Here is a 60,948-nt window from a genome sequence, read left to right as displayed (position 1 = left end):
GTGGAATGATTTAATTGGATTCAAATTTAAAAGAAGGGAATCAACAAGGCACCAATTAAATCAAAGAAAATAATTCATCCTCCTAATTAAAATAGGGGATTTTCGAAACTCACAAGATTAGGCTAGGATTCGAATTTCATGCAGCACAAATTAGGGATAATTCGATTTGGATTTAATTTGGATAAATATTCCAAAACAATCAATTAAATCCAAGAAGAAAATATTTCCAATAATTGAAGGGGCCGAAAATTCCCAATGAATTTGGCTAGAACAAAATGCATGATCTCATTTAATTAATTCCCCACATTGTAAAATATAATGTATATAACATTTCATTCCACATCGCTCATGACAATTATTTCACATAATCAACTCAATCACATAGGAACGAATAATTTCATAAAAGAAAATTTTCCACTCGACATCCATATTAAAACAAAAGTCGCAAAAATTTTTGGGATGTTACATCCTTCCTCTCTTAACAGAAATTTCGTCCCGAAATTTGATCGTCTCTCATAAACAACTAGGGGTACTTTTCTTTCATTCTATCCTCTAATTCCCACGTGGCTTCCTCGGAGCCATGGTGTTTCCACAGCACCTTCACGGATGCTATCGACTTGTTTCGCAACTCTTGCACCTCCGATCTAGGATTGCCTCGGGCCTCTCCTCGTAGCTCATGTCGGGGGTCAGGGTCACTTCTTCTTGATGAATCACATGCTTGGGGTAGAACATGTACTTGCGCAACTGCGACACATGGAACACGTTGTGCACATTCCCAAAACTGGGAGGTAACGCCAAACGATACGCTACAGGACCTACTTCATCAATGATCTCGTACGGCCCTACAAAACGCGGTTTCAGCTTGCCCTTCACTCCAAACCTCACAATTCCTTTAGTCGGGGATACTTTCAAGAATACTTTGTCACCAACATCGAATTTGATCTCTGTTCGGCGCACGTCATCATACGACTTCTGCCTATCTTGAGCTTCCTTGATCCTTGCAAGGATTTGATGCACAATTTCGGTCATTTCCTTTATGGCGTCGAGTCCTAACATCTTCTTCTCACCAACTTCATCTCAATAGAGCGGGGATTGACACTTCCTGCCATACAAGATATTCCTGGACCAGGGGGTTAATAACATCGATAGCATGCAAATTTTCTACATCAAGAGGTTTTTTCATTGCTTCATCGATGCTAAAGGTATATTTTCCCCATTGTAGTCGAGGCATATAGTTCCATCAAAAACATCAATTATGGTCTTGGCTGTATGGAGAAATGGCCTCCCTAGAAGTACACCACTAGACTCAACAGACTCATTGTCACTCATCTTTATCACATGAAAATCAGCTGGGTACAAGAAATCTTGCACTCTAACTATCACATTCTGAAGCACTCCTTCAGGGCAAGTACACGACTTATCCGCTAGCTGGATTACCACTTTCGTATCTACCATACTTACTCCTACCAGTTTCTTGTAAATGGAAAGCGGTAACACATTTATTAATGCCCATAAATCACACATTGCATGCTCAATTTGTACATCACCAATGGAAATGGGTAAGGTGAACATACCTGGGTCAGTACATTTTGAAGGCATCCTTCGTTTTTGAATCACTGCGGATACGTTCTCGCTTATCAGGATCTTACCACTGGGTCTTATCTTGCCAGCTATAAATTCCTTAATGAACTTGCTAAATACTGGTAACTTCAAGGCTTGTAAGAACGGCAAATTAATCTCCAGCTTCCCAAAGATGTCCATGAAGTCTACCGGTTCTTCCTTCTTTTTCCTAGCTTCCCCTGTTAGGGTTTTGTATACTAGAAATCACCTTTCGAGTGATTGGATACTGTAAAACTCTAATGGTTATTTTCCAATAAATGCAACAGATTATTTTTGTCATAATGTTGTTATGTCTTACATTTAATGGTTGTTTATTGCATATTTAAATGTATGAGCAAATGTAACAAAGTCTAAGTCTTTGTTTTAGTAGACCGGTTGTGGGCGTCGTCCAATTTAAGGTAACACGGTCAGTTCTAAACAAAGAAAAATAAGAATTTCACAACCTAGATAGGCCTAGACTACCTATCGCGAAAGGTTGCAATGTCAGTCCGATTATTTCTAAACCTTATTGAAATAAGATGACGTTGGTGTGGTATAGCACTGAATAGATCTAACAGCAAGACGAGTCTTTATGCTATCTACTGAAAGACGAGGTCTTGATAATTAATTTCTTAATCAATGTACGTTAGCATTGAGCATACGATATTGAGTATCCACTACTTTGACTTACCAAATGTGCGGGTTTTTCGTAACCCAACGATCCAGGTATATTGGGTTGTGGTGATCATTATCTAGAGGTGCTAGGATTGCTATTATGTTGAAACGTGCGCGAGGAGAGTCTCGTTTGATAACATCCACAAGAAGAGCTCGAAACGAGGTTTTATTATTCGGAATCTAGCTAGTTGGAGTTTGATTAGTCTATGAATAATAAATAAGAGTTTCTTGCTAAGTCCACTCTTGGAATTCGAAATATGTTAATTAATTAAGTCTATAGTAGACATTAATTAATTAATGGATGTTTCTATCTTAAGCGCGGGAAATAAATCAAATGCAATTAAAGGAAACCCGGAATACTTGTAATTTCGGATTTGGAAGGCAGTGCAATATTACTTCTATAGTGGCTGCTCGTAATATTCCAATATAAGCTTATATTAAATTGTGGGTTGAATTTAATTAGTAAAAAGCTAATTGGGTGAGGCCTGTTCCAAATTCTTCCTTAGATCCCTGACTGGGCCCAATATGTGACTTATATAAATAGGAGAATAAAGGAGACAGAAAACACAACAATTATTGGTCAAAAATTTTCGTCCCCCCCTCTAAAGAGAGATTTCGAAAATTGTGCTCCCTCCGTGAGCAGTTTCTGTCTTCCATTATTCGAGTCCTAGTACGTTGGTAAGATTTGCCCACACAAATATCAGCGTATAGTCCGGGACACCAGTCAGAAGATCCGAGGTCTTGTATTGAAGATCTTCACGTGGAGACGGAGCAAGCCATCAACGATTCTTGATTGAATCAACGAGGTAAATTGGCTAATTCCGCAGTAAGCATGTTTTAGGGATTTTATGTGCTAAAGCATGTTTTAATTCAAGTTGTGAGCATGATACATGTGATAATTACGCGAATAGATTTTGTCTAAATAATCTGCTAAATAGATCAAATTCATGTGATCCGTTATGAACGCACGCTTCCGCTGCCAGCCCCTTCATCCCCTCGATGTGGGAACGGTTTCATTTGTTTCTATGCACCCGTAGAACCTCTAGCTGAAAACTCATCCGTTCCTTTTCTCGCCACCTCATTCTCTACTTCCGGCTCTGGGTCTAGGAAAAATGGCTCAGCCATACTTGGTAAAGGTTTCTCCAAATCACCTTTCTGAAGGTCATCTATTTTCCTAGAACCCCCTGCTTCCAAATTCTCGGACTCAGGAGCTAGATCCTTCCTTACATTGTCCTTCACGGAAGACGTTTCTTCCTCCTTCCTCATTGCTGGACCTTCATATCTTGCCCAGATCGTAAAGTGATATGACTGATGTTAGCTCTGTCTGGCAGCCTTACTGAGGCAGGGATCTTCCCTTTATTTCCTCGCATCTCACTCAAGGATGTAGCGATCTGGGACATTTGTTTTGCCAACATATCCATTGCTGCCTTCTGTTCTAATTGAGCATCCTGGAGCTTATGCACCACGTCATTGTTGGACTTCAAGTTGTTCTGCATATGCTATTGAGAATTGACTAAATCATGTACCATATCATCTAGATTCCTTGGTGGTTTATGATTAGATTGTCCTGCACTTGGTCCTGGACCCAGATGTGGACCACTTCCTTGATTCTGGCGGAAGTTTCCTTGACCTCCTGAATTGTTGTTATACTGATTTCCCGGCCCTTGATTCCCCTGGTAGGTAGGTTGGGGATTTTGATAATTCCCGGTGTAATTCCTTTGATGTGGCGGTACATAAGAGTTCCCCTGATTCTGATTCATGTTCCCCCAATTAGAGTGATCTCCCTGGTTCCGGTTGTTCCAGCCGTTTTGCCCCTCCTGATTTCTCCCAGACCAATTAGTTTGTCTTTCTGGTTGATGCGTCAACTGAGTGTTCTGTTGTGGAGGTGGCTGGTTCGGATCGTTGTCAGACCATCTAAAATTAGGATGGTTTCTCCACGGTGCATCCCTCTGTCTTCCGGGGTTCCAACTCCCATCTGGGTTCCAACTTCCCATCGCATTAGCCTGCGCCTGGTAATCTCCTCCGTGAGGATCATAATACTGCTGTGTTGGAATTTCTCCTGGACCTGGAGATTTATCCTTCACTTGTGCAGCTGGCGGAGTGGTTTTCTCTATTGCATTCAACAATGCTTTCTCGAGCCTATCTATTCTTGCCTCGACTCTCTCGTCATCCTGCCCCCTCAGGGCATTTGCTGATCCTCTCCTCATAACATTTCTCGGGCTGTCGTATGCCTTTTTAGCCTCTATCAACTTTCCCAGAATCTCTCTTGCCTCGCTACCCCTCTTCTTCGTAAAATTTCCCCCGCTCGAGGAGTTCATCAAATCCTTCGACTCGGGGTTTGCTCCTTCATAGAACAAATAATAAATCTCTGCCTCGATCATTCTGTGATTCGGGCAGGCGTCCAGCAAACCCTTGAATCGCAACCAATATTGGCTCAACGACTCGTCGTAATCCTGCTTGCACTCCACTATCTCCTTCTTCAGAGCATTTGTCTTGTTGGAGGGGAAGAAATAATCTAGGAACTCCAATTTAAAGTCCCTCCATGTGCGAACAGAATCTGGGGGTAACCTCAATAACCACGTGTTGGCTTCCCCCTTCAAGGAAAAAGGAACCGCGCGCAGGTGATAGTCCTCCTCCGTTGCATCATTTGGGCTCTTCTGAATGCTACACAATTTGCTGAATTCATTTAAGAACTCGTACGGGCACTCATTCCTACGCCCAGAGAATGTTGGCAGAATGCCGAGCACATTCGTCTTGATCTCAATGGCCCTCTGGCGCGGATTCATCACTATAGCTTGGGCTGGCTCACCATCGAGATGGGCCGTGAACGAACCAATCTCCGGATCTGGATCGACCACGTGTGCCATGTCTCCTATTTCTGCCTCTTCTGTATCTGTCTCTGAAGATGATTTGGGATCCTCCCTTCCTGACGAACTCCAACTCTCGTCGCTTTCTGAACCAAACGGAAATGGATCTCCCGTTGATAAACCCGATCTGGTGGTGACCATAGATGCTGTGTTCTTGACTTGCCAAATAAACTGCCCGTTCCTCCACTCAGATGAGTCACCACAGTGTCCAAACTGCGAGTCTTTGCTCATAAACTGAAAATAAAGGAAAAGAAAGAAAAATTAAGAACTATGTACACCAAAATTCTCTAAACACAATCACAAATTACGCCTTCCATCCCCGGTAACGGCGCCATTTGAAACACGCTTGTCGTTAGTGTGAGTGTGTGTATAATAAACTTCTAGATCGAGCTGCTAAGTCCAATGAATCCACTAAACACTAGGTCTAGGAACTCAAGGCGACGCGGAAGACTCTGTCGATGGACACACGAACTCTGCATTCAAAGATCCCTCAACCCGTTATACTATAGACTAGTATAGAGAAGCAAGGGGTCGATCCCACGAAGATGGACACGTATGAAAGCATCTAGAGATTTTTGGTTAGAAAACGACTGCTGCCACGCAAACTTGGGTTGAGATATAACTACTTCTAGACCTAAGCACGAAATTAAACACTAGACCTAGTAAACTGTAAACAGCATGCAGACATCGAAGTTCCTTAGATCTACGTAATTTTAAACTTACTTCCTAGACCAAGCAAACAATTACCAACTATAGCTAAACAGAACGCAAATAGAAGTGGGGACCAACTTCCAGAATTATAAAGTACGGAAGAAAAGCTGCAACTAACAAACTAAGAACCTAACTAACATTGACATGCTTAACTTCAACTGAATCAAACACGAAGATGAAGACAACAGAGCACATACTGGGATTCAAACAAAATGTAAAAATTCAGACGTCGGAAACTTGCAAACAACCGGAAATAAAACAGATCTACGTATACTAGGCGAAATGTAATGAAAACACGAAAGCTAGGCATAAATCTCAATTACTCTTCAGATCCAACGTCGGAAACTCAATCCACTCCGGATCCAAGCAAACCGAACCCAACAGCAACCAAAATCAACTCCATAGTTCCCGATTCACCCAGATCTACTTCGATCAACACCAGATTCCAACGATTCCACCCAAACTCAACAACCAACACGAAACTCAAACATCCAACTCAGTAATCACAACAAACTCAAAATAATGAACATCCATAACCAAAACTCAACAGCAGCTCAAATACGGAAAATAGAAATTGCATAAACTACGGAAATTTAACCGAAAACAGAGTCGAGCTTCGAACGGCGAAGCTCGGTGAAATCCACACCAGTCACTAAAATAAAAACGGGAAATTGTTTCTTCGCCCTCTGCAAGGACGGTATTACACCACAAATGTCGAGAATTAGAAATTAATAGTGACGGCAAACGTAACCCCCTTCGAAACTTCGAAAATCCCCTAAGTATGCAGAAGTGTGTGAGCTAAGAACCAGAGGCCTAAATGTCAAAAGTCCCCGAGCATTGCATGCTCTCTTCCTTATATAGATGCGGTAGGATCTTCTAGAAACCTTAGCAGAAATCTCCATTCTGCCCTTCAGTTTCACGATTCCTCCGTCTAGTCATTTTCCTCCGAATTTGCTCACTTATTCGCCGTATTTGCATGATCCTTGTAATTCATCTTCTTTGTTCCTCGACCTGGCGAATTCTTCTGCACACCTGGCTTAAAACATGTGTTAGACCGTATAATTGTATTAATTCAACCCCTAGACCTATGCATGAAATTAGCCTTATCAAATAGCTACCCCTAGATGAGTCAGACACATATTTTAAAGTTAATACTCAATCAATTTATTCTACTAATTTTCTATTAAAACTGATGTCATCTGCTATCACTATTATTATTCATTCAAGGATAGTGTATAAGAGCATCCATCTTCTCCAAGAACAGATGTGGGTCCGGATCCACTTTTATTCATTTTTAATTCTTAGCTCTTCTGTAAGAGCACAACACTACATTTGTGCTCTTCCGCAAGGTATGCTCTTACACTATTCAATGTATTCATGAGTCTCACTATTTTATTATTCAATTTAAATACTTTAATTACTAAAAACATTTTCATAATATTAAAATGTGTTAATAAAACTTGAAATATTGTTATAAATTCTTAAAAATAAAAAAATAAACAATCAAAATTCTAAAAATTAAAAATTAAATTCGTGGAAATTTATATTGCGTAATTTAAGTACAAAAAATTAAAAAGTACACATTTTGGTTTGGTGTAATTTTTTGGGTGAAATAAGAGTATTTATAGATTAAAAAGAAAAAAATGGTGGGAAAAAACGGATATGTTTTATTGGGAGTAGGATTTTTTTAATTTAAATTTGATTTTTTTGATTTTTTGAATTTAGGAAAAAAGGGAAATTACAACTGCTAGCGTCACCACCAACCAGAAGCAGCCACGTGTCCGTCCGCCGCCATAGACGGAGCTCTTGGCGACGAGCTCGTCCGTGTTGATGGCACGAGGCAGCGGCAAGCCAACGGCACGGACCCGTCTTTAGCAAGAGCTCCAGCTGCGGATGCTCTAAGTATTAGTTTAAATACCTATGATATAATTATTTTATTTATGTGACTTTTATTTTATGGAGTGATCTTACAAATTAACAAGAACAAACAACAATATTTCTTACCAAATATAAAACAATATTTTATGTGGCCACATTATGGCTGGCCATAATAGGATATTTTGGTCAATATACATACCAAATAATTAATAAATTAATAAAATCATAAAGATATTCATATATTCTGATTTAGAAGTAGTTATAGATATTAAACAATTAAATTATAAAATATAAAACAATAAATTAAAGTTTAAAAAAACCGAGTGGATATCTAACATAAGAAACGCAAATGAGCTACATATTCAAAGTTCTAAGATGATTTGACGACTTAGTCTTTTATGTGTATTATTTCGGGACAAATGATAAATTAGTCTTAGATAATTGTTACTTTTAAGATGAACTAAATCCAAATAAATAAGCATTAAATGTAACAATATTTTATTTTTATGGCCAGCCACATTATGGCCATTTAGCACTACTCATTTCTTAAATCTGCCAACAAAAATCCGGTCTAGCAATAAAAGGGAAACGATGTAAATTTAAAATTTGCCCCAATACAAACACAGTACGTATAAAAGTATACAACAGAATTCCCCCAAATCAGAAGGTAGCCCTAATTGTCTCTACCTCCGCAAACCCTAACAATGGTGTGCATCAGGAAAGCCACAGTCGACGATCTTCTGGCTATGCAGGCGTGCAATCTATTCTGCCTGCCCGAGAATTACCAGATGAAGTACTACTTCTACCACATCCTTTCCTGGCCGCAGCTCCTCTACGTCGCCGAGGATTACAACGGCAAAATTGTCGGCTATGTTCTCGCCAAGATGGAGGAGGAGACCACCGAGTGCCACGGCCACATCACCTCCCTCGCCGTCCTCAGAACTCACCGCAAACTTGGCCTTGCCACCAAACTCATGACTGCCGCTCAGAACGCCATGGAGCAGGTCACCTTCTTCATTTTAATTACTCCTATGGAATAATTATTACATTTCTCAATGTTAATTTACCGTTATTTTGCCTCGAAATATGTAATCCAATCTGTGGAGTTCCTATGCATTCAACAATCTCGCAAACTACCAGATCTGGATTTCGCTTGTTTGATTATTGGTAGTAAGGAGGGAAGTTATTTTTCTTAGTTGAATAGCTTTATTAGTTTTTCATAGGCTTTCTCGTGGACCGCCTTCGGACACTTCCTTGCGTGGTTTGGTTTTTCCATATCCATCCTAATTTTGCAAAAGCTTTTCAAATGTACAATTTGTTTTGGTGTGGAGATGCTTCACTACTAACTTGGCCTTTTGTTTTATATGTTAAAACAATATGTACTCGTCTCCTAAGTAAAAACCATCAAACATTCAATTTAACAGTGTTCCAAATTTGGATGTCTCACGTGACATCATAGGGAGATGAAGCTACAATTTGTTGCTCAATCAGCAGGCTAAGCTTTGTTATTTTTCCCCCTTATTTCAGTGTTAATTTGCATTATATTCCTGACATTAGGACTCACTTCTGCGACAGGTATGAGTTTTAGGTTTTACAAATTTTGTTGTTGATTGATTACTATTTATTTTTTCTGTTTTTGTCAAAACTAAATTGGTATTCCATTTGAATGGATGAGTTGTGTTTTATTTTGCACAATCCAACATCCTTATTGATTAACAGTTTGTGTTGAATCGTGCGTGTGTTTCTCACCTCTATCTGCTTCACCTGACCTGCATATCTTCCACTTGAACAAATATGCAAAATAGTGCTGCTATATTATACCCAACTGCTGTTAAAATTATATTTTGAGACATTACAAAGGCAGCCATATGTGTAGGTGCTGTAAATCCTATTACTAAGGAAATAAATGCATAAAAAGGTAAAACTAATCTAGAAGGAAAATAAAGACAAAGATCTATTCTGACTAGGAAAGAAATTAAACCTAAATAACTAAAGAATAGAGATCATCTTTAGCCCATGCCAACTCTCGGCCATACTATCTGTCCAAGTCAATCTTAGATTCTTATCTTCAAGTTGTTCAACACATACATACTCATGTTGCAAAATTGCATTCAATGCTGACTTTCGGGTCATAACTGAAAGCGGAGATTCTGAAATCAGGTGTATTGCCAGCACCGTATCTTGGACCTGCTTCTTTTTGCCATGCTTCTGGTGGATTCTTCTTTAGGTGTGTTATCTGAGCGTCTGTTCCAGAATGAACGGATTGGAGCCTCTGAACTTAGGTGCAAAGGTTTCATCAGAAGCGATGCTAGTGTTCAGCTTTGAAGTTGTTTTCAAGTGCAGAACTTGCTGAGATTCTGAGAATGTTGAAGAAATGTCCTGGACTTGAATTAATGTTGATCCTAGGATCATATCTTTCCACCCTTGAAAAGGATTTTTCCTAAATCCTCGATGTCTTCATATTCCTTGTCCCGTGTTTCCTCACAAGCCTCCATAACTTGAGTATGGTGTCAAACTCTTGACCTCTCTACGCGACTCATGCATATGCTGCTGTTTCCCTTGAATTGAACGCTGCAACGATTCCTTATCATCCTCTTGTTTCGGCTCACTCTTTTTCCTCTACCCGCTTTCCTTCAGCAACCACATTCATCCTTACCCTAGATAAAATGAATGATCATTTTGTATTTTTGTTACAACCCAGATTGTAGTACGTTAGATACCAATCACTTGACCACCTGTCTCTCGTTGCTATGATATTATTACCTGTCTGTTTCAGTAGCAGATTTATCAAATTTCTTTTGTGAATGAACAGGTGTATGGGGCAGAGTATGTTTCACTGCATGTTAGGAAAAGCAACAGGGCTGCTTTCAATTTGTACACGGAAACATTGGGTTACAAGATCCATGATGTGGAGGCCAAATATTATGCTGATGGAGAAGATGCTTATGATATGAGAAAAGAATTGAAGGGTAGAAAGCACAACCATCAGCACCACCACCACCACCATCACCACCATGGCGGAGGATGTTGTTCTGCAGATGCTAAGCCAGATGAGAAGCCCGGATCAGCAGAAGTCAAAACCGCATGACTGGAATTAATTCCAGCTATCTGAAATTTTATTATATTGCTTATGCTTATTCAGTTGGTGCAGAATTATGATGCTTGTGTGCTTAATCTGTTTTGGTAGCTTGGATTTTTGAAAAATGTAGTCAAGGCAAATGACGCGCGGGTAATGGAATATTGAATAACAATGCTGGACATATGTTTATCTGTTTGCAGTCTAACTCCTTATTTGGCAAGACTTAGGACTTAGAGTATTAACTTGTTTTGTAGTGACATGGAGTCTAGTACTCTTCCGCTTTTGGTTTTATATATTTGTATAATCTCGATTTTTCATCATAGAGTATAGATTATTATGTGAATTGCTTGATTCAATTCTAACATATTATGCTTAATCTCCAATCATCATTATTTTTCAAATAATCATGAAAAGAAAACAGTTACGTAAATTAAAATGCAAACAATTATAAAAAGTTAATAATGAGAAGATGAAAATAGAGTTAAGTTTGTAGAAGTAGGGAGGTGTTTCCCATGAAGAAAATGCTTGATAAGAAAAAGGGCTCGAGAAGGTTGATAACTAGGCACTTCATGTCCTGCTCCTCGCACGGTTGTAAATGTTAAATTTCCTTCATATATTTGTGTATAACCACCAACCTGCACTCAATTATTTGCATATTTTATTATTTCAACCATTATCTATTTATATATTGTATTAAAAATATTATTGCTTATAGTAATAAAAGAAAGTTGTATGTGGCGGGTGAATTAATTACCTGGCCATCTAGGTACCAAGGGAGCCATGGGGTTGTTTGATTGAGTTTCAAGAGATTAATTGAAAGTTTTGTCGAAGTAACTGGAACTCTTCCATCCAAATCCCCACTGTTACACACCTCTAAATTAATTTACCCTATAAATAGTATCTCAATATACATAGACCACAAATTTAGCTCTTAAAGCGGATGAGATGAAATCTCCCAACATTGGTATCTTATTGCAAATGAAACAAAAATAACTATAATAACATATCATGTAGGTGTAAAAAGGGATCTGGAATTATTGCTACTAAGTCTAATGAGTCATTTCTTTCCCTACAAATTGATTTTAGGATGTAATTCTATAGATTTCTATCATAGTATCATAGCGGTCGCCAACAAAATTTAACTGACCTACTGGTATATCCTGAAACTAGAAAAATGTCCGACACAGTAATGTCTTCGCTTTAAATTCCAGTTCAATAAAGGATTGGTCTAATCCGATCAGAGAAAAATCCCAATCCCTCTAAGGTTTACCTTGAAGGGCTTGAGGGAGGTGTTGCCAATAAAATAAAAATAACTATAGTAATATCCTACATCAGTGTAAAGAAAGATATAAAACTATATAAGTCTAGTGGACCTGTACTCTTTCTATCACCAATTAATTTTAGACTAAAGTCCATTTTTGGTCCCTTATATTTACCCTAAAAAGCTTTTTGATCCTCTACATTAAGTTTGTGACATTTTGGTCCCATACAATATGTTTTGGTTTAAACTTAACCCTTTTCCGTTAAAACTAACGGTCAAACATGTTTGACCAAATTAATGACTTAATTATAATCTAATCAACCTAATTAATTTAATACTGAAATTTATAAAATATTTTTACTTAAAAAATTAAAATGAATTGAAATTAAAAAATTATTTAAAATAAAAATTGACTTATTTATTTCTAAGTAACCAAATTAACTTAATTAATTATTATTCTATATTAAATATAAAAACTATCTCTTATTTTATGAAAATACTAACATTTACGGGACCATACTTCTTTTCGACTCATCCTCAAAAAGTAAACAATATTTTATGACATTTTCGGTATAAAATTAACATTTACGCGACCATACTTTTTTTCGATCCATCCCCAAATATCAATCAATATTCCCTGTTATTTTTGGGTGAAGCCCCGTAAATGGTTTTTTCATTAAGTAAGAGGTAGTTTTTATATTTTAATTTAGGATAATAATTGATTAAGTTAATTAGATTATAATAAGTCAATTTTTTATTTAAGTAAATTTTCGTTTAATAATAATCAATTATTATTTTAAGTAAAAAATATTTTATAAATTTTAATATTAAATTAAATAAGTTAGTTAAGTTAATTATATTATAATTAAGTCATTAATTTGGTTAAATACATTTGACCGTTAATTTTAACGGAAAAAGTTAAGTTTAGACTAAAACATATTGTTTGAGACCAAAAGGTCACAGACTTAATGTAAAGGACCAAAAAGTTTTTTAGACTAAATGTAGAGGACCAAAAATAGAATTTAGTCTTAATTTTAAGATAGAATCATTATGAATTTTTTTTCCATCTTACTAATAAAAAATGAGTAATTATGCATGGAACTCAATAATTAGATCTCCTAGAAATGTGTAATTATGCATAGAACTCATTAATTAGATCTCCTCAGGTAACAAAATGAGTATGATACGAATTACTTCATTAGGCTTCTATTAGAAATTGGAGAAATCAATTTCACATGATTTTTTTAATTATGCATATGAAAGTGTTTCTCTAAATATAAGTCATATTACAGTGTAAAAATAAAGAGATTAAAACGCTAAAAATACCTATAAATCCAAACTCGAAGACCAGCGGCGATCAAGTCTTTGAGAAGAGGTATGACAGTCGCGGGGCTGTCTTGCCATTCTCCAATCACTTTGCTGCAATTTATAAGAGACAATGCATAAGTACTATGCAAAACCAATTATACCATAAATTATAAGCTTATATAATCAAGGCGCATTTTCCCATACTTGTATTTATTTATTTTGGATTCATAAAAAATTAAATAATGATGAATAGTAATTGTAAGTTGTAACCTGCATGCTTGCCAATCATATGGAATTTTGGTGATATTAGCATGAAGGGCCTGTTGAACCTCAGGCCTGTTGAGGTATGCATGCACATATTGGTCAGTGCAAGGATCAAAATTCATTGCCTGCACTCAAATTAATTAAGTAAAATAAAATATATCGAATAGCTAGGATTTATGCTGCAGGATTTTGTCTTTAGTAATACTAGTAATACTACCTAATTTGAGATTTTTCAGTACAGAACTTCCTAAAATGTAGCCCACGATATCGATAATAGACGAATATGGACTTGAGCCCAAATTAAATAGGTTTGAATCCCTTATATTGCTTACGAATTTTTTTTTAACTATTTTGTTAAGACTAATATCCAATATTTTTAATTCCATTCTAGTTGTTATTTTCATATTTTCCTTTCCATGGACTAGTATGAAATAAATTAAGAGGGAAAAAATCTATAAAATTTGGTTAAATTTTGATTAGGTAGGCAATTTTGGAAAATAGTCAATTAATTATATTCCCTCCGTTCATAAAAAATAGTCTTATTTGTGGGCGACATGAGTTTAATGAGAAATTGGTAAAGTAAGAGAGAGCAGGAAAAATAGTGGGTAAAGTAAGAGAGATATGGAACAAAAAGTACGTAAAGTATTAGAGACGGGAGAAAAAGTGGGAAAAGTATGAGAGATAAACTTTCGACTTTTAGAAATGACACTATTTTTTGTGGACATACTAAAATAAATGAAACTATTTTTCGTGGACGGATGGAGTATTATTAGTTTGACATTTTTCTCAATTGTCCCATTTATTTGTAATTTGAGTAAATTGTGTATGACATGGAAGACGAAATTAATAATATTTTTTTTGCAAATTTGTATATTAGTCACAAAAGTAATTGGTATTAAAAATATACACCCTCCGTCCCAAGGAAGATGACCCCTTCCTTGGGTGGCACGGAATTTTATGCAACTTTATTTTATGTGTTAAATGGACAGAGTAAAAAGTAATAGAGAGGGAATATAGTAGAAATAAAGATATTTCCATTTTTAGTAATGAATCATCTTGATTGAGACAAACTAAAAAAGAAGAGTGGGTCATCTTCAATGAGACGGAGGGAGTACTATACTAGAATGTAAGATTAGGCTAAAGTACATTGTCTTCCTGTTCATACATAATTTTCCCTTAAAGCTAAACCAATAGGATAATTTTAGAAAAATATCAAAATTGTGAGATACTTTGTTTCTTAAAAATAGGAACGTTAGAAACAACACATATTTTAATGCAAATTTGATAATATAAGAGAAAGGAGGAGAAAATATGAGTAAAGAAGAGACTGGAAGAGAAAAAGTAGTAGAATTAGTGTTAGTAGATTATGGGATCCATTTCTAAAATAGAGAGTTTATATTTTCAGGAAACTAACTAAAAATGAAAGAATTTCTATTTTTAAAAAACGGAGGGAGTAAGTATTTTTAAAGTTGCAAGAGAACTTTGGCCAAAATTTGTACTCCCTCGTTCCACTAAAGATGGCTCATTTTCCTTTTTGGTTTGTCTTATCCAAGATGATACATAACTAAAAATAGAAATACATTTTCTTTCTACTTTATTCCTTATCACTTACTTTACTCTCTCCACTTCATACACAAAAGAAAATTGCATAAATTCTCGTGTCTACCAAGAAATGAGTCATCTTCCTTGGGAGGGAGGACATTTTTTTTGCAAGTTGACTTTAAATTAATTGACACGTGTGATAAATTACACATTATCTTCCTAACCAAGTGTGAAAAAAAATTGAAGTATACCTGATTAGTTGGCGAAGTGTTGCAAGTTGGAGCGTAAATATTATAGACGTCGAGAGCAGCAGTGTTTCTTTCGGATTCAAGAATTCCAATGAGGCATTGCGTTGATAAGCCATTACCGCTGTCAGTAAAATCACAGTATCTCAAGATGCGATCCAATGTCTGTCTGGAAATGAGGGCATGACTTTCATAATATTCATACATCCCTTTTAAATCTGTCTCATCGTTAATCGTGGGATTCCCAAACTGCACATAGTTGAACATAATTAATTAGATAAGCAATAATATATATGGATGGGATTAGTTGCTAACTATTTGCTAATTGCTAACTATGTCAACACGAAAGTAGTTTTTGTATGTCAACTAAATTTTGTTGACATACAAATATCTTCATGTTGATATATGTTTTATATGTCAACACAAAGACATTTGTTTTGTCTACAAAATTAAATTGACATACAAATGTCTTCATATTAATATTTATAACATAGACGGTTGAGATAGTTAGCAGTTAGCAATATAAGATAGTTAGCAACCTAACATACCCATAATCTATATGTGTATTTTATGGATGGAACTTACAATAATCCCTTTGAGATTGATGATGGTGTTGTTAATATGGTTAGGATTCTGGTTGTGGTAGAGAATGGTTTGTGCCAATTGAGGTATATAATGGCCACCATAACTCTCTCCTGCAATATAGAAATCCCTATCTTTGTATTCAGGAAATCTCTCCAACCAATTCACCAAGAAATTGTAGTTGTCGACGGCGCTTCTTCTGTCTCCGGTGCTCTTCAAATCCGCTGATCTATTCGAATACGAGAACCCGACTCCTGCCGGCGACTCCAAAAATAGCACATTTGCAGCTGAAACACAACAATATCAATTTGTATTAAATCCACTTGACCCAACACTAACACCCTAGCTAGACTACTAAAGAAAGAGAAAGATAGACCATGGTTCCATGAGAAATTATTTAGGTAGAGTGTCCGGGCATCGCTGTGAACCCGAAAAGGCCCGACTTCCTCCATTGCTCCAAAACCAAGAGAAGAACACCCTGGTCCTATTCAAACATCTCTTCATTTCATTATCAAATTAACAATTTATAATGAACACTAGAAATATTGTCTTTGTTTTGAACGCGGTTTTTATTAATAAGATTATTTATGTATATGAGTAACTAGAGTTTTTCTTATTACCCACCAATTTAATAATTATCCATACATTTCTTTATCACGTAACCTAGCCTTGAGTATTGTTTGCGATAGACAAATTCAATTAAATTAGTACCTCCATTGAGCCAGAGAAGAAGAGGCGATGATCGGGGAGAGTGGTGGGCTTCTACAAAGTAGTAATAGTAAGCTCTCCCCGCCGACCGATCAACGGTCACATATCCACCGTATTGCTTGAACTCAACCTTTGGTTGTCCAGGCAATCTCTTTATTCTCTCATTCTCTTTCTTCCCTTTGTCCGCTGTAATTTCTATTTCGCTAAAATCGATGCTTGCTGGATTGAAATCACTCGTGTCAATCTTACTATTCTCCCTAACCTTACTCGTGTAAAAATTGTGCAACGTTTCAGTTTGTTTCTTTCCATTCTTCTCCGCTATTGTAAGAAATGATGTAGGCACCAAAGTGAAAATAAGAATCATTGCTATTTTCTGTCTCATTGTGTTTAAAAATTGGATTTAACATTAGTAAATGGTGTTTCCATTTATTTATATATTGTCAATGGTTTTGAGCTCTTTAATTAGCTCTATTAGTAGCTCGACTATAGCCTCTACGACGTATGCTACGTACCATGCTATTACTAGTCCTGATAGGATCGTCCCTACATTTAAAGATAAACAATATTATTGAAGATTTAAGTATATAAAAAACATGATCTATTTAGGGTCATCGAAGTTCAGACTGCATTAAACGATTTTATAAGGCGATCAATATTTTATGGTGCCATTCGGTTGTGACACATTATAATATGATTAATTATCAAAGTTTAGTTGTGGAATTATTTTAATTAAAATGAATAATTATGACTAATTATCATAAGATTATTCAATCTCATGAACCAAATATATTTCATATTTAATCATGAGATCATCTTGCAAACCGAACGGACTCATAGTCCGTTTAGTCTAAACCCTAAACTCATAGCCTGAAAATTGTAAATTACAGTTTAGTCCATGAGCTTATCGAAAAGAAAAAGAAGGCAAATTATATGCATTATTTGAATGTCAATCTAATTCGAACATGAAAACATATAGTTAATGCTTAATGAATATTTCTATTCCAATCACAATATTTACAAGGTGGTTAATTCTAAACATATTTTAGGGGCACATATAACAAACATTTGAACTTCTATCTAATATTTTATCTATCCTAAGGTGGTGCTACAATTTTTCTATTTTTTCTGTTAAATATTCACATGCAGACTCAGTAACTATTTGCAGCGCTAATTTGTAGGCACCTTAATGGGTGGACAGCTAACCCAAGAATTTAAAGCTACTCCATAACGAAAGGAGAGATCAATCCCCTTACCATTTGACAGTCTGAGGATAGATGTCACATTTTTTTTTAGAAAAATTAAACAATCATTTCTCTTTTTTCCATATTACTTTAATTAATTTTTTTTTCTTTCCATATTACTTTAAATATCTTTTTTTCTCTCCATAAATATATTCAACTATTTTCTTTCCTCCCTTTGAACATGTTAAACAACGTCTCCTAAAATTTAGTGTCATCACCCAAATGCGATATCAATCTCAAAATGAAGAGAGTATAATGAAGATTGTTTTAACAACTGGTATCAACTTTTATTTCCACTCTTTATGGTTTTTTAATGAGTATAAATACTTTTGAGTTCTAGATTACAGGCGTTCCGTAAAAATATTCGATTTCTATCAAATTTTCATTTTTAAGTATGAGAGCACAAAACTACATTATTTCTATTTCATATTATTAAATAATAATAAAAATATTAATCATATAAAGGCATCCCACTAAGTACATCTAGATGTTGAGATCCAAGAAAAGACTCTATATTTTAAATGCAAAATTAATTATTTGAGTTTTAATTTATTTTTTATAACTCAGAACATTTGAATAAAATGGGAATAATTTTGGATTTAAAATTGTCTTTAACTCATTCAATGTATGTCACGTAGATGCAAGACTGTAATTAAATTTTTGCACTAGACTTATAGTCAAATCTATATTTTGAAAGTATTATTATGGAGTACCTACCTAATGGCTCTAAGCCGCTTGTTATAGAATCGTTGCATTAAATCGCCGGCCTTTTGTACCTTATATAATTCCATTTATTGATAGGAAATTAATCGGTTGTTACGTTACGTAATCCCTCCATTTTAGAGCATTTACAGTAGGATAGTAATTGCTACGAGTAGGAGCCGCCGCAAAAAATTTGCCCTACTGCATCCCAAAAAAAATGCAAAAAAAATAAAATGCCGACTGCTGGAAAAACAGCTGCGAACACGGAGATTGCCCGTTTTCAAGACTGTTTTTTCGGCCTTAATGAATGTCAATTTTCTATGGCGATTCCTAGCGATTTCCGATATGTCATATTCTCATTTCATTAGTGTTGGTCCATTTCTTTTTTACATTCGATTTAAATTATACTCTTTCCGTCACGGAAAACGTATAAACTAGCCGTCCTTAAAAAGTACTCCCTATATCCCAATAAGTTGAATCAAAACTTTTAGACATAGAGATTAAAAAATTGTGTTGCAAAGTAGCATAGAAGAATAAAATAGGAAAAATAAAGAGTGAGTAAAATAGGTGATGGAATAAAGTAATAGTAATTGTATATTTGTTTTTTGTCAAAAAAGGATATAACTCAACTTAGTTGGGACATCCAAAAATGAATACGACTCAACTTAATTGGGACGGAGAAAGTATGAAAATTTGAATTTTGGAATAATTAAATAACGCATTACCTTTACACATCATTTTATTTACAACTTATATCATTACACTACATTACTAATTATGTAGAACCTACTTTCCACCAACATTACTTACACTACCATTCATCTCTCATTCTTACTTTACCAATTATACACTACAACCAGCGGTAAACCAAATGTTCATACTTTTCAAAGACAGAGGGAGTAATACTCCCACCGTTTCTTAAAAATAGAAATATTTTCTTTTTTAGTTTATTTCCTAAAATTAAAGAGAGAATAATGTAGAGAAGAACATTCACTGTATTAGTTTCTCTCTTACTTTATTTATCATCATTTTTTTCCAAAACGAGTGCGAAGATAAATTGTGTCAACACTAATGGAATAAAGAAAGTATATTTTTCCTCTATAAATACCCCCTCTTAACACGTCATTTCATGATCCATTCTTTCTACTCTTTTTATTCTACGTTCTCTCTCTACACCCCACAAAAATGAATTTCGATGGTTCTCCAATGAATCCTGATGGTACTCTAATATATCCCGTGGTCAACCAATGTGTCCGGGTGGTCCCCCATTGTATCTCGGCGGCCACCCAATGTTTCCTAGTGATCGCCCAATGTATCCTGACTGCTAATGCACAATTTATTAGCACCACAACTATTTGCAAGTGAACAAGTCAGATATAGTATAGCTAAAGGTTATCACAAGGTATCGAACACGAGGAATAAATTCATAGGTTGTCTATCAAATACTCAGCTTCATATACTATTTCGCAATACGAGGTTTGGTTGGTTTTAAACTAATTAAAAAAATTAAACAAGTAAATAAAACAATTAAACCAGGACAATAGTTAGATTGATTAAGAAGGAGATAAATGAATTCCAGGGATAAAATTTCACTACTTAAGATCATTTAAAACACAATGACTTCAAAGTTACTAAGGCGAGTCACCTAATTACTATTGTTGACCGGACAACGATAATTACTAGCATTAAGGTTGCCAATCTTATATAGTAACTCACAAGAGATTAATTAGAAACTTAAAAAGCTCTCACTCTTAAATTGACCTTTTTTAGTGTCATTAATCATAATCTAACATATGGATCCTCTCGATTCTCCCACATGCCATTAACTCACACTCCCTCCGTCCCTCACTAAGTGAGACATCTTTTCGGCTTGATATTTAAGAAAAAAGAGGTTTTGTTAGTTAAGTGGAAAAAATAAAATAAGAGATAAAAAGTAGAGAGGAAAAAGTAAGAGAGAGAATGTCAAAAAATGAAATGACTCACTTAGCTTGTGATGTCCCAAAAGGAATATGAATCACCTAACAAGGAGTATAGGGAGTACATAGTTTGTGTAGGAATTAAACAATCATAAAAATTTATTCTTAAATCCCTACAATTAAACAAATTAAAATCATAAACGAGATAACAAATCCATAATAAAGTATCGAAACACTAAAAACATAAAAAATGATCTTATAATTTCATAGCAATATGGCTCCCATTAAGGTGGATCGCTATATTACTAGGAAACTAACTTTACATGTCTTGATAACCTATATTCAAAGATACGTAATCATATGAACTCGTAACATTGCTTCCACTAGGGTGAGTCGCAACATTACTTATACTTAAATAGATCAATTTATCATATACTACTAAAAAGTCAATTATCGCTTTGTCATTTTTGAACTATAGTTTTTTTAATTAATTATCATATTTATGCATATATGAGCATACATCCACCAACTACGATTAAAATTAAACATTTAACAATTCAATCGATAAACAGAACAAATAGCAATTAAGCTATACATTTCGTTTACAATTTAATCCAAATCCATTAAAATTAATGAATCTTGATTATTTTTATGTTTTATTTAAATCTCTTAATAGATAAAAAATAATCTATCTTATACTTAAGATCGACAGATTTTAATTTAATAAAATTAAATACTTAGGATTTATCTAGATTAAAATTTAATCCAAATCCACTAAATTCAATAATGAGTCTTGATTATTTTTATGTGATTAATTTAAATAAGTTAGGCGCTTGAGACGATAGTGCGTGTCCATGAGGCCATCCACAATAGGAATAGCCCAGCCATAGCCTAGCCACAAACTCCTCCTGCCACATCATCAACACTAAAAATCCTCCTGCCACATCATCAAAACAACCAAATAGCCCAGCCATAGCCTAGCCACATCACTCAAAATTATATAAAACAAATAATTAACAATCACACAAAATACGGAATTAAATTTACGACACATATACGAGAAAATTCAATAATATTATTACAAATTTAAAAAGTACATTAATTAAAAAAATTACAAAATAAAAAAAATTACATAATTAAAAAAAAACTAACGCCGTGCAGTTCTCTGCGCCCATAACTCTTCAATTAAATCCTTTTGGAGTCGAATTTGAGCCTCCGTTTGGCGCATGTCGGCATGTGCTTGGAGGCGGCCGACTTCATTGTGAGGTACCCCACTCCGTACGTTGGGGGCGGCCACGTCGTGGCTTGGACCGGCTTCATTATCGTCGTTGGTCCAACTAGTCAGTTGTACACCTTCATTTTCGACAATCATGTTGTGCATGATAATACAGACGTACATTATATCATCAATGCAGTCGACATGCCACAAACGCGTTGGACCCCTAACTGCCGCCCATCGAGACTGGAGCACACCAAATGAGTGATCCACGTCCTTGCGCGCCGACTCCTGCCGTGCCGCAAAGTAGGCCTTCCTCTCATCTGATGCGCATCGGATCATCTTCACAAAGACGGGCCACCTAGGGTATATCCCATCCGCCAAGTAGTAGCCCATATCATGCCGGTTGCCGTTGGCGACAAAACTAATGGTCGGACCGACACCCTGGCACTGCTCGTTGAAAAGTGGCGACGAGTTGAGGACGTTGAGGTCGTTGTTCGAACCGGCTATCCCAAAATACGCATGTCAAATCCGCAGCCGGTAATCAGCTACGGCCTCGAGGATCATCGTGGGATTCTTTCTCTTGTAGCCGGTCGTGTAGAACCCCTTCCAGGAAGCAGGACAGTTCTTCCACTCCCCATGCATACAATCATGCTGCCTAACATCCCCGGGAACCATGCTGTTCCCCGGGCATCCGCAAAGATCCTGGCAGTCTTCGGGGCTAGGGCTTCGAAGGTACTGATCACTGAATATTTCAGTCACGCACAGACAAAAATACTTCATACATTCAAGGGCAGTCGACTCACTGATGTGGAGGTACTCGTCCCACATGTCTGCCGCGCTGCCGTAGGCCAACTGCCGGATTGTCGCAGTGCACTTTTGAATAGGTGTGTGGCCGGGTCTGCCAGCCGCATCGTGCCTGAAGCGGAAATACAGATATCGATGCTCCAAAGCGTTAACAATACGCATAAACAGGGCCCTGCTCATCCTAAAACGGCGCCTGAAATGGTTGGCGTTGAACCGCGGCTCCTGTGCAAAGTAGTCTTCGTATAGGCGCTGATGTGCAGCTACGTGATCACGATCAATCACTTCTCGACGGTGGGCCACTAGGCGAGGTCGAGGTGCCACCGGCTGCAAGGCCCTCTGCATCCATCGATCAATCTCACGGTTCGTATAGGCCTCTAGCGCTTCGTTCATTATACGATCGTACTCCTCAGCATCCCCACCACTACCACCACTACTACCACCGGCGTTACTCATTTCTCGGTGTTGATCTTGTACAGAAATTAAGATAGAGAGAGTACTCGTTAAAACAAGTGGTGCGAATGAAAATGACGTGCAAACCGCGTATATATAGTGTTTCGAAAATTAAAAAAAAAAAAAATCCGCTCGGCGGTGCGCTAGGCGATCCGGGCGTTGCAATAGCGCCGAGCGGATCGCCCAGCGCACCGCCTAGCGCCACGAAACCGCCGAGCGCTCGGCGGTTTTTAATTCCAAAATCCGCTGGGCGGTTGCAATGGACCGCCTAGCGCCGGCGCTCGGCTAGGCGGTGCGCTAGGTGCCATTACGGATGGCCTGAGAAATATGTGAACTGATCAAACAGATTTACTAAACTAGTCACGTGTCATTGAACACTCAATCCAAGCGTTCAGAACTCAAAATCTTAACCCACAAGCTATTAATTCGCATATGGAACTAAGGACCGAATCCAAGAGATGGATGAAGTGCACATACGTGTGGAAGGACGTGTCATTGAACACTCAATCCAAGCGTTCAGAACTCAAAATCTTAACCCACAAGCTATTAATTCGCATATGGAACTAAAGACCGAATCCAAGAGATGGATGAAGTGCACATACGTGTGGAAGGACGTGTCATTGAACACTCAATCCAAGCGTTCAGAACTCAAAATCTTAACCCACAAGCTATTAATTCGCATATGGAAGTAAGGACCGAATCCAAGAGATGGATGAAGTGCACATACGTGTGGAAGGACATTTTATTAATGATAATGAGTTGAAAAATGATACAGAGTTATATTTTTGAAGAATTAGGGAGATCTGTCCCATCAAGAAAATGCATAATTAGAGAAAGCGCTCGAGCCGGTTGGAAACTTGGCACTTGATGTCCTGCCGCTCTAACTGTAGCAAATGTTAGATTCCCTTTATACACTTGTGTATACCCACCAACCTGCATTATTTATTAAACATACAATTTATTTATTCCCATATAGCAAAAAGAAATTAAAATGATTCTAAGATATGCAAGTACCTCTCTACCAAGGAACCAAGGGTGCCATAGAGTTTTAATTGGAAGTTTCAATTTGTTGATGGAATTCTTTGTTGAAGTAACTGGTACCCTTGCATCCATATCTCCACTACAAAATTGAGTATATCAAAGCTTATTTCAATTACGAAAAATGATAGAAATCGACATATTTTCTATGAACGTTAAAGTTCAAGTTCAAAATCAAAAGACTATTAAGTGGAGAGAGAATAAAGACTTGAATAGTGAGAGGGAAAGGTTGTTACCTGAATACCCAAACTCGAAGTCCATTAGCCATAAACTCTTGCAGAAGTGGGAGAACGGTCGATGCACTATCGGTCCATTTTTTGATAACATCGCTACATTTTTCAAACAAAACTAGTCTCAATATGAATCTAACTATAAGGAACAACATATGATTATGAATTTTGTTTTTTTGGGTCAAATTTGTAGTTTTACGGAAATTAAGTTGTTACTACTAGGGATATAATTAAATGCAAACTCTATATATTGTACAAACTCCAAACTATGATCAGGACCATTAGATTCTAAGATTTGATGTCAAACAAATAACGTCAACACAACGTCAACCGCTTGACGTTGTGTTTGACATTTTTTGTTGACGTTATTTGTCCTCTGTTGAGATCAAATCTTGAAATCTAACGGTTCAAATCATAGTTTGGAGTTTGTAGAGAAGATGCAGTTTGCATTTTATCACTACCCGTTACTATTATATATAAGTACTCAATCTCATATATTATGAAGAAAAATGAATTAATTACCTGCATGGTTCCCAATCATAAGACATTTTGGTAACATTAGCATGTAGTGCCTTCTGAACATCAGGCCTATTCAAATATGCATACACATAATAATCACTGCAAGGATCCATATGTGACACCTGCATTATATTAACACAACAAATTAAATAAAAATATTATAAAATTGAGCAAGTATATATAGTATTACTATTAGTGGTTTATTATTACCGAAGCTCTCCTGGGTGTTTGTGTGAGGTTAGGGTTCCAACAGAAGGGAGCATAAATGTTGTAGATATCAATAACATTAATGTTTTTATCAGCTTCTTCCGCAGCTTCGTTGCATTTGTCCGGTTGAGTCGTCACATTAGGGGAGAAATCGCAGTATGTCATTATCTGTTTTGTGGTTTCATCTGATACTAGAGCATGGCTTCCGAAATACTCGTACATTCCTATCGTGTCTGTCTCGTCGTTTATCACCGCATTTCCAATCTGCATTCAATATTTCAGTCTCATCGGAAAGCCATCATAAAAGTAGAGGATATCATGAGTCGGTGTATGTTACTAACAAAAGTGTTGAACATTTCTTATAAAATTAATTGGAACTATGTTTGCTAGAATTGTATGATACACATGACTAAATTAAAATACTAATCCGAAATTCATGGGAGAATATAAATCATGTGAGGTTAATTTTAAAACAAAAAAAAACATGATTCTTTCACATGACCAAACTTGAAGCAAGGGACCATTAGAATTATTGTTATATGGCCCCAAACATTGTGGAAATGCTCATGAAATGGATAATACTATAATGATGCCATCATCCTCCCAATCCAAATCAAATAATTCCTCCATGTTCATCTAAAAGTAAGAAACTACTCAATAGAAAAAAAAATTTAAAAAGTAAAATAAAACGGCTTACAATAATTCCTTTGAGATTGATAATAGTCTTGCCAGCTTTCTTGTTGTGATAGAGAATTGTGTGTGCCAATTGAGGCACATAATGGCCTGCATAACTCTCTCCAGAAATGTAAAAATCTCTGCCTTTGTGCTCAGGAAATCTCTCCAACCAGTTCACCAAGAAAGCATAGTTGTCGATGGCCGTCTTAGCGTCGCCGCCACTCCTAAAATCTGCGGTCGTGTTCGAGTACGAGAATCCGACGCCGGCCGGGGACTCCAGAAACAACAAATTTGCAGCTTCACAAAAATTACCATTAGTAAAAAAATTTTACCAAATGTGTGGTTAAAAAATTATGGGTAGAGTAAAATAAGATACCATGATTCCATGAGAATGGATTTTTGTAGAGAGTTTTGCCATCACTGTGGACACGGAATGGCCCAAGTTCTTGCATTGCTCCGTAGGCAAGAGATGAGCAGCCAGGACCTGTTCAAAATTCGAAAATATCTAAATTGACTGAAATTTGCCAAATAAATACTTCCTCAATCCAATAATAATAGTGAATTCGGAAATGACATAAATTTTAATGTGAATTGATAAAGTAAAAGAGATAAAAAAAAATAAAGGAGATTAAAGTATTGTTAATGTAGATCGATGTCCACCTTAATACAAAAAATAATTTACTAAAAAAGAAGCTAATTAATTTTGGGGAATGATCCAAAAAGGCAAAAGTGGTCTGCTTTTGGAGACAGAATAATTAGCTAGTTAGTCACAAATTTGATCAAGTACTTATTTTACCAAATATAAGAAAATTGTAGTAGTATGAGTTTAGTCCAAACATGTATTTTGAATGGGACTCAAACATATTACTTATTTGATGAATTATCGTAAATCTTCTTAATTCTATGCTAAAAATTTTTATTGCGCAGCAGCTATAAGTTTAGGTGGCTTGTCTATGTCAGCTCATATGAAACCCAATATAACAATGACAACTAAACTAGTAAGATAAATTAACTTTGTAGTGGAGTAGTACTTATTTGATCAGTTTCGAAAGAAGGGAATGTACTTATACTAACATATTGCTCTTTTTCTAGAAGGAAATGTGCCATTAGGTAAAAATTACTTCCCCACCTCTCAAAATTTGTCACCTATTTCTATTTTCGTTCGTCCCTAAAAATTTATCACTTTTCAATTTTATTATTTTTGATAGTGGACCCTACATTCTACTAACTCATTCACACTCACATTTTATCATAAAATTAATATATAAAAGTAGGACCCACATTCCACTAACTTTTTAACTCACTTTCTATTACATTTCTTAAAACCCGTGCCGGGTCAAATGGTGACGAATTTTGGGGGACAGAAGGAGTAAAAAATTAGGCCATGGTTTGGAATAAGGGTCAACGGATGGGGTTTCCAATGAAATAAAATAGCCCATAAATAATTAAAAACAAAAATTAGCAACAAAATTCAAAATAAAAAATCTTGAAAAAATAAAATAGTAAGTGAAGAAAGTGACCTCCATTGAGCCATAGAAGAAGAGGCATTTTCTTGTGATGAGCACGTTGAGCCTCAGCAAAATAGTAGTAGAATGCTCGACCGGCGGTCTGGTTCACGGTCACATAGCCACCGTACTGCTTGAACCGGACCGGCGGCTGGCCGGGCAGCATCTCTATCCGGTCGCTCTCTCTCATCCCTTTCTGAGAGAGAATTCTCACGTTGTGTGAGTGATGGCTCGCATTAAAATGCCTTCTATCAATGCTGTTTCTATGCAACTTCTCTTTGTAAATTCGTGAGAGGGTTTCTATTTGCTTTGTTGCTTCGATTTGTGACCATTGAAGTGATGCAATGGCGACAAGAAGCAAAAAGGCTCTAGGAAAAAACATGTCTCTTTTTGGTGAGGAAATTTCGAAATGGAGAGATGGGGTTTGGTTTTAAGTAGATTCAAACAAGAGGTGGGAATAAAATACTTTTGGATACATGTGATCAAAGTCTAAACAAACATGGAAAATTGTTGGGATTGGATGATTGCACCTCCCAACTTGACGCTATTATACAATAATAATGTATGTATATTGGTACGTATCTGTCGACAGATCAGGGGGCAAATTGGTCATTCTTATTTTTGGATGGGTATCATTGTATATATTTATATTTTGAGATAATAATAATAATAGTAATGATGGCGATGATGATTATGAGCATATTTGCACAAGATTTATTTTTATTTGTTTGTGAGGAACATGGTATAACATGAGTTATAGGTGAAATTTTATGTTTTGGAGTGATTGGACATGCACTCACATGTCACATTATAGCTTGCCATGTTACTTTGGAAATGAAATAAAGATAATGGCTTATTAATTGTTTAATATTTGCCCTATTTAGTCTGAATATCGTATTTATACTAGAGATACCAAAGGTTTACGGTTCTGGCAGTTAACTACGAAACTGTAATCGTTAGCTACGATTCCGAACTGGAATAGTGTGATTTAAATAAAATCAAAATCGCCACTTTTGAAACCGTAGGCCGGTTCAGTTCCAAAATTCGAGAACCGCTAAAAACTACTGAAAACCCGTGAAACCGAATCGGAACTGTAAAAAACTGCCGAAAATTGGCGGTTCGAAACTGAACAGAACTACCGAAAAACCTCCGGTTCGGAACCGAAACCGTAACCGCGAAATCCACTCAAGGCAGGTTCGAGATCTTCTGAAACCGGCGGTTCCAAAATCTTGAGCATGTCTAATGTATAGTACGTGAATTGCATTGACATTTTTATATCCTTAATTTATTTTGATATTCATAGTGATTCAAAATTGATTTGGTGAATGTCACTCGATAATATTTTATCTGTCTCAAAAAAAATACTCATGAGCTCTTGTCAGTTTGGACTGTCCTCTAAAATGAATCTTCTTCCATTTTGAATAAGTTTTCTCTACTAGCAATACTTCAATCATTTTTTTCTATATCTCTCCTACTTGACTGATTTCACATTAAAATCCATGACGTTCCAAATTCCCTAATATTAAAGATTGTAGTGAGTATTAATTTGTCAAGGATGTTATGAATTCAAAATTCCATATCGATTGTAAAAGCAACTAGTGTAGGATTTATAGACTAAATGAGGTTTTTCTCCTATTATTCTAGTCTTTTGGGATGATTTGTTTTATTTAGGTTGTAACAAATAATTCCAATAGACAATTAAGTGTGAAGCTACGTAGTGTCCTCATTATGTGTCTTAGTTTTTCATTTTAGATCGTCCCTTATTAATTGTCTCACTTCACTTTTAGAGCATCCACAATAGGTAGGACTAACCAATAGCCTAGCACTAAGACTAACCAAAAACACATCCTGCCACATTACTAGGACTAACCACAGCCTGTCACATCATCAGGACTAACCACAACACAATAATAGCCTAGCAATAAGACTAGCCGACGCCCTAGCCAATAAAATAAATTGACAAATACGATTAATTCATTTTAATTGTTGGTGTTTATCAAATATTAAAAAATGAAGTGCAATAGGTTGTAAATATAGAGTATAAATAAAAAAAAATTAAAAATAAAAAAATTGGCTAGCCGATCGATGTCCCCGCAATAGCGGACTAACGATTGGCTAATGGTGCTAGGTCGCGGATGAGCGCTCGCCCTACTTCGGGACGTCCGTCGCGTTAGCCTAACATAATAGTGGACGTCCCCACGCCGTAACCGTTAGTCCGTGCTTTAGTCCGCTATTGTAGATACTCTTACTATTTTTTTATAATTAACCCCATATTCTACTAATTAAAATTCATTTACTTTTAATTACTCCCTCCGTCCCACTGAAGATGACCTACTTTCCTTTTTGGTTTGTCCCAATCAAGATGACTCATTACTTAAAATGGAAACACTTTTATCTCCACTTTACTCTCTCTCCCACTTTACTCTCTCCACTTATCACACAAAATAAAGTTGCATAAAATCTCGTGCCGCCCAAGGAAGGGGTCATCTTCGTTGGGACGGAGGGAGTATAAAATTAATACAAAAGTAGGATTCACGTACCAGTAATTTTTAAATCCATTTTCTTTTATATTTTTTAAAACTCTGTTGGTGAAATAAAACACACACTTGGAAACGGAAAGAGTATTATTTTTAATGTACTATTATTTATAGTTGCATATAGCTCAGAAACTATAAAAGTAGTCTTATTAAGAATTAGATGGGAGGCTAAAATACAATTGACGAGATAGAAGTTAAAAAAAATATATGAAATAAACAGTCAAAATATTATTAACGGATGAGTAAAGCCAAAATTGGTCCTGAACTTATGCTCATTTTATGATATTGGTTCTAGATTTTATCTTTTGATTTTTTGGATCCCGAACATTTCAACTCGGATCACAATTGGTCCTACACTAACTGTTCCGTTAGTTTTTAACGGTCAACGTGTTTAATCCCGATTTTGACCAAATTAAGCTATTAATTATAATTTTTTATTATTTTAAAATTGAAATCTTATATTCTAAATTATTTTATATGAAATGAATATAATATTAGGGTTCCATCCGCCGCTGCCATGAGCTGCCTCCGCCGAGGACACAGCGCCGTCGCCGGTGTCCAAGCACACCGCTGCTACGATCCGCTCGAGCCAAGCCGCCATCCACCATCACCGAATCCATCTCACTCTTCTTCCGTTCCTCTTTTCTCTCTTGCACTGCAGCGTTTTTCGTTGATTTACCGACGCGAGCTGCTGTCCGCCACTACCTCTGATGTAGGATCTTGTCTTCAGCTTTTCTTGTTTAGCATCAATGACAGGTTGGTTCATCGAGAAGTTGAAAAATCCATCAGAGGCTGATGTCCGATTTGGGATGGAACCCACCCTAATATTATATTCATTTCATATAATTAGAATATAAGATTTCAATTTTAAAATAATAAAAAATTATATTTAATAGCTTAATTTAGTCAAAATCGAGATTAAACCTGTTGACCGTTAAAAACTAATGGAACAGTTAGTGTAGGACCAATTGTGATCCGAGTTGAAATGTTCGGGATGCAAAAAACCAAAAGATAAAGTCTAAGAAGACTTTATCTTTGATTGCAACGAAGTAAAGAATGTGATTTGTGAAGTAGTATGGAGTAACACTTGTAGTTTTTGAGAAACAACGAAAGCTCTTATTCAAATTTTATGGAACTGATACATTTAAATCTGCTACTAACTTCATGAAGAAGTAGTATATATGTAACGCAGCGTATACAACATAACTTCTCTCAACAAACTATTGAGCTACACTAAGACTTTACAACTAACCATAACCGAGAGAGGTTATGAGCTCCAACGGCTCTATCTTGATTCCAGCAACGGCTCTTTCTTTCCCTTGATCAAGCTGTAGTTGTTACTTTCCCTTGATCAAGCTGTAGCTGATACTCCCTTGATCAAGCTGTAGTTGAGCTCGTGGATTCACTCTTACAATTCTCCACCTGAAACCACAGCTCAGACTTCACTACTCAAACTGATCAAGTCCTTGCAATATTCAAACTTGTCTTTGCCAAGACATTTTGTTAACATATCTGTTGGATTGTCCAAAGTGTCAACTTTCACAACCTTCACTCTTCCCTTATCAATCTCATCGCTTATGAAATGTAGGCGGATGTCTATATGCTTGCTCCGCTCATGAAAGAATTGATGTCGAGCCAAACATATAACAGAACTACTATCACAGAAAATGACCATAGTTCTTTGACTGATCCCAAAATCAGAGATCACACCATGAATCCAAATGCTTTCTTGCACAGCTGATGTGAGTGCAATATATTCAGCTTCTGTTGTTGATGAAGCAACAACACTCTGTAGGCTGGACTTCCAGTTTATGACAACACCATATAGAGTTAACAAGAAACCAGACTGAGACTTTCTATTGTCCAGATTAGTAGCATAGTTAGCATCACAGTACCCCAAAACAGCTTCCTCACACTCCTTATCACTTCCCTTAAACAATATCCCACAATTGATGGAGCTTCTCAAATACCTGAGAATCCACTTGAGTGCATTCCAGTGCTCCTTTCCCGGGTCAGACATGTATCTACTAGTGACTGAGATAGCATGGGCAAGGTCTGGCCTCGTACACATCATGGTGTACATTATGATCTCAACAATGTTCGAGTAAGGAATTGATTCCATCTCCAATGCTTCCTGCTCAGTTCTTGGAGACTGCTCATTTGACAGTTTAAAGCTTTGTGACAGATGAGTAGCAGCTGCCTTAGCATTTTCCATATTGAATATCTTCAAGACTTTCTTAATGTAATCTGACTGAGATAGCCACAGTAGTTTCTTGCTCCTATCTCTCAAGATATTCATCCCCAGAATCTTTCTAGCTTCACCCAAATCTTTCATTTCAAAACTTTTCTGTAAATCAACTTTGATCTTTTGTATCTCATCCAATGAAGGTCCAGCTAGTAACATATCATCTACATAGAGCAAGAGGTAAGCCACTGGAGTATTCCCCTTCTTTTTAATATAGATTCAATCATCATACTCAGATCTGAGAAAAACCATGAATAGTCATCTGCTTATTGAACTTCTTATTCCACTGCCTTGGACTTTGTTTTAATCAATATAAGCTCTTCTTCAATAAGCAGACTTTGTTTTCATCTCCTTCTTTTATATATCCCTCAGGCTGGCCCATAAAAATAGTCTTCTCAATTAAGGAATGCAGTCTTCACATCTAGCTGCTGCAATTCCCAGTTTCTATGATTTGCAACAGCAAGTAGAATCCTAATAGAAATATGCTTTACAACTGGAGCAAATACTTCATTCAAATCAATCCCTTCCTCCTGTGTAAAGCCTATAGCTACCAAGCGGGCTTTAAACTTGATTCTATCCTTGTCTGTTGTTTCTATTTTTTTCTTGAAGATCCATTTACAGCTTATGAGCTTCCTATCCTTAGACTCCTGCTTCAAATTGCTTTTATCAACAAGAATCCAAGTTTTATTATTGAGTAAAGAGTCCATCTCCTCATTCATTGCCTCTATCCATCTTTCTCTATCTCTGCTCACCATTGCTTCTTTATAGGACAAAGGATCAGCACACTCAAGATTTTCAGCTACACATAGTGCATAATAGACCACATCTGCTTCAGCATACCAAGCTGGACGCTTTATGTTTGCTCTCCTCACTCTATCTCTTGCTAGCTGGTAGTTGCTTAGGCTAATGTCAGAACGAGGGTCTGCTCCATCTTTAGCAGAATGTGTATCTGTTCCACCTTGATCAGAAATGGGGTCTTCTTGTTGGTTACCATTCTCTGAATCACTACCATCTCCAGATGAATTCAAACTCAGCTTCCCTAGCTCCACCTCAAACATATCACAGAGAATTTTCTCTTTCTGTTTTTCCTTGCTCAAGTAAGGCATCTGATCTTCGATGAAAACCACGTCCCTACTTATCACAACCTTTTGATTACCAGGCTCAATGCACCATAGCCTATAACCTTTTAACCCCTTCTGATATCCCAACATCACACATTTGAGTGCTCGAGGTTCAAGCTTACTCTTCCTGTCATAAGCATATGCTGCACAACCGAAAACCTTGAATTTTGAATAGTCCCATGTGTTCGATACCACCTATAATCTGGTGTTTCTGACTTCAAACTGGTAGAGGGACATTTATTGATTAGATGAGCAGCTGTACAAACTGCTTCTCCCCAAAACTTACTGCTCAATCCAGATGCAAAAAGTAGACACCTAACTCTTTCCAAGATTGTTCGGTTCATTCTTTCTACAACCCCATTTTGTTGGGGATTAGAAGGTACTGTTCTATGGCGCTTTATACCTTTCTCCTTACAAAACTCATCAAATTCTCTTGAAAGAAACTCCATGCCATTGTCTATTCTAAGACATTTTACCCTGCTGCTTTTCTCAAGCTCTACTTCTATGCACCAATTCTTGAACTTAGCAAATGTCTCTGATTTCTCTTTCAGAATATACACCCATAGTTTCCTTGAATAATCATCTATTATAGCCAGATAGTACTTTCCTCCACCAAGAGTTGTTACTGGAGCTGGCCCCCATAAGTCACTATGGATATATTCCAAAGGAGAGGTAGAAGAGTGAATACCTGATGGAAATGGCTTCTTCTTTGCCTTGCTCAAGATGCACTGCTCACAAGAACCAAGGCTGCTTGATGTATCTCCAGAGATAAGACCCTTCTTGGCTAACTCTTTGAGACTTCCTTCAGCAGGATGTCCCAACCGCAAGTGCCATAGCTTAAAATTCTCAGCAGCTACTGAATTTGAATCACCAATCACCACCTCTCCTAGCAAATAATACAAGATGTTTCTCCTTTCAACTGTCAGAACTATTTGCTCACCTTTCTTGATCACCATTTTTCCCTCAAGTGAAGAAAATGAGAAACCCTTTACTTCCAGCAAGCCTAGTGATATGAGATTCCTTTTGATTTCAGGAATGTATCTTACATCACTGAGTATTTTCACAGATCCATCTGCCATCTTGAACTTCACCATCCCAACTCCTTTAACATTGCAGATTTGGTTGTTTCCTAAGACCACAGTTACAGTGGCAGGATTTAATTCTTGGAACCAGTGCTTATACGGGCACATATGGAAACTACACCCCGAATCCATTATCCAAGATCCACTTACTCCACCATCCATTACATTCATGATTTCTGGAAGTTTTACTCCCTCAACACAATCTGCATTGTTCTGATTTTTGCCCTCATATGCTTGCTTCCTTTTCCAAGCAAAAGAATCTTTCTTGAGGTGTCCTGGTTTCTTGCACCAATGACATGATCTTGTTTCCTTTGTTTCAGAACTTGAGGCCTTAGCACCATCAAATTTCTTCTTGAACTTAGGCTTCTTGAACTTCTTAATGTAGAGACTCTCTGCTGCACTTTCTTGCGGCTTTGAAGGTGATGGTTTTGCTCTTCTGTAATTCTTTTGCTCTTAATGCAGCCTTCACTTCAGAGAAGGTGATGGTTTTCTCCCTCCCATACACCATAGCATCACGAACATGATCAAAACTCTTCGGTAAAGCATTGAGAAACAAAATGGCTTGATCTTCATCTCCTATAGTAACATCAATATTTTCAAGATCATCAATCATTTTGAAAAACTCCTCCATCTGTTCACAAACACCTTTGTCTTCCTGGAACCTATAAGCGTATGATAAGGCTAATTTCATGAATTGGTTAGGGGGTTAATTTCATGCATTTTCGGGGTCTAAAGCTTTTTTTAAGCCAGGTGTGTAGAAGAAATCGTCAGATCCAGGAAGAAAAGAAGACAGTTGCCTGGCGAAGGAAATTTGGCAATAAAGTGAGCATTATGAAGGAAAAATAGCCAGACGGATGAGATCGCTTAGCTTAAGGACAGAACAGAGATTTCAAGTGAAGGCTTCTAGAAGATCACCTCCGCATCTATATAAGAGAGAGCATGCAATTTATTAGAAAGGACTTTTTTTTTACTTTTGGGCTCTCAGCTCACTCACACACACTTCTACACACTTGAGTTTTGGAAATTGAGGAGGATTCGGGTTTCATTTTCGGTTAAGCTGTTGCGTACCACCGTCCTTACGAAGGGCGAAGAAATAATTTACTACTTTCCTTTAGTTTTCTGCTAGAAATTCCACCAAGTCTTCGCGGATCGAAGCTCGGCTTTTGTTGACTGTTGAAGTATTGTTGAATCTTTTTATGCAATTTCTATTTTCCGTTATGATGATGTTGATTTCGAGTATGGATGACGCTTGTTTCTGAGTTTATAGTTATTTACTTGAATGGATGCTTTTCGCACTTGATCTGTTGAATCGGAGTTGAATCGTGGTTGGATTGTCGATTGATCGGAGTGGATTTGTTGAATCGGAGTTTATGGAGTTGTTTTTGGTCGTAGTTTGGTTCGGATTGCTTGGATCCGGAGTGGATTAAGCGTTCGACTTGTAGATCTGAAGCTGAGTTGGTTGATCGGATAGAATTTGATGTTTTATTTCTGTGTTCTGTTTACTTCATCTAGTAGAAGTAGATCTGTTGGTTTCCGATTAATCGTCAGTTTCCGACGTCCGAATTTATATGTTTTGTTTGAATCTGGATTATTACTCTGTTTTCTCCACGTTCGCGTTTGAATCAGGTAACGAGATAAAGATTGTGGTTCGTTAATTGCAGATTTAGTTAGTTGCAACTTTTCGTTCGTACTTTACCGTTTCTGGAAAATGGTCCCCACTGCATGTTTACTTTCTGACTAGTTAATTTAGGTAGTCGTTGACTAGGTCGATGAAGTTTGTTTGAGGTATTGAAGTTGAATGATGTTCTATGTTTACATGTTGTTTTCTGTTTCCTAGGTCTAGTGTTAGATTTTATTCCTAAGTCTAGTAATAGCTTTTCTCAACCCAAAATTGCTTGGCAGCAGCCAACCTCATTTTCCAGAGTCTTTTAAATGCCTTCCTACACATCCATCTTCGTGGGATCGATCCCTGCTTCCATGTACTAATTCATAGTATAGCGGGTTGAGGGTTTTGAATGAGGAATTTGTGTGTCAGACGACCGAGACTTCCAGGATCCTCTGAGTTCCTAGACCTTGTGATCTAGCGGATTCTCTGGGTTTGCGAAGCTTGACCTAACACAAAAGCACACACAGTACTCCGACCGAACTTCAAATGGCGCTGTTGCCGGGGATGGATGGCGTAGTTTGTGATTGCGTTTAGAGATTTTGGCGTACATATTTTTTATTTTCCTTTTTTCTTTATTTTGAGTTTATGAGCAGAGGCTCACGGTTTGGACATTGGGGTAACTCATCTGGGTGGAGGAACGATCGGTTTACTTGGCAGGTCAGAGAGACAGCATCTACGGTCACCACCAGATCGGGATTATCTACGGGAGATCCATTTCCGTTTGGTTCAGGAAGTGACGATGATTGGAGTTCATCAAGAAAGGAGGATCCCACGTGTTCTTCAGAAACAGAAACAGAGGAGGAAGAGGTTAGAGACATGGCACAGGTAGTCGATCCGGATCCAGAGATCGGTTCGCTTACATCCCATCTACATGGTGAGCCAGCCCAGGCTATAGTCATGAATCAGCGTCAGAGGTCCATCGATATTAAAACAAATGTGCTAGGTATTCTACCGACGTTCTCCGGGCGTAGGAACGAGTGTATATATGAGTTCTTAAATGAGTTTAGCCAGTTGTGCAGTATTCAGAAAAGGCCCAACGAAACAACAGAAGAGGATTATCGCATACGTGCAATTCCATTTGCCCTGAAGGGAGAGGCTAACACATGGTTGCTGAGGGTGCCTTAGGATTCCATCCGGACATGGAGAGATTTCAAGTTGGAGTTTCTGGATTACTTTTTCCCTCCAAACAAGACAAACACTCTTAAGGAGGAAATCGTAGAGTCTATGTAGGAGTATGATGAATCTCTGAGTCAATACTGGTCACGATTTAAGGGATTGTTAGATGTTTGCCCGAATCATAGAATGATCGAGGCAGAAATTTATTATCTGTTTTATGAAGAAGCAAACCCTGAATCCAAGGATCTGATGAATTCCTCGAGCGGGGGAAATTTTACGAAGAAAAAAGGAAGTGAAGCGAGAGAGATCTTGGGAAAGTTGATAGAGGCCAAAAAGGCGTACGACAACCCGAGGAATATTATGAGGAGAGGGTCAGCAAATGCGCTGAGGGAGCAAGATGACGAAAGAGTCGAGGCGAGAATAGATAGGCACAAGGACTCTTTTGAATTCTGTTAAAACTGTGAGAGATGCCAGCAAACTGGAGGAATTTCAAGGAGAGATGAGATGCCGCAAGTCCCGGTAATCGTCTGCAAAATCTTTGACGTATGGGGGATGGATTTCATGGGTCCATTCCCATCTTCGTACGAGAATACGTACATCCTCGTGGCCGTAGATTATGTTTCAAAGTGGATAGAAGCCAAAGCAACCACTTCTTGTGAATCTAAAGAGGTGGCTAATTTCTTAGAACTAACATTTTCAACAGTTACAGTGTGCCCCGAGCTATTATATCTGACCAAGGGACGCATTTCCGTAACCGAACCATAGAAGCTCTGATGAGGAAATACGGAGTCCACCACAGGCTTTCCACCCCGTATCATCCTTAGTCCAATGGACATGCAGAGATCTCAAACAGGGAGATCAAGGCAATATTGGAGAAGACGGTGAATCCGTCAAGGAAGGATTGGAGCACAGAGCATATTGGGCGGTGAAGGAGATTAATATGAGGCCCCAGACTTGTGAGGAAGAGAGGAAATTACAGCTTTAAGAGCTGGAAGAGTTAAGGCTAGAGTCGTATGAGTCTGCAATGTGGTACAAGGAGAAGACGAAGCTCTGGCATGACAAAAATCTTCGGGTCAAGGAACTACAAGTGGGTCAGAAGGTCCTCCTTTTCCAATCCAGGCTCAAGCTGATGCCTGGGAAGCTGAAGTCCAAGTGGATTGGGTCATACACAATTGTTGGTCTCTGAGCAAATGGAGCTGTGGAAATCCAGGGAAGTGCCTCGAACTATACTCATTTCCTTGTTAATGGTCATCGAGTGAAAGTTTTTAGGGATAATTCGGAGTTGTGTGTGGTGGAGGAAGTGCCACTATGCGCACTCTCTATTATCGTCTAATCGGTCTAGTGAGGAAGTATTCTCGGTGAATTCCTGGGTCAGGTAAATGGGAATGCATTTTTAATCTATACACTGAACTAGGGGATCTCGAGAGTACTCAATTGAAAGTGTAAATAGTTTAATTGATTTTCAAAAAGTAAAAAAAAAATATCAAACAAAGAAAAAATCTAATCTTCCAAAAATATTTTCGAAACACCAGACTTCTTAGGGAAATTATTTTATCACATGTTGAATCCTTGACCTGAGTGTCTGGCGTTTCATTTTCGTTTTTCCTAAGCGTGGTATTGCGGAGAATAGCATTTACATGGGGGTAGAAAGATTTTCGGACCAGAATTTGGGAGGGAAGTTGTAAAATTTTCAAAATTTAAATTTTAACTTTATGGGAAGGCCTACAATTGCTTACATCACACCTGCAACCGTCCTGCAACCGTTCCCTATCCTTACCTAAAATACCAATTTTTCCTCTTTATTCTTTTTATTTTCCAATCTCCAAAATACCGAAATATCTCTCTACACTTTATTCTCCCCCAAATCTTTTCTCTCGCAATACCCACATTCCGTCTAACCCTAATCACACAAATTCTTCCAAGTTCTTGTGTTTTTGCAGAATTAGAACATGTCAAAGGCACCTACTAACACCGAGAAGGCCGGGAACCCCACCACCTCCGCAGATTCCGACGCGGTGGCGTTCATGGCGGATTTAACAAGGAAGTTTGGTAGTGCAGAGGAGGCGATGAAGGCCTTCGCCCTCTTCTCGGTGATGATGGAACAGGCCAAAACTTCCGCAAAAACAACCGCAGCACCATCACAGCCGATGATTCCAAAAGATTCAACGGCTCAACCCGTGATTTCGCATGCAGAAGCCGAACCGACACCTAAGGCGCCGGAGAGAGATGCAGCGGTGGGCGATGAACTGGAGGACGAGGGTGGTTTGGCCGGAGAACTCGAGCGTATGGTGGTTGGTGAAGAGAGTACGACACAGGTTGTTGAGGGGGTAACCCATGTTTCTGCAGAGAGTGTTGTTGAGGGGGAAACCCTAGATTCTGATTACGTGGTAGTTGAGGGGGAAACCCCTGTTGTTGACAGAACAGTTGCTGAGGGGGGAACCCCTGTTTATATTGAGGGGAGAACCCCTAGTTTGTTTGAGGGGGGGAGGCCACCGTTCTTGATGAAATTTCGGTGCCCGAGGAAAGTGGGCTAAAATTGGTGGTAGATCTGGTAGAGAATCCGGAGGACACAGACTCGCCGGTGGATCAAAGGGAGGCCAGGCGTAGGGCCAGAAGGAGTTTGAGGGATGAGATTGATGATCTCGCCCAACCTACAGCAGAGGAATCACTAGCCCCGGGGACAGAGGGTGAACAAGAGGAGGAAGCTCCTGGGTCGAGCAGGGAGGAGAAGGAGGAAGATGAGGCAGAAGAACGCCGAGCTACGGAACGCAAAAGGAAAGAAAAGCATGCGGCTCCCTCCTAGACCAAGAAGTCCAGGACGACCGCAACGGACAAATCTGGTGAATCTCCACTTCCTGCCCCAACAAAAGTTCCTTTCGATAAGGAACAGGTCGGCCCTAACCCGGCTAGTGAGTTCGAGGATGAAGCGGTGGATGAGCAAGAGGAAGAGCTAAATTTTGAGCCAGCGGAGGTCTGGTTGACAAAAGGGTTGCTTGAAGCAATGGGGAAGTTTGATGATTCAAAGAGGGCAGCAACCTACAAGGAGCGAAGCGGTATTGGTAAGCTGGCGAAATCTGGGAAACAGTACAATCCGGAAGAGTTGCGGGAGATTGACTCAGACGAGGAGTTCCGTCAATATATTGGTGCTATTGGGTTCGATTAGATCTTGAAACATAGCACTGCGGAGGTGCCAACGGCGTTAGCACGGGAGTTTTTCTCGACATTCAGGCTGAAACCTACCACCGACCTTGACGCGGACTCGATCACCTTCCGGCTGTTTACTGAGGAGCACGAGATGAGTATCAGGGAGTGGTCCTTACGGATGGGGTTGTTCACTCGCGCCGAGGATGATGAGGGCATTTGGAACGAGCGCATGGTAGGAGCTCCGAAGTACACCCCCGGGTTTAAGCCAAAGTCTGCATGGGAGTTTGTCACCCATCCTAAGGTGGGGCAATTTAAGACCAGCTATTCAAAGGGTTTCCATATTGAGAACCGCATCCTACGATTTGCCCAGACGTTTATAAGCTACAACCTGATGGGGACATCCAACTCTGCCTTGACCACTACTAACCTCTACTTTACATGGTGCATGGCGAAAGATGTGAAGGTACACCTGGGCTATTGGCTGGCTCAGGCTTGTCATCAGATGGCCGCCAACCCTTCACGCCACATGTATACGTGTCATCTTCTCGGTGCATACCTCCAACGCAACACAATCATAAAGATAGCCAAATCCGCCCCCGAGGTAGTCATGTGCGAGCCCCCAGAGATATTCAACGTTGATTATTTTTTCAACAAGGGCCTACACTACATGCACGGGAAGGATGTCTGTTTCTATGAGGTGGGAAGGATGGAACCCCAGGTGAAAACGGAGCAGGATGGTGTTGAAGCAGTAACCAGTGTGGATTATGAAGTGATGAAAAAGAAGATGGCTGAGATGCGGAAGGACCTCGGCGGAGTCCGAGAGGAGATGATGGCCCTCAGGGGTAGTATCACCGACTGGGTGGGGAGGTCCGAGAGGAGATGATGGCGGAAGCTGTTAAGCTGATGATGATGATGATGACCGATTGGATGGAGAAGAAGTTTCCCCAGCCCCAGAAGAAACTGCTCTCTGGACCCAGCAGCGTGTCCCAGCAGCCAGGGCCAGGAAGCTCTTCTCTTCAGCAACCCCCACCAGTGTTTAAGCCCCTGTTAGCCCCATCTGCATCTAAGCCCCTGTCTGTGAAGAAGAATGTGTCGAAACAAAGTGAGAAGGAAGAGAAGAAGCCGGCGTCGCCGGCTAGGAAGAAAGTGAAGGTGACCCGCCCCTATGTTCCACCCCAGTTTGGCTCCCGCAGGGGCCAGACCCCGAATTGAGACCCCCCAATGACCAAGTAACTTTTACCTTTCAGTTTTTATTTTCGTTTTCTTTCCGTTTTTATATGTTTATATGTTTGTCGTTCTGAGTTTGTGCTTTTGTGTTTGCCGTTCAAGCATGCCTCGTGATGTATATATGTGTCTGCGTTTATATGAGTCTTCTCCCACTTAGCCCAATCTTTGGTCTAAGTGTGAGAAGTTTGTGTTTCTTTTAGGAATGTTTTGGCTTTTGTTCTGTTGTAATTTCTCCCACTTAGCCCGTTGCTCGATCTAAGTGTGAGAAGTTTGTTTTGCTTGTGCTTGTTTGTTGTTTTATATGTTGTACTTTTGTGTTTGTTTCGGTCTGTTAATACTCCCTTGTTTCCCCCCTTCACTGGGATAGCTTGGGGACAAGCTTGAGTGAAGTGGGAGGGGGAGGGAGTTAGTGCAGTATGTGTTTAATGTGAATATGAGTCTTTAGATCTAGGTTTTTGTGTGTCGCATGAGCTAATGAATACAATAAGGCAAGATTCCCTTAGTAAGAGCAATTGAAGATAAGATACATGTCAACTTTGAGGCCTTTTTCCTGAATAAGCTAACTTCGGTTTGAATGAAGTAAGAACGATAGAGGATGCCTTAGATAACCTAGTTGTGAAGCCCCACTATAAAAGTGAGATATAAGCCTATACACTTTGAGCTAACATGTATAATAAAAAGGGGGCCGCCACTGGATGTTTAGGGAGAAGAGTCTGAAGGAGAAAAAATTGGGAAAGGGTTCTCGAGGTATAAACTGGACGAAGTCCAGGGGATATGAAATATATATATATATATATATATATATATATATATATATATATAGGGTTTTGATCCATGCAAAAGCATTCTTAATACAAAAATGCAGAACCAAGCATACAAAAGTCATTTTTAGGTCATTGTAAGCTTATTTTTACGTCATTATAGTAAGGATGACATGAAATGGTCTTAACATGACCTCAAATCCAAAGTTTATAATATGACCTAAAACTGCTTTACAATGACCCTCCGTGTTTTAGTTTAATTATTGACCATTGGATTGTCAAATCTCATGGTCAGGATTTGGTCTGGATTTTGTATTGAGATCAAGTTTTGTATTGATCATTTTCCTATATATATATATATATATATATATATATATAAAGGGGAGGAGAAGGAATAGAAATCCAAGGGCAGAAAGCAATAGTAACTTGACCCAGGAATAAAAAAAGGGAACTTTAGGTAGGAGGAAATCCAAGGGCAGGAAGCAATAGTAACTTGACACTAGGGTCCGTCACTAAACACTAATAATAATGTGGGTCCTCCTATCCACTAGCACTATATTAACTACCATTTTCCTTCTTCATTTTACTTTACCAATTATGCATTAATTCTTGTACCTTCCCAATGTTTCTATTTTTATGGGACAGATGGAGTATTATTTTTAGAGAACGGATGTAGTACTACTTTTGTTATTTTGGAGTACTTCTATTTTTTATTACTTTTCTTTCTCTCCAATAAAGCAAGAGGCTCATTCTCCACTAAATACGTCAATCACTTTTTCTTTATATTTTTCTCATACTTTATTAATTTACATTTAAAAATATTTTATTCTAAAATGTGTTATTTTCACAGGACGGAGGTAGTACTAATATTTCCAACCAATAAAAAAATTCGTACTAATATTTTACGTGATTGATTACTGATTAATATAGTGACGTCGAGCAAGAAAGTGACTCCTCTTTAAAATTAATTCCAAAGGAACAAATGTCATGAGATTGAATAAAAATGAATATACCTGAGGCAGTGGCGGACGCATAAATAAATTTTGGCAGGGGCTTCACTAAAACTTTTTATAATATATATATGTACTCAATATATACTCCTTTCGTCCCCTAAAAATAAAAAACTTTTGAAACGACACGAATTTTAATACAAAATAGGTAAAGTAAGAGAGATAGAACGAAAGTGGATTGGTGGAAAATGAGTCTTGACTCATTAGAGAGAACTCAATTTCCTAATATAGAAAGTTTTTATTTTTAGGGATGATCCAAAAAGAAAAAAATTTCTATTTTTACGGTACGAATAGAGTATTTGTTATGGATTTTTACTCAAATATGAACAATAGGATATCCTGAAAGGCGTGAAACACTTTCAGATCAAATCAATTTGGTGGTTCTACCAATATTTGATCGGATACAATTCAGGTTTAGAAGTTTTGTATGTGATTCTGCGATTACCACTTTGAACTGAAAATGATCAATAAGAAGAGGCCTGAAACGAAACGTCGTGTCTTTCAGCTCGACTCTGGTCAGGGGCTCTGCCCCTTGGACCCCGCCAGGTGTTGCCGCCCCTTGGACCCCGCTACTCGGGGGCGCTGCCCCCGAACCCTCGTCTAATCATAATGAATTCAAATATGCATGCACTCCGCACTTCCAAACTTGTATGATGTCTCATTACGACAATATTGATCAATCAAGTTAATCCAATTACACTAAAATAACCAACATTCCTCCCCTATTTTAGTGCAATCCTTGATTAACTAAAACAAGTCATCTCAAAATTCAAACTTTTGCATAAATGAAATATCGTAACGATTGAATTGCACCTTAGTACATTACACATTCCATACGTTCGAATACCCAGGGATTGAACCCTAGGAACTCATATTGAATACGCGAAGATAATCTACACAAAAGTCTACATACGAATATGTTCTATCTTGACACTATTTACTAGCCTATGTGCTTATCCTTCATAAACATGTCGAAACCAAGTCTTAGTTTCTTGAAGCGGCTAATCTTCATGCTTATATAGGTACTTATTTTATTCTTGCACCTACATATGCAATTTTTCAAGAGAACTATTAATAATATATACATTCAACCTCTTTAACTTGTAGGTCTGAACACATACCTTGGGATGATTCTTCAATGTGTTCCAATCTCTAAACATTAAGCCTTCCACATTGAATTCAACATCTAGTATTATACTAAATGGGAATTGGGTATCTTAATATCAAAGATTTATAGTTGACTTGTGCACAAGATCTCTACTTAACCCTTTGGTTAAATGATCGGCTAAATTGTTTTGAGTTCTCACAAACTCCACAGATATCACACCATCCGTAATAAGTTCACGAATCATGCTATGTCTGACACCTAAGTGTCTTGACTTTCCATTATACACTTGACTATATGCCTTAGCCAAAGTAGCTGCACTATCACATCTGATAGATATATGTGATATTGGTTTAGGCCACAATGAAATTTCATAAATCAAATTTCTTAGCCATTATGCCTCTTTACCAGCTGCTGGTAATGCCACAAACTCAGATTCCATTATTGAATTAGTGATACAAGTTTGTTTCTTTGATACCCACCATATAGCACCACCTCCAAGACGGAATACCCAACCACTTGGGAAAGAATGATCTTCCATATTGGTAATCCAACTTGCATCCGAATAACCTTCAAGAACATAAGGAAATCCAGAATAAGACAAACTATAATCGATGGTTCCTTTTAAGTATCTAAATACTTGATTCATTGCTTGCCAATGGATTAAACTTGGATTGTGAGTATATCGACTCAATTTTCCAACTACAAAGGCTATATCGGGTCTAGTACTAATCATAGCATACATGAGTGATCCAATAGCGTTTGAATATTCAAGCTGATTCACAGCAACTCCTTTATTAGGCACGAGTTTTACACTAGGATCAAAAGGAGTCTTAACTGGAGAACAATCTTTGAAATTAAATTTTTCCAACACCTTCTCAATATAATGTGATTGAGAAATGAAAATTCCTTGTTCTCCATGTGTGATCTTAATTCCAAGAATCACATCAGCCTTCCCCATGTCTTTCATCTCAAACTTAGATGACAAAAATTTCTTTGTTTTATCAACTTGATCTTGGTCAGTACCAAAGATCAACATGTCATCTACATATAGGCAAATGATCACCCCTTTACCAGTAGTATCAAATTTGCTATATACACACTTGTCTGCTTGATTTAATACAAAACAATTAGACAACACCACGTCATCAAACTTTTGATGCCATTGCTTGGGGCTTGCTTTAGTCCATAAAGAGATTTTACCAATTTACATACCTTATGTTCATTACCAGGCATGACAAAGCCTTCTGGTTGTTTCATGTAAATCTCTTCATCTAATTCACCATTCAAAAAGGCAGTCTTGACATTCATTTGGTGAATTATAAGATTATGTATAGCAGCAAGTGCTAACAATAATCTAATGGTGGAAATCCTAGCAACAAAGCATAAGTGTCAAAGAAATCAACTCCTTCCTTTTGTCTAAATCCTTGGACAACCAATCTGGCTTTATATTTGTCTATGCTTCTATCCACCTTCATCTTCGTTTTGAAGATACATTTACTATCCAAAGGTTCACACCCAGGTGGTAAATCAGTCAGTTTCCAAGTATTATTTTGGATTATAAAATTCATCTCATCTTGGATTGCCTCTTTCCAAAATGCAGTATCCTTCAATGTCATAGCTTCTTTGTAGGTCCTTGGATCATCACCAATATTAAAACAATATTGATATTGAAAGTTAATTTCATTCCTTGATCCTTCTACCAAGTACAATTGGAAATCATCACCAAGAGACTTAGCTTTTCTTACTCTACCACTTCTCCAGTTTAGGTAAAGACGTGAATCTATCCTCTTTGCCAAAATCAACATCTCTTGACTCAATAATAGAGTGCACGGATACGTAGTCATTAGGTTCTATGACATAGAACCTACAACATACAAAATTTTCAGGATAGCCAAGAAATACACAATCTATACCTCTTTGACCTATGGTTTTAATTTTAGGATCCGTTAGTCTTACCACAACCCAACAACCCCAAACTCTGAGATAACTCAGTTTTGGTGGTTTGTTATTTCAAATTCATAAGGGGTTATCTTGTTCCTTTTATTAGGAACTCTGTTCAATAAATAACAGGTTGTTAACATAGCATCACCCCAAAATCCTTCACTTATGCCAGAATAGCACAACATTGAATTAACCATTTCTTTCAATGTTCTATTCTTTCTTTCCGCTACACCATTTTGTTGTGGTGTATATGGAGCAATAGTCTGATGTACTATACCAGTAGATTCGAAATATACCGGATCATAATACTCACCTCCCCTATCAGTGCGAAGAACTTTAATCTTCACACCATCATGGAGCTCTACACTTTCTTTGAAGATTTTAAATTTATCAAGAGCTTCATCTTTTGAATGGCACCTATAGACATTGCAATATCTAGAAGTATCATCAATAAAAGTAACTACATACTTTTTATTACCAAGAGATGGAGTCGAATGAAAGTCACACAAATCACTGTGTATAAGTTCTAATACCTTAGTATCTTTTTTGATATGTTTATTGAAATATAATCTTAGTTAACATGCAAGTTTTACACCTTTCAACATTCAATTCAAAAGCTGGTATTAAACTCATTTTCGACATATCTTTCAATCTATTGTCATGTACATGACCTAATCCAGCATGCCATAATTCTGATTTGCTAACATGATTACTAGAACTAGTAGAAGTCATGCAAACAGAATTTTTAACAAAAGAAACATCTAGATCAACTTAAACATACCACAAAAATAACCGAATCCAATAAAAGTACCATGTCTAGACAGAATGTATTTGTCCCTTTTTAAAACTTGTTTATATCCACAATTATTTAATACAATACCAGATACTAAGTTTTTACGAATTCCAGGTACATACACAACATTTTCTAAAACTAAAGAGTTTCCAGAAGTAAATACTAGCTTGACATTTCCTATTCCTTTGATTGGTTCAGTTGCAACATTGCCCATCTTCAATGAAGATCCATCTTCAATTGGTCTTTGAACCATTGACGATCCTTGCACACATGACATGTTGCACTCGAATCAACCCACCATGATAGATCATCATCCTGCACATAAAGTGCTTCAGAAATTATTGATGCATAATAGTTCTCAACATAATGATCATTAGGTACAGAAAACGAACCTGATTGTTTTCCCAGATCTTTGGATCTACTTGTACCAGCCTCGTTCTTTCCTTTACTTCCACCGTTTCCAAACTTGCAGTCCCTCTTGAAGTGTCCGGATTTACCGTACTTCCAGCACATCAGTTTAGGCTTCTTATTCCCAGCCTTACTGTTATTTCCTTGAGGGTGGCAGTTTCCTTACTATTATTTCCTTACTGTTATTCCGCACTTCCTCCTTCTTATGTTTTAGATTATTTTTAAAATCTTTCCAGGAGGGTGGCAGTTTATCGATAATGCTAGAAACAGAAATGGATTCATCCATTTTCATATCATATTGGGAAAACTGTCCCAATATCCTCAACAATTCATTGTATTGTTCTATGATTCGAATCTACCATTTTATAGTTAATAAAATTCCCAACAAGAAATTTCTTGCTAGAGGCATCTTCTGCCATATATTTGGCTTCGAGGGAATCCCACAATTCTTTAGCAGACTCTTCATTTTGATACACATCAAATAAGGAATCAGACATACCGTTCATCAGCCTCCTTGTTTGTTCCAAAGTTTCATTTTCAACAGCCTCGGGCAAGGGCAAGGGAGTACTCAGAACATACGCGACCTTCAGATTTGTCAACATGAAATGCATCTTCTTTTACCAGCGTCTGAAATCCTGGCCAGCAAACTTGTCCAACTTCGCAAAACCTTTCATTGCTTCCTTCACCGTTTCCTTGTTCGACATTTTAAAAAATTGATTTGATCTTTGTTATGGATTTTTACTCAAATATGAACAATAGGATATCCTAAAAGGCGTGAAACACTTTCAGATCAAATCAATTTGGTGGTTCTACCAATATTTGATCGGATACAATTCAGGTTTAGAAGTTTTGTATGTGATTCTGCGATTACCACTTTGAACCGAAAATGATCAATAAGAAAAGGCCGGAAACGAAACGTCGCGTCTTTTCACGAAATGTTGTGTCTCTTCGTTTCTTAACCGATTTTAATTGTTTTTCCAAAGGGTTTCAAAAATTGTAAATTATTCCTTCGACTATCAGAAATTATATTTCCGGATGAAATTTTCTATACAGCAACTTTAATGGAAATAAAAAATTTCCAAGCTGACCTGTCAGCTCGACTCCAGCCAGGGGCTGCCGCCCCTTAGACCCCGCTACTCGGGAGCGCTGCCCCCGAACCCCCATCTAATCATAATGAATTCAAACAAGCGTGCACTTCGCATTTCCAAACTTGTATGATGTCTCATTACAACAATATTGATCAATCAAGTTAATCCAATTACACTAAAATAACCAACAGTATTAAAAATTATTAAAATGCATGAATATCTAATTAATCCTACAAGTTTAACAAAAAGAATAATACTTGTGTCTGTTTCGCTAAAACGATAAATATCTAATACATAAAAATGCATAATTATCTAATACATTGTGATTTTGTGAACTACGGCAAAACAAAAGTAAAAAACTGACCTCATTTTGTGAACCACGAACTTTACCAAAGTATCATTTTAGGTCCGTGAACTTTGAAAATATCATTTAAGGTCCACCAACTATGAGTTAATATCATTTGAAGTACTTTTTACTATTTCCAAGTTTTTTTGGACGAAAATACCCTCAATACCTTAAAGGGTGTATATTTTTAATAAATTTATCATATACTCATATTTTTTTATAAATATCTTTACAATATATTTTTGACAAATTTTCTAAATATAATCTGACCTTCAATATTATCATTTAATTTTGTGACATGCAAGAAAAGATCTTTATTCAATTTTTTATTATTAAAGAAAAGTTATTTATTCAATTTAAAAAAAAAATTAATATAAATAATTGAAGAAGCAATTTTACTTGAATGTCACAAAATTAAGTGATAATATTTAAGGTCAAATTATATTTAGAAAATTTGTCAAAAATATATTGTAAAGATATTTATAAAAAAATATGAGTATATGATAAATTTATTAAAAATATATACACTTTAAGGTATTGGGGGTATTTTCGTCTAAAAAACTTGGAAATAGTAAAAAGTACTTCACATGATATTAATCTATAGTTGGTGGACCTCAAATGATATTTTCAAAGTTCACGGACCTAAAATGATACTTTGGCAAAGTTCGTGGACCAAAAAAAGATGTTCCCTCTAAATTAAAAAACGTTAGTTGCAAATTTAGGAAACAATTCTAAAAGTGTTACAGTAACTTTAAAACGTAGTTACACTTTTCAGATAAAACGTGCAACCGTGTAAGTGGAATTGACTTTTTCAACTATTAGTAAATACCATTATTCATTTAACAGCTTTTATTTATTACATCTTCTTCCTCATCCAACCTCTATGCGTCGGCCATTTTCAAAGAAGTTTTCTCTGCAATTTTATTTTTCAGCCCCTCCTTTCCATTAAATCTCCCTCCCATTAATCCCCAAAGATATTAACTTGGGAAGGGCTGAAGATAGTTTCTAAAAATTTTAAAATAGAAATTTATTAAAAAAAGTTTGGGAAGGGTTTTAGCCCCTCACCTCCTCCACCTGTGTCCACCACTGACCTGAGGTGGACTAACATAAATAGTATAATAGAATGATGATATATGGGACAATGGAGGGATGGTCCCGGTTTACCAATTGTTAAAAGTGGACAACGAATTATGAATAGAAAACTGGGGGGAGCCTTTTTCTCTATAAATAAAGTAATAACAATAATGTTGATCACAAAAGGAATTTGTCTTTCAAGATTTGTTGGTTTCGAGAAATGGCATCTCGAGTTTGTTTTAAATTGGAGCAAGCTGAAAGACATAATCTTTTGGGTAGTTTGATCTTGTTTATGATTTCTTTGTGTTTGGATAGAGCATATCGTTTTCAGCGATACATATAGTAATTAGCGTAGATGCTCTCTTTGGAACCATGCACAAATTAATATGTTGCATTTAGATTAAATTGTATGCTGGATTAGTATGTAATATATGCAAATTCATCACTTATTTCATGCTTACAAATGTGTATTCACTGAAACACAGTGTAAAAGGAGAGTTTTGTGTTATTCACACAATGTGAAATCGACAAATTGATTCGAATATACCGAAAAAGGTGAGTTATGACTGTAAGATTATTTTTATTCTTACGTGACCTATGTATCTATTGGTTTAATATTATGGATTAAGTTCATATTAAAAGTTAAGAATTCTAATATAAAAGATGGTACCGTGATGGATCGGTGCCAATTAAAGAATTAGAATTCGGATGTATTGATAACCCTCTTCTCTTACCTCTATTTATTTAATATAATAGTATCAATGTATATATGTATGCATAAGGTTTCATTACAATTATAATACGGGGAGTATTATAATACTTGTATATGAAAAGTATTGATTACGTGTATACATATGTGTAAGTATATTAGCATGTGAGATTGTTATACACATATATATAATATTATATATGTTGATTGTTTGGGCTGTTAAGTTGGTGGACTATTATTGTTGGGCCTGGAATTAATCTGGCCCATCAGGTAAGTTGGGCTAGTTTTTTGCCCTAGCCCATTCCCGGGTTGATATACCCCCCTCTCTCCACTCACCGCCTCACTTCACTCTCTACTCTCTGATTTCTCACACTTCTCTCTCGAGTTCTTGAGTTTCCCTTGAGTTTTCCTTCTCTGATGTTTCTCTGGTTGTTCCACTGTGGTTTATCACTGATATTTGTGTGATTAAACGAGTGTGTGGGTTTGAGATTAGCAACTACTTCGGTTGCAGGGGTTCCAGAGAAGTTAGGGTTTCTTGTGGAGAGGTTTCTGTGGTTGTGAGCTTTGAGATCGGCTAGATCCGGTGCAGTGGAGTGGTTTGGGGTTGCAACCTATGGTTTGTGAAGAGATTCACGGTTGAACTCAACGTTGCTCCCTTGGATTGTTGTTTTGGTGAATAGATCTGTACTATTGGCGGGTGGCTGAGCCATTGCTTATAGATCTATGCGATTCCTTTGTTATATTGCTTATTACTGCTTGGTTTGTGTAGATCCGAAAGGATCTTTCTTATTTTACTAACTAGGGTTTCTAGTTGTGCAGGGTTCTCGGTGAATCTTGAGGATTCTGGTTCGTGAAGGCAGTGTTTAAGTTCATTAGCTCATTGATTGTAATAGCTAGTGTCCTTGTATTAAATCAGTCGCTTGGTTGGTGGTTTGACTGAGCCATCTTGTAAAACAAGACCAAAGAGGTCTCGGTAAATAGTGAATCCGGATAGTCTGATCCCTACAGTGGTATCAGAGCCACGGGGGGACTATTCCGGCACGCCGAGTCGCTAAAGGAGGTGGGCAAGTGGAACCCTCCCTCGAGTGGGGGTTTGCTCTGGTAAATTGGCTAAATCTTTCTGGATATTTCTTTTTCTGTTTAGTGCCAACTATAGGATTGGGTTTTTTTGTTGTTGGTAGACAGTCTTGGCAAGACTTAGGGTTTCTTGGTGTGTTTTTTCACTGTGTTTCTTGCTTCCGTGGTGTTTCTTGCGCTCTCTGCTTTAAAATCTCTTATTACTTGACCACCAAGCATTTTGTGCTGCCTAAGTGACCCCCTGCGCCCTCCACAAGCGAGTGATTGCGAACTGGGATAGCCTTAGCCGGCCTTGCTCGTGACAGTCAAGGATTTGAGGTTCTTGTGTGAAAACTCTGTGTTCTCTTGCTGCCTGAAAGGCTGTCTGTGTGCTTGCTTGGTTGCCTGCTGAGGGTTTTAATTGCCTTTTTTTTTTCTTCCTCTCTGTGCTGCTTGAAATTTTTCTTTTTTCTTTTGTTTGCTTCTAAAATGGCTCAACCTGTCAGTTTGGTCCCTTTCAATGGCAAAAATGACTTTGTGATTTGGAAACAGAAGCTTAAATGTGTTCTTATTCAGCAAAAAGTGTTTAAATGTGTTGATGGTACTGTGCCTACTGATACCCCACAAGATAAGCTTGATGAAATGAATGAATTGGCAAAAGCAACTATAATTCTCAATTTGTCTGACTCTGTGATTAGGAAGATAAATCACATTGAATCTGCCTCTGAAATGTGGAAATATCTTGATACCTTGTACACTGAAACTTCTATGTCTTCAAGGATGTATTTGCTTGAAAAACTTTTTAAATTTAAGCTTGATTTGTCAAAAGATATTGATGACAATGTGGATAGATTTCAAAAGCTTGTTCAAGACATTAAGAGGTCAGGAGATAAAACTATTGATGAATATACCAGTATTGCTTTGATGAATGCCATTCCTGATTCATACAGTGATGTTAAAGCAGCTATTAAATATGGCAGAGATGCTGCTCCTCTTGATTTGATAATTAGCTCTCTTAAATCAAAAGAATTGGATCTAAGGGAAAGAGCTTCTGATAAGGCTACTCCTAATAAGGCTTTAAATGTTAGGGGAAGGTCTAACTCAACAGGGGGGAATGAATCTAATGGAGGGTCTAACTCCAGAAGAAAGTTCAGATCTAGGTCCAACAGTAAGGACCCTAGATTTGTCAGGAAATGTTATAATTGTGGGGAACCTGGGCACTTTAAGAAGAACTGTAATAAGCTAAAGAAGTATAAACCTCCTAACAATAATAATGGAAACTCACAGATTGAAAATGTGGCAAATATTGTCAAATTTGAAAATGAAAATGACTCTGTGTTTATGCTGCATGGTCTGATGTATATTAATGCCTCCCCCAAATGTGCTTTCTCTTCAAATGATTGGCTATGTGACTCTGGCTGTACATACCATGTAAGTCCTTTTAAGGAATTGTTCACTGACATAAAGCCTGTAACTAATACCTATGTCTCTATGGCTGATGATAAAAAGTGTGTTGTTCAAGGTATTGGCACTGTGTGTTTGCAGTTTGAGAATGGCTATGTGTTGAACATGAATGATGTAAGATATGTGCCTGAATTATGCTACAATTTGATGTCATGTACTGCACTTGAGCACTCTGGCCTGAGTGGAAAGTGGGGAGATGGAAGTATGAAGATCTGTAAGGGTTCTATGTGTCTTTTTAAGGCAAGAAGAAAATGTGGCTTGTATGTGTGTAATGTTGTGCCTCTGACTTGTGATAAAGCCTGTGCTAATGTGGTAAATTCTGATAAATTGTTACTGTGGCACAATAGGCTAGGTCATATGAGTGAAAAGGGGTTAAACATTTTGAAAAAACATGCAATATTGTCTGATTCTGATGTAATGGGCAACATGCCTTTCTGTGACACATGTGTTTTGGGTAAACAACATAGGGTTTTTTTTCCCACCCCTGTCCCTGCAAACATTAGTAAAAATGTCTTGGAATACTTGCATATGGATGTGTGGGGCCCTGCCTCTGTGTCTTCCCACTCTGGGTCTGTGTATTTTCTGTCAATCATTGATGATTTTTCAAGGAAAGTATGGTGTTTTCTTATGAAGCACAAGTATGATGTGTTTGGAAAATTTACTACTTGGAAAACCTTTATTGAGACTCAAACTGGGAATAAGATTAAAGTTATCAGAACTGACAATGGTTTAGAGTTTTGTAATAAACAATTTGATGATTTGTGTGCTTGTCATGGCATTAAAAGACATAAGACAGTCCCTTATACCCCTCAACAAAATGGGGTGGCTGAGAGGATGAATAGAACTTTACTTGATAAAGTGAGATGTATGTTGGCTAAGTCTGGATTGTCCAAGAAATTTTGGGGTGAAGCTTTAATGACTGCAACTTATCTTGTGAATAGATCTCCCTCTGTGCCTTTGCAAGGACTCTGTCCTGAGTATGTGTTCTTTGGGAAATCCCTTGATCTTTCTAATCTGAGAGTGTTTGGTTGCTCTGCTTTTGTGCATACTAAAACTGATAAATTAGAACCAAGGTCTAGGAAAGGTGTTTTTTTGGGATATCCTGAAGGTGTGAAAGGGTATAGGATATGGCTAAGAGATGAGCCAGGGTTTAAAGTCATTATTAGTAGGGATGTTGTGTTCAATGAATCTGAATTCCCTTGCTTGCAAATGGCTGAAAACCCTGCTCCACAGAATGTGGACAGTGACCCTCTTATTGAGGTGGAGTCCACAAATACACCCACTGCTGTGGAACATCCTCAGGATGTTCCAAGTGAGGTGGAGCAGCCTTATTGGAACTGTACTCCAATCTATACTCCTAATGAAACACCTAATGAAGGGGGTCCACAAGATAATGATATGAATGTGCCCTCAAATGATAATATGGACAATGTTGCTGACTTACCTGGTAGTCCTGTCTGTAATCCTCCTATAATGCCTGTCCAGAATGTGCTTAATTCTCCCTCTGGTATTCAAAATGCTATTGATGCTCCAAATCTAAATGATTACATCTTATCTAGAGATAGACCTAGGAGGCAAATTCATAAACCTGCTAGATATGATGGTTATGTAGGCTTGGTTGCTTTAATCAATTTGGCTTTCAATGTTCATGAAGCTGATGGGGAAGAGCCTCAATCTTATAAACAAGCTACTAGGTCTAAATTCTGGAATGAATGGCATAAAGCCATGTTAGAGGAAATGAACTCTCTGAAAATTAATCATACTTGGATACTTGTTCCTCTACCTCTAGGTGCCTCTGTTGTGGATTGCAGGTGGTTGTATAAACTTAAAAGTGAGGTAGAGGGTTTAAGATATAAGGCCAGATTAGTGGCCAAGGGTTTTACTCAACAAGAGGGGGTAGATTACACTGAGATCTTTGCCCCTGTGGTTAAATTTACAACTGTGAGATTGATGCTTACTTTGTGTGCTCATTTTGATTGGGAACTGAAACAAATGGATGTTAAAACTGCTTTCTTGCATGGTGACTTGGATAAACCTATTTACATGAGACAGCCTGAAGGCTTTGTTGATCCTAAGTTTCCTAATCATGTGTGTTTGCTCAAGAAAGCTTTGTATGGTCTGAAACAGTCACCTAGGCAGTGGAATATTAAGTTTAATACTTGCATGCATGATCTAGGTTTTGTTAGGAGCACTTTTGATGCTTGCTTGTATGTTAAAAACTTGAATACTGCTGCTCCTGTCTTTCTTCTGTTATATGTGGATGACATGTTAATAATGGGTCCCTGCTTGAAGACTATAACTGCTGTGCAAACTGCTCTGAGCAAGAATTTTGACATGAAAGATCTAGGGGATGCTCAGAAAATATTAGGCATTAATATTATCAGAAATAGAAAAGAGTGTGTACTTGTTTTGCATCAAGAACCCTATGTGCTCAAAATTCTGAAGAAGTTTAACATGTTTGATGCTAAGCCTACATCTGTTCCCTTAGCTGCTCATTTCATGTTGAGTAAAGACTTGTGCCCCAAATCTGATTATGATATCAATGCCATGAAAAAGGTTCCCTATGCTAATGCTATTGGATCTGTGATGTATTTGATGGTTAGTACTAGGCCTGATATTGCCTATGCTGTGTCTTGTTTGAGTAGATACATGTCAAATCCTGGTCCTGTTCATTGGGAAGCCTTGAAGTGGTTGTTAAGATATCTGAAACATACTTCTAAGTATGGATTGTGCTTTTCCAGATGTGAAGATGGTGTAAAACTGACTGGTTATGTTGATTCTAACTATGCTAATGATAGAGACAAGAGGAAGTCCACCACCTCCTATGTCTTTACTGTTTGCAGGTCCTGCATAAGTTGGAAATCACAGCTGCAACAGATTGTAGCTCTCTCTACCACTGAATCTGAATACATTGCCATTACAGAGGCAATGAAGGAGGCTGTATGGTTAAAGGGAGTGCTCTCTGAACTCAATTTTGTGAAAACTCCTCCTGTTTTGTTTTCAGATTCTCAATCTGCCATTCAACTGTGTAAAAATCCAGTCTTCCATGATAGGACTAAGCACATTGATGTAAGGTTTCATTACATCAGAGATATTGTAGAAAAGAATGAGGTTTCTCTTTTAAAAGTACACACTGATAAGAACCCAGCTGACATGGGAACTAAATGCTTACCACTTGAAAAACTTCTTTTCTGCATTAAATATCTGCATTTTGACCTAGGATAGCTGCATGTCCCGGGGGTTAAAGACCTCAGCCTCTAAGCTTACTGTGGTAAGGGTAGCTGGTGGCTGGAGGCACTAAGTCCTCAAGACTAATGGGTGTCAGCCCCTCAGGAGTCTTGTAGGCAAACCTGGTTGCTTCACTGTGCAATTGAACCTTGTTCTTTGGTGCTGTGGGAACTGCCTTGTAGGCTATGATGATTAAAACCTTAGCTAATAGTGCAATTGGTTTCCCAAAAATAATGTCCAAGGTGGAGTATGTTGATTGTTTGGGCTGTTAAGTTGGTGGACTATTATTGTTGGGCCTGGAATTAATCTGGCCCATCAGGTAAGTTGGGCTAGTTTTTTGCCCTAGCCCATTCCCGGGTTGATATACCCCCCTCTCTCCACTCACCGCCTCACTTCACTCTCTACTCTCTGATTTCTCACACTTCTCTCTCGAGTTCTTGAGTTTCCCTTGAGTTTTCCTTCTCTGATGTTTCTCTGGTTGTTCCACTGTGGTTTATCACTGATATTTGTGTGATTAAACGAGTGTGTGGGTTTGAGATTAGCAACTACTTCGGTTGCAGGGGTTCCAGAGAAGTTAGGGTTTCTTGTGGAGAGGTTTCTGTGGTTGTGAGCTTTGAGATCGGCTAGATCCGGTGCAGTGGAGTGGTTTGGGGTTGCAACCTATGGTTTGTGAAGAGATTCACGGTTGAACTCAACGTTGCTCCCTTGGATTGTTGTTTTGGTGAATAGATCTGTACTATTGGCGGGTGGCTGAGCCATTGCTTATAGATCTATGCGATTCCTTTGTTATATTGCTTATTACTGCTTGGTTTGTGTAGATCCGAAAGGATCTTTCTTATTTTACTAACTAGGGTTTCTAGTTGTGCAGGGTTCTCGGTGAATCTTGAGGATTCTGGTTCGTGAAGGCAGTGTTTAAGTTCATTAGCTCATTGATTGTAATAGCTAGTGTCCTTGTATTAAATCAGTCGCTTGGTTGGTGGTTTGACTGAGCCATCTAGTAAAACAAGACCAAAGAGGTCTCGGTAAATAGTGAATCCGGATAGTCTGATCCCTACAGTGGTATCAGAGCCACGGGGGGACTATTCCGGCACGCCGAGTCGCTAAAGGAGGTGGGCAAGTGGAACCCTCCCTCGAGTGGGGGTTTGCTCTGGTAAATTGGCTAAATCTTTCTGGATATTTCTTTTTCTGTTTAGTGCCAACTATAGGATTGGGTTTTTTTGTTGTTGGTAGACAGTCTTGGCAAGACTTAGGGTTTCTTGGTGTGTTTTTTCACTGTGTTTCTTGCTTCCGTGGTGTTTCTTTCGCTCTCTGCTTTAAAATCTCTTATTACTTGACCACCAAGCATTTTGTGCTGCCTAAGTGACCCCCTGCGCCCTCCACAAGCGAGTGATTGCGAACTGGGATAGCCTTAGCCGGCCTTGCTCGTGACAGTCAAGGATTTGAGGTTCTTGTGTGAAAACTCTGTGTTCTCTTGCTGCCTGAAAGGCTGTCTGTGTGCTTGCTTGGTTGCCTGCTGAGGGTTTTAATTGCCTTTTTTTTTTCTTCCTCTCTGTGCTGCTTGAAATTTTTCTTTTTTCTTTTGTTTGCTTCTAAAATGGCTCAACCTGTCAGTTTGGTCCCTTTCAATGGCAAAAATGACTTTGTGATTTGGAAACAGAAGCTTAAATGTGTTCTTATTCAGCAAAAAGTGTTTAAATGTGTTGATGGTACTGTGCCTACTGATACCCCACAAGATAAGCTTGATGAAATGAATGAATTGGCAAAAGCAACTATAATTCTCAATTTGTCTGACTCTGTGATTAGGAAGATAAATCACATTGAATCTGCCTCTGAAATGTGGAAATATCTTGATACCTTGTACACTGAAACTTCTATGTCTTCAAGGATGTATTTGCTTGAAAAACTTTTTAAATTTAAGCTTGATTTGTCAAAAGATATTGATGACAATGTGGATAGATTTCAAAAGCTTGTTCAAGACATTAAGAGGTCAGGAGATAAAACTATTGATGAATATACCAGTATTGCTTTGATGAATGCCATTCCTGATTCATACAGTGATGTTAAAGCAGCTATTAAATATGGCAGAGATGCTGCTCCTCTTGATTTGATAATTAGCTCTCTTAAATCAAAAGAATTGGATCTAAGGGAAAGAGCTTCTGATAAGGCTACTCCTAATAAGGCTTTAAATGTTAGGGGAAGGTCTAACTCAACAGGGGGGAATGAATCTAATGGAGGGTCTAACTCCAGAAGAAAGTTCAGATCTAGGTCCAACAGTAAGGACCCTAGATTTGTCAGGAAATGTTATAATTGTGGGGAACCTGGGCACTTTAAGAAGAACTGTAATAAGCTAAAGAAGTATAAACCTCCTAACAATAATAATGGAAACTCACAGATTGAAAATGTGGCAAATATTGTCAAATTTGAAAATGAAAATGACTCTGTGTTTATGCTGCATGGTCTGATGTATATTAATGCCTCCCCCAAATGTGCTTTCTCTTCAAATGATTGGCTATGTGACTCTGGCTGTACATACCATGTAAGTCCTTTTAAGGAATTGTTCACTGACATAAAGCCTGTAACTAATACCTATGTCTCTATGGCTGATGATAAAAAGTGTGTTGTTCAAGGTATTGGCACTGTGTGTTTGCAGTTTGAGAATGGCTATGTGTTGAACATGAATGATGTAAGATATGTGCCTGAATTATGCTACAATTTGATGTCATGTACTGCACTTGAGCACTCTGGCCTGAGTGGAAAGTGGGGAGATGGAAGTATGAAGATCTGTAAGGGTTCTATGTGTCTTTTTAAGGCAAGAAGAAAATGTGGCTTGTATGTGTGTAATGTTGTGCCTCTGACTTGTGATAAAGCCTGTGCTAATGTGGTAAATTCTGATAAATTGTTACTGTGGCACAATAGGCTAGGTCATATGAGTGAAAAGGGGTTAAACATTTTGAAAAAACATGCAATATTGTCTGATTCTGATGTAATGGGCAACATGCCTTTCTGTGACACATGTGTTTTGGGTAAACAACATAGGGTTTTTTTTCCCACCCCTGTCCCTGCAAACATTAGTAAAAATGTCTTGGAATACTTGCATATGGATGTGTGGGGCCCTGCCTCTGTGTCTTCCCACTCTGGGTCTGTGTATTTTCTGTCAATCATTGATGATTTTTCAAGGAAAGTATGGTGTTTTCTTATGAAGCACAAGTATGATGTGTTTGGAAAATTTACTACTTGGAAAACCTTTATTGAGACTCAAACTGGGAATAAGATTAAAGTTATCAGAACTGACAATGGTTTAGAGTTTTGTAATAAACAATTTGATGATTTGTGTGCTTGTCATGGCATTAAAAGACATAAGACAGTCCCTTATACCCCTCAACAAAATGGGGTGGCTGAGAGGATGAATAGAACTTTACTTGATAAAGTGAGATGTATGTTGGCTAAGTCTGGATTGTCCAAGAAATTTTGGGGTGAAGCTTTAATGACTGCAACTTATCTTGTGAATAGATCTCCCTCTGTGCCTTTGCAAGGACTCTGTCCTGAGTATGTGTTCTTTGGGAAATCCCTTGATCTTTCTAATCTGAGAGTGTTTGGTTGCTCTGCTTTTGTGCATACTAAAACTGATAAATTAGAACCAAGGTCTAGGAAAGGTGTTTTTTTGGGATATCCTGAAGGTGTGAAAGGGTATAGGATATGGCTAAGAGATGAGCCAGGGTTTAAAGTCATTATTAGTAGGGATGTTGTGTTCAATGAATCTGAATTCCCTTGCTTGCAAATGGCTGAAAACCCTGCTCCACAGAATGTGGACAGTGACCCTCTTATTGAGGTGGAGTCCACAAATACACCCACTGCTGTGGAACATCCTCAGGATGTTCCAAGTGAGGTGGAGCAGCCTTATTGGAACTGTACTCCAATCTATACTCCTAATGAAACACCTAATGAAGGGGGTCCACAAGATAATGATATGAATGTGCCCTCAAATGATAATATGGACAATGTTGCTGACTTACCTGGTAGTCCTGTCTGTAATCCTCCTATAATGCCTGTTCAGAATGTGCTTAATTCTCCCTCTGGTATTCAAAATGCTATTGATGCTCCAAATCTAAATGATTACATCTTATCTAGAGATAGACCTAGGAGGCAAATTCATAAACCCGCTAGATATGATGGTTATGTAGGCTTGGTTGCTTTAATCAATTTGGCTTTCAATGTTCATGAAGCTGATGGGGAAGAGCCTCAATCTTATAAACAAGCTACTAGGTCTAAATTCTGGAATGAATGGCATAAAGCCATGTTAGAGGAAATGAACTCTCTGAAAATTAATCATACTTGGATACTTGTTCCTCTACCTCTAGGTGCCTCTGTTGTGGATTGCAGGTGGTTGTATAAACTTAAAAGTGAGGTAGAGGGTTTAAGATATAAGGCCAGATTAGTGGCCAAGGGTTTTACTCAACAAGAGGGGGTAGATTACACTGAGATCTTTGCCCCTGTGGTTAAATTTACAACTGTGAGATTGATGCTTACTTTGTGTGCTCATTTTGATTGGGAACTGAAACAAATGGATGTTAAAACTGCTTTCTTGCATGGTGACTTGGA

At 37.7% G+C, this 60,948-nt stretch overlaps 3 protein-coding genes across 4 annotated transcripts; 1 reads left to right on the top strand and 2 right to left on the bottom strand.

Moving 5' to 3' along the window:
* Window positions 1–8,352: 8,352 nt before the first annotated feature.
* Window positions 8,353–10,998, top strand: LOC121742129 (N-terminal acetyltransferase A complex catalytic subunit NAA10-like). The gene is made up of 2 exons (XM_042135164.1): window positions 8,353–8,734; window positions 10,543–10,998. The coding sequence occupies exons 1-2, from the start codon at window positions 8,435–8,437 to the stop codon at window positions 10,816–10,818; spliced, it is 576 nt and encodes a 191-aa protein (XP_041991098.1). The 5' UTR covers window positions 8,353–8,434; the 3' UTR covers window positions 10,819–10,998.
* A 177-nt stretch (window positions 10,999–11,175) lies between these two features.
* On the bottom strand, window positions 11,176–17,099 carry LOC121742128 (serine carboxypeptidase-like 40). 2 transcript variants are annotated; one of them, XM_042135161.1, is made up of 8 exons: window positions 16,723–17,099; window positions 16,388–16,495; window positions 16,015–16,298; window positions 15,436–15,678; window positions 13,649–13,767; window positions 13,397–13,489; window positions 11,564–11,669; window positions 11,176–11,444 (listed from the first exon to the last, which is right to left on the bottom strand). In XM_042135161.1, exons 1-8 carry the CDS (start codon window positions 17,081–17,083, stop codon window positions 11,265–11,267), a joined length of 1,494 nt encoding a protein of 497 aa, XP_041991095.1. In that variant the 5' UTR covers window positions 17,084–17,099; the 3' UTR covers window positions 11,176–11,264. The 2 variants fall into 2 exon arrangements, with proteins under 2 accessions (XP_041991095.1, XP_041991096.1); XM_042135162.1 differs by having other exon boundaries at window positions 16,388–16,489.
* Window positions 17,100–23,760: 6,661 nt separating this feature from the next.
* On the bottom strand, window positions 23,761–27,746 carry LOC121742433 (serine carboxypeptidase-like 40). The gene is made up of 8 exons (XM_042135566.1): window positions 27,241–27,746; window positions 26,097–26,204; window positions 25,743–26,017; window positions 25,049–25,309; window positions 24,842–24,960; window positions 24,326–24,418; window positions 24,066–24,171; window positions 23,761–23,984 (listed from the first exon to the last, which is right to left on the bottom strand). Exons 1-8 carry the CDS (start codon window positions 27,605–27,607, stop codon window positions 23,829–23,831), a joined length of 1,485 nt encoding a protein of 494 aa, XP_041991500.1. The 5' UTR covers window positions 27,608–27,746; the 3' UTR covers window positions 23,761–23,828.
* Window positions 27,747–60,948: the final 33,202 nt, after the last annotated feature.

This window comes from Salvia splendens, chromosome 7 (assembly GCF_004379255.2).
Source record: "Salvia splendens isolate huo1 chromosome 7, SspV2, whole genome shotgun sequence".
NCBI lineage: Eukaryota > Viridiplantae > Streptophyta > Magnoliopsida > Lamiales > Lamiaceae > Salvia > Salvia splendens.
Note: the sequence above shows the minus strand (reverse complement) of the source record. Positions and strands in the feature narration are given on the sequence as shown.

What these genes read in the sequence shown, in the direction of transcription:
- LOC121742128 (XM_042135161.1), bottom strand. Translation starts at nt 17,083, where the DNA reads ATGATTCTTATTTTCACTTTGGTGCCTACATCATTTCTTACAATAGCG. An exon ending in ACACTTCGCCAACTAATCAG is followed by an intron (nt 13,768 to 15,435) that starts GTATACTTCAAT and finishes ATTTGAGTGCAG; the next exon opens with GCAATGAATTTTGATCCTTG. An exon ending in CTTGGTACCTAGATGGCCAG is followed by an intron (nt 11,445 to 11,563) that starts GTAATTAATTCA and finishes AATTGAGTGCAG; the next exon opens with GTTGGTGGTTATACACAAAT.
- LOC121742129 (XM_042135164.1), top strand. Translation starts at nt 8,435, where the DNA reads ATGGTGTGCATCAGGAAAGCCACAGTCGACGATCTTCTGGCTATGCAG. An exon ending in CTCAGAACGCCATGGAGCAG is followed by an intron (nt 8,735 to 10,542) that starts GTCACCTTCTTC and finishes GTGAATGAACAG; the next exon opens with GTGTATGGGGCAGAGTATGT.
- LOC121742433 (XM_042135566.1), bottom strand. Translation starts at nt 27,607, where the DNA reads ATGTTTTTTCCTAGAGCCTTTTTGCTTCTTGTCGCCATTGCATCACTT. An exon ending in TCTTCTATGGCTCAATGGAG is followed by an intron (nt 26,205 to 27,240) that starts GTCACTTTCTTC and finishes AATTTTGAACAG; the next exon opens with GTCCTGGCTGCTCATCTCTT. An exon ending in CTTGGTTCCTTGGTAGAGAG is followed by an intron (nt 23,985 to 24,065) that starts GTACTTGCATAT and finishes TAAATAATGCAG; the next exon opens with GTTGGTGGGTATACACAAGT.